The sequence below is a fragment of the Muntiacus reevesi genome, chromosome 2, assembly GCF_963930625.1.
Source record: "Muntiacus reevesi chromosome 2, mMunRee1.1, whole genome shotgun sequence".
Lineage (NCBI taxonomy): Eukaryota > Metazoa > Chordata > Mammalia > Artiodactyla > Cervidae > Muntiacus > Muntiacus reevesi.
This window is the reverse complement of record NC_089250.1, coordinates 143,869,719-143,920,911: the sequence shown is the minus strand read 5'-3', so window position 1 is coordinate 143,920,911 and position 51,193 is coordinate 143,869,719. Positions and strand designations below refer to the sequence as shown.

General features: G+C 43.0%; 2 protein-coding genes across 2 annotated transcripts; both read right to left on the bottom strand.

Moving 5' to 3' along the window:
* Positions 1-5,788: 5,788 nt before the first annotated feature.
* Positions 5,789-6,758, bottom strand: LOC136158280 (heterogeneous nuclear ribonucleoprotein A1-like). The gene has a single exon (XM_065920074.1). The coding sequence runs from the start codon at positions 6,712-6,714 to the stop codon at positions 5,815-5,817; it is 900 nt and encodes a 299-aa protein (XP_065776146.1). The 5' UTR covers positions 6,715-6,758; the 3' UTR covers positions 5,789-5,814.
* Positions 6,759-30,381: 23,623 nt separating this feature from the next.
* On the bottom strand, positions 30,382-45,929 carry SCD (stearoyl-CoA desaturase). Its single transcript, XM_065923104.1, has 6 exons — positions 45,465-45,929; positions 44,655-44,937; positions 40,671-40,801; positions 38,981-39,186; positions 37,175-37,407; positions 30,382-34,450 (listed from the first exon to the last, which is right to left on the bottom strand). Exons 1-6 carry the CDS (start codon positions 45,489-45,491, stop codon positions 34,251-34,253), a joined length of 1,080 nt encoding a protein of 359 aa, XP_065779176.1. The 5' UTR covers positions 45,492-45,929; the 3' UTR covers positions 30,382-34,250.
* Between the last annotated feature and the right edge of the window lie 5,264 nt (positions 45,930-51,193).

The following is a 51,193-nucleotide window of genomic DNA, read 5'->3' as shown; positions in this document are numbered from 1 at the left end:
GAATCAGCTCTTCCCATCAGGTGGTCAAAGTATTGGAGCTTCAGCTTTAGCATCAGTTCATCCAATGAATATTCAGGGTACAGCATACTGATTTGACTTACATCATGTATGTAAGTCAAATCAGTATGCTGTACACCTTAAGTGTACACAGTGCTATATGTCAACTATATCTCAGTGTAACTAGAAGGAAAAAAATAAGGCAATACTGCTCTGTAAAAAAAAGTATTAAAAGTTAGTACACTTGGACCAAGTAGTATACTTGAGCTTCCCTTGTGGCTCAGTTGGTAAAATATCCACCTGCAATATGGGAGACCTGGGTTCAATCCCTGAGTTTGGACGATACCGTGGAGAAAGGAAAGGCTACCTATTGAGGTCCTTTAATGGACCGGAACCTGGTGGTACGGAGTCGACGATAAGAAAGAGAAAGAGAGAGAGAAAGAGAGACAAAAAAGACCCGGGGGCCTAAGCTCTGATGGAGCAAAGGTGCTTTAATGATTTTTCTATGAGTATATATAGGCTACAGTACAAGAAACTTCTTTCGGGAATGATAGGGATCAGAAAACCAAATGTACAGCAACCGTTACCAAGGGAACAAGGGGTAATGTTAGTCACAAGGTCAGGAGACAATCCATATCTCAAGAAAGGGGAAGGAGATTAAGCTGTTTTGTCCTAAGGAGAATGTTTACTAAAGGAGACCCAAGCCTGCCTCACACAATGACCTCAGTCCCTGGGAGCAGCGTGCTGCTCCGCTTGAAGAGGGAGAAGGGACTCATGAGAGACAGCACGTAGGAATCCTCCCGTCAAGCATTCCCTGACAGCTACCCACTCCAGTATTCTGGCCTGGAGAATTCCATGGACTGTATAGTTCATGGGATTGCAAAGAGTCGGACACAACTAAGCGACTTTTACTTTCATACTTGGACCAAGGTGAGAGGAATCTGTGTCCCAAGTCCCAGGTTTTAGGGCCTCTTTGATCCTTCTTTCAATAGGTGGAAGCATCCGTGGGACCAAGTGGCTGTGTCCACCCTGAGTCTGTATTCACCTCCTTTTCAACTAGGTTTTAGGGACTTGGAACCCTAGCACTTCTTGCCCAAGTGGCCTAAAACCCAATTCCAGAGCCTGTGTGGGCCTCTTCCCTGGCCTACCCTCTAAGGGTGGACTGCACCACCTGTGCACGCATCACCGCATCCCTGGTGTGGCTGTTTGAAGGGCACAAAGCTGGAACTGAAATGTGGGGGTTGCAGAGTTAGCCTGGACGAGCACAAGGACCTCTGAGAGTGGGGAGGCCTGGGGAAGGTCTAGAGGCTGCAACTTGGGAGCCAGCTCTCGCCACACTTTCTGCTGTGGAGCTCTGTGCCATTTGGAAATTCTAAATCCAAATCTAGGCTTTAAAATATGGAGGCATTTATGTGTTGCAGCAGAAGGAAAGATGACACCTCTGTCCTCTTTTAACAGTTTGTCAGGTTTTTGTAGATTCTAAATATTTGAACATAACATGTAAGCCTTTGTTTGTTTTCCTGCTGTAGCTCTGCAAATATTAGGGCCAAAGCTGTTGAAAATCCTTCTGATAGCTTAGGAAAAGGAGGCTTTAAAGCCCTCTGGATATATCTGTTCCTTTAATCATAATATTTAAAACTGCTTGTTAAACATTTCACAAGCCAAGTTGGCATGGGTGTAACTCAGCTATTGGAAAACCCAGCCTGGGTCAAGCAGTCACTTCAGAGATCCCAAAGATCAGGGACTGAAGGTGACATGATCTGGTCAGGCCAGTCCCAGCTCCCCCCAGCATCTCAGGATGAATGTGTGGCTGTCTTAACTCCATTCAGGTTGAGCCTAGAGCCACACATCCTGGAAAGTGAAGTCAAGTGGGCCTTAGAAAGCATCACTATAAACAAACCTGGTGGAGGTGATGGAATTCCAGTTGAACTATTTCAAATCCTGAAAGACGATGCTGTGAAAGTGCTGCACCCAGTATACCAGCAAATTTGGAAAACTCAGCAGTGGTCACGGGACTGGTAAAGGTCAGTTTTCATTCTAATCCCTAAGAAAGGCAATGCCAAAGAATGCTCAAACTACTGCACAATTGCCGTCATCTCACACACTAGTAAAGTAATGCTGAAAATTCTCCAAGCCAGGCTTTAGCAATACGTGAACCATGAATTTCTGGATGTTCAAGCTGGTTTTAGAAAAGGCAGAGGAACCAGAGATCAAACTGACAACATCCTCTGGATCATAGAAAAGCAAGAGAATTACAGAAAAACATCTATTTCTGCTTTATTGACTATGCCAAAGCCTTTGACTGTGTGGATCACAATAAACTGTGGAAAATTCTGAAAGAGAAGGGAATACCAGACCGTCTGACCTGTCTCTTGAGAAATGTGTATGCAGATCAGGAAGCAACAGTTAGAACTGGACATGGAACAACAGACTGATTCCAAATAGGAAAAGGAGTACATCAAGGATGTGTATTGTCACCCTGCTTCTTTAACTTATATGCAGAGTACATTATGAGAAATGCTGGTCTGGAAGAAGCACAAGCTGGAATCAAGATTGCCAGGAGAAATATCAATAACCTCAGATATGCGGATGACACCACCCTTATGGTAGAAAGTGAAGAGGAGAGTGAAAAAGTTGGCTTAAAGCTCAACATTCAGAAAACTAAGATCATGGCATCTGGTCCCATCACTTCATGGGAAATAGATGAGGAAACAGTGGAAACAGTGTCAGACTTTATTTTAGGGGGCTCTAAAATCACTGCAGATGGAGATTGCAGCCATGAAATTAAAAGACGCTTACTGCTTAGACCAACCTGGATAGCATATTTAAAAGCAGAGACATTACTTTGCCAACAGAGGTCCATCTAGTCAAGGCTATAGTTTTTCCAGTAGTCATGTATGGATGTGAGAGTTGGATGGTGAAGAAAGCTGAGCACCGAAGAGTTGATGCTTTTGAACTGTGGTGTTGGAGAAGACTCTTGAGAGTCCCTTGGACTGCAAGGAGATCCAACCAGTCCATCCTAAAGGAGATCAGTCCTAGGTGTTCATTGAAAGGACTGATGTTGAAGCTGAAATTCCAATACTCTAGCCACCTCATGCGAAGAGTTGACTGATTGGAAAAGACCCTGATGCTGGGAAGGATTAGGGGGAGGAGGAGAAGAGGACGACAGAGGATGAGATGGCTGGATGGCATCACCGACTCGCTGGACACGGGTTTGGGTAAACTCTGGGAGTTGGTGATGGACAGGGAGGCCTGGCGTGCTGCGATTCATGGGGTCGCAAAGAGTCAGACACGACTGAGCGACTGAACTGAACTGAACTGAACTGAACTGCACTGGTTGTGTGTGATTTTCCATATGATTTACCAAATGTTATTGTTACCAAATCAAAGAATTCATGTTCACTTTATGGAATGTTCATATTTTCAAACTGGCCCAAGTTTGTAGTTTTGTAAAAAATTGAAACTACTCTGATTCTCTTTCTCTCCTTTCCTTTCTTTCTTCTTGATGACAGGACAAAGTCCCCAAAGAAAGTCCCTCCCCAAAAGAAAGTCATTGTGAATTTCTTTAGTAAACAAGCTTTTCATTGGGAAGAAAACAGACCAACTTACAGACCTAGGGTCTAGGACTGTGACTTTTCATCCTGTTTCTAAGAGGGTCCCATCATGTGCTCTTCAGCAAATGCTCTAGCTTCTTCATGCCTCTTTTTCTTCATCTCTAGCTACCCAGAACTGAGGTTTCTGTCCTACTGCCCAAAGGAAGTGGCTATCTGCATAAACTGAATAAGGAAAGAAAAGTACAAAATGTCCTGTGAATATGTTTTATTCATGAGCAACAGTATGAAAGCAGAGTACAGTGATGAAAGAACTATTGGTCACAGAGGGTATTTTTCCCCAGCCACACCCACATACTGACAACGATCTCAGCCACTTGCATTTTCTCTGATTACAAAGAAGTAACAGAAAAAAATCTGGCTGTACCAGAGTCCCACTTCACATAAAGTGGACATTTGTGGAGGCAAGACTCATGAGTAGCAAGACTAAGGGGTAGTCACAAGCACAAAGGTCTCTACCAGTTCCAAATTCTAGAATTTTAAATTGTTTGAGAGTAGGCATGCTCAGCTGAACAGGAGAACTTCTTCCCTTTTCAATGTTAGTGTCTAAATTTTGACATTGCCTGGTCTGTCTGAGGTTGAATTTGATACTTTATCTTAATCTAGGATTAAGTCAGTTGAACTCACAGACTAAGAAATATAGGATTAGAAAATTTTATTAGCTTTGTTGGATGAATCCAAAAGGTAGGAAGGTATCCCTTTTACTGGCATCTGAAAAAGGTTGACCCACACCTTTTCTTTTTATTGAATCACTTGCTAAGTTGCCAGACTGAGGGGAAAGGAGTATGGATGTCCAAGCTAAGGATAATTGAAGGTAAGCCCTTCAGTAGTGGACCAGGAACAGGGCTATGAAGGGTCTGGTGTCTTTTTCTTCCCAAACAGAGGGTAGAGTGGAATGAATATATGGGACAGTGACAGAGAAGTGCATGTCTCAGAAAATGGAAAGAAGAAATATTGACAGAAGAAGCAGAGGCAACTCCTGTTGATTCCTTCCTGAAGCCATCATTCTGCCCTCTGGCTTCTGCATTCTGGCACCACTGAATGTTAGACCCTATGCCTGACTGCGGAGACTCACCATCCTCTTTATACCACGCACCATTCTTATAAAGTCCCTGATTGAATATAATGTGAAGAGGTCCACTTTCTTCATACAAGTCTAGTAACTGCAGGAAGTATTACATACACTCACCTTCAAGTTTGGAAACATTACTGTAGGTCTTGTGGGCTGGTCCTCCATCACCTGAGTGAGATGAGTGAATTCCTGTGTGTTTCCTCCTGATTTTTGTGGCAGCTAAATCACTGTATCAATAGCTTTTTCTGTGAAATGTTCAAAGAAGAGAAAAACATTACACTTGATTTTGCAAGTATCTTCATGAAAAGAATTTTTTTTCTTTTTTTTTTTTTCAAGAGGGTATTAAATCTTTTATTGATTACACATGATAATGGATGATACACAAGCTTCATTCCCATCTATAACTTTTATCTGGTACCATAATTCAATTTAGATATATTGCATAGGATGTGCCAACAATCATTAATAACCAAAAAAAAAAAAAACCTCCATGACTTTGCATGGGTGACCCTTTTAATGGTGAACTCCAGGTCACAACACAGTAACTGTCAGTTCAACTACACCAAGGTTCTGAAGACAACAGCTTCACCAAGCAAGTTGTAAATAAATTTCAAATGGAACCTGGCATCACCCTGAAGGAATTCTAACTTCACACTGTTGGGGTAGTTTACCAAAATGGCTTCAGAGTAGACTAACTTTACACAGCACATTAAAAAAAAAAAAAAAAAAAAGACATTTATTCAGCGTCATGATCAGACTATTACATTTAGCAATCAACAGCATGGGTGCAAAAAAAAATTAAAAAATCTACATTAAAACCCTTTGTTGGAATGCTTTACACTTTCCACAGAACAGAAACTAAAATAACCTGTTATACAATTAGTCACAAGTACAGTCCTCGAGTTTTTTGCCCATACACATGAGTATTGTCTAAAACATATCTTCTTTGTAGCAGCTAGGCCCTGCCACCACTGTGCTTGGCTGAGTTCACAAATCTGTTGTAACCTGTAGCTTCCCTGTCACTTCTCTGGCTCTCCTCTCCTGCTGAGCTTTGTTTCCTGGCAGTAATTAAAACCTTCTGCCACTGCCATAGCTACTACTGCTGCTGCTGGAACCACCATAGCCACCTTGGTTTCATGGTTTGGCAAAGTATTGGCCTCCACCACCATAGGGGCCAGAACTTCTGCCTCCAAAGTTTCCTCCTTTCATGGGTCCAAAATTTGAAGATTGATTGTTGTAATTGCCAAAATCATTGTAGCTTCCGCCACCTCCAAAATTGCTTCCGTCATTACCAAATCCATTATATCCATCCCCACTGCCACCACATCCGCCACCACCACGGCTGCCACCAAAGCCACCTCGACCACTGCAGTTTCCTCCACGACCAAAGTTGTCATTCCCACCAAAACCACCTCCACGACCGCCACCAAAGTTTCCAGAACCACTTCGACCTCTCTGGCTGGATGAAGCACTAGCCATCTCTTGCTTAGACAGGGCTTTTCTCACTTCACAGTTGTGGCCATTCACAGTGTGGTATTTCTGAATGACAATCTTGTCTACAGAGTCATGGTCATCAAAGGTTACAAAAGCAAAGCCTCTCTTTTTGCCACTGCCTCGATCAGTCATGATTTCAATTACTTCAATTTTTCCATACTGTTCAAAATAATCTCTCAGGTGATGTTCTTCAGTGTCTTCTTTAATGCCACCAACAAAAATCTTTTTCACAGTTAAGTGGGCACCAGGTCTTTGAGAATCTTCTCTTGACACGGCCCTCTTTGGTTCCACAACTCTTCCGTCCACCTTGTGTGGCCTTGCATTCATGGCCGCATCCACCTCCTCCGCCGTAGCATATGTGACAAACCCGAAGCCTCTGGAGCGCTTGGTGTTTGGATCCCTCATTACCACACAGTCTGTGAGCGTTCCCCATTGCTCAAAATGGCTCCTCAGACTCTCATCAGTTGTTTCAAAGCTCAATCCTCCGATGAAGAGCTTCCGCAGCTGTTCAGGCTCTTTGGGAGACTCTGATTTAGACATGACGGCAGTGGAGGCGGGGAAGTCCTCAACGATGCTTTCTCGGTGGCGTCCCGAATTTTTTTTTCTTAGAATCTCCTATCTAGGACAGAAAGCTAGATGCAAAGGGAATTTCCCTCATGAAGGAAAAGCTAAAGATTCTCACTATGATAGGCAAGTACTTACCTCTTATCTTCCTTCATGAAAGATTATAATTTCCCATTCCAATTCTTTGTAAAGTAAACCTGTTACTAGATTTTGGCTTCAAACTAAGCTTCCACTGATATGTCCAAGTCACCATTGTAGCTGAGCTGGCAACAAAGAGTCTATGGGTATTGACATCTTTGGTATCTGCTGTATCTCTTTCCCAACCTAAAATCTGGGAAGGTTGCAGATTAGTCTTTTTAACACAGAGGATTTACAAGCCAATATGGAATATTCTCACCTAAGTTTAAGACTAGAGACCTCTTTAAGAAAATTAGAGATACCAAGGGAATATTTCTTGCAAAGATGGGCTCAATAAATGACAGAAATGGTATGGACTTAACAGAAGCAGAAGATATTAAGAAGAGGTGGCAAGAATACACCGAAGAACTATACAAAAAAGATCTTCATGACCCAGAAAACCATGATGGTGTGATCACTCACCTAGAGCCAGATATCATGAAATGTGAAGTCAAGTGGGCCTTAGGAAGCATCACTACAAACAAAACTAGTGGAGGTGATAAATTCCAGTTGAGCTATTTCAAATCCTGAAAGATGAAGCTGTGAAAGTGCTGCACTCAATATGCCAGCAAATTTGGAAAACTCAGCAGTGGCCACAGTACTGGAAAAGGTCAGTTTTCATTCCAATCCCAAAGAAGGTAATGCCAAAGAATGTTCTAACTACTGCACAATTACAAGCATCTCACATGCTAGCAAAGTAATGCTCAAAATTCTCCAAGCCAGGCTTCAACAGTATGTAAACCGTGAACTTCCAGATGTTCAACCTAGATTTAGAAAAGGCAGAGGAACCAGAGATCAAATTGCCAACATCCGTTGGGTCATCAAAAAAGCAAGAGTTCCAGAAAAAACATCTACTTCTGTTTTATTGACTATGCGAAAGCCTTTGACTGTGTGGATCACAACAAACTGGAAAGTTCTTAAAGTGATGGGAATACCAGACCACCTGACCTTCCTCCTGAGAAATCTGTATGCAGGTTAAGAAGCAACAGTTAGAACAACAGACTGGTTGCAAATTGGGAAAGGAGTATGTCAGGCTGTATATTGTCACTCTGCTTATTTAACTTATATGCAGAGTAGTACATCATGTGAAGTGCCAGGCTGGATGAGGCAAGCTGGAATCAAGATTTCCGGGAGAAGTATCAATAATGTCAGATACACAGATGACACCACCCTAATGGCAGAAAGCAAATAAGAACTAAAGAGCCTCCTGATAAAAGTGAAAGAGGAGAGTGAAAAATTTGGCTTAAAACTCAATATTCAAAAAATTAAGAACATAGCATCTGGTCCCATCAGTTCAGTTCAGTTCAGTCACTCAGTCATGTCCAACTCTTTGTGACCCCATGAACTGCAGCACGCCAGGCTTCCCTGTCCATCACCAACTTCTAGAGCTTACTCAAACTCATGTCCATTGAGTCAGTGATGCCATCCAAACATCTCATCCTCTGTAGTCCCCTTCTCCTCCTGCCCTCAATCTTTCCCAGCATCAGGGTCTTTTCAAATGAGTCAGCTCTTCTCATCAGGTGGCCAAAGTATTGGAGTTTCAGCTTCAACATCAGTCCTTCCAATGAACACCCAGGACTGATCTCCTTTAGAATGGACTGGTTGGATCTTGCCGTCTAAGGGACTCTCAGGAGTCTTCTCCAACACCACAGTTCAAAACCATCAATTCTTCAGTGCTAAACTTTCTTTATAGTCCAACTCTCACATCCATACATGACTGCTGGAAAAACCATAGCCTTGACTAGACAGATCTTTGTTGACAAAGTAATGTCTCTGCTTTTTAATACGCTGTCTAGGTTGGTCATAACTTTCCTTCCAAGCAGTAAGCGTCTTTTAATTTCATGGCTGCAATCACCATCTGCAGTGATTTTGGAGGCCCCCAAAAATAAAGTCAGCCACTGTTTCCCCATCTATTTCCCATGAAATGATGGCACTGAATGCCATGATCTTAGTTTTCTGAATGTTGAGTTTTAAGCCAACATTTTCACTCTCTTCTTTCACTTTAATCAAGAGGCTCTTTAGTTCTTCTTCACTTTCTTCCTTAAGGGTGTTATCATCTGCATATCTGAGGTTATTGATATTTCTCCCAGCAATCTTGATTCCAGCTTGTGCTTCCTCCAACCCAGCGTTTCTCATGATGTACTCTGCATATAAGTTAAAGAAGCAGGGTGACAATATACAGCCTTGATGTACTCCTTTTCCTATTTGGAACCAGTCTGTTGTTCCATGTCCAGTTCTAACTGTTGCTTCCTGACCTGCATACAGGTTTCTCAAGAGGCAGGTCAGGTGGTCGGGTTTCCCATCTCTTTTAGAATTTTCCACAGTTTATTGTGATCCACACAGTCAAAGGCTTTGGCATAGTCAATAAAGCAGAAATAGATGTTTTCTTGGAACTCTTGCTTTTTCAGTAATTCAGTGGATGTTGGCAATTTGATTTCTTGTTTCTCTGCTTTTTCTAAAACCAACTTGAACATCTGGAAGTTCACAGTCTATGTATTGCTAAAGCCTGGCTTGGAGAATTTTGAGCATTACTTTACTAGCGTGTGAGATGAGTGCAATTGTGCGGTAGTTTGAGCATTCTGTGGCATTGCCTTCTTTGGAATTGGAATGAAAACTGACCTTTTCCAGTCCTGTTGCCAGTGATGAGTTTTCCAAATTTGCTGGCATATTGAGTGCAGCACTTTCACAGCATCGTCTTTCAGGATTTGAAATAGCTCAACTGGAATCCCGTCACCTCCACTAGCTTTGTTCATAGTGATGTTCCTAAGGCCCAATGCAAGTGTAGTTTTCAGTAGTATCCAACTTGTTGTGACCCCATGGACTGTAGCTGACTTGACTTCTCATTTCAGGCTATCTGGCTCTAGGTGAGTGATCACACCATCATGATTATCTGGGTCATGAAGATTTTTTTTGTATAGTTCTTCTATGTATTCTTGCCACCTCTTCTTAGTATCTTTTGCTTCTGTAGGTCCATACGATTTCTATCCTTTATTGAGCCCATCTTTGCATGAAATGTTCCCTTGGTATCTCTAATTTTCTTGAAGAGATCTCTAGTCTTTCCCATTCTATTGTTTTCATCTATTTCTTTGCACTGATCACTGAGGAAGGCTTTCTTATCTCTTCTTGCTATTCTTTGGAACTCTGCATTCAAATGGGTATATCTTTCCTTTTCTCCTTTGCTTTTTGCTTCTCTTCTTTTCACAGCTATTTGTAAGGCCTCCTCAGACAGCCATTGTGCGTTTTTGTATTTCTTTTTCTTGGGGATGGTCTTGATTCCTGTCTCCTGTAAATGTCACGAACCTCCATCTGTAGTTCATCAGGCACTATACCTATCAGATTTAGTCTCTTAAATCTATTTCTCACTTCCATTGTATAATCTTAAGGGATTTGATTAAGTCATACTTGAATGGTCTAGTGGTTTTCCCCACTTTCTTCAATTTAAGTCTGAATTTGGAAATAAGAAGTTCATGATCTAAAAAAAAAAAACAGAACAAGAAGAAGTTCATGATCTGAGCCACAGTCAGCTCCTGGTCTTATTTTTGCTGACTGTATAGAGTTTCTCCATCTTTGGCTGCAAAGAATATAATCAAACTGATTTTGGTGTTGGCCATCTGGTGATGTCCATGTGTAGAGTCTTCTCTTGTGTTGTTGAAAGAGGGTGTTTGCTATGACCAGTGCGTTCTCTTGGCAAAACTCTATTAGCCTTTGCCCTGCTTCATTCTGTACTCCAAGGCCAAATGTGCCTGTTACTCCAGATGTTTCTTGACTTCCTACTTTTACATTCCAGTCCCCTATAATGAAAAGGACATCTTTTTTAGGTGCTAGTTCTAAAAGGTCTTGTAGGTCTTCATAGAGCCATTCAACTTCAGCTTGGTCCCATCAGTTCATGGCAAATAGATGGGAAACAATGAAAACAGTGCCAGACTTTATTTGGGGGGGCTCCAAAATCACTGCAGATGTTGATTGCAGTCATGAAATTAAAAGATGCTTGCTCCTTGAAAAGAAAGCTATGACCAACCTAGACAGCATATTTAAAAGGCGAGACATTACTTTGCCAACAAAGGTCTGTCTAGTCAAACCTATGGTTTTTCCAGTAGTCATGTATGGATGTGAGAGTTAGATTATAAAGAAAGGTGAGCACTGAAGAATTGATGCTTTGGAGAAGACTGTTGAGAGTCTCTTGGACTGCAAGGAGATCAAACCAGTCAATCCTAAAGGAAATCAGTCCTAAATATTCATTGGAAGCTGAAGCTCCAATACCTTGGCTACTTGATGCGAAGAACTGACTCCTTAGAAAAGACGCTGATGTTGGGAAAGATTGAAGGCAGGAGGAGAAGGGGACGACAGAAGATGAGATGGTTGGATAGCATCACCGACTGAATGGACATGAGTTTGGGTAAACTCCGATTTGGTGATGGACAAGGAGGCCTGGAATGCTGCGGTTTATGGGGTCGCAAAGAGTTGGACACGACTGAGCGACTGAACTGAACTGAAGTTTATGAAACTTTCTGTTTTCATCTGTATAGATCATGTCCTTAAGTGGGTGCCTTCACATGGTAAAGAATCTGTCAGGAATGTGGGAGACCCAGATTCAATCCCTGAGTTGGGAAGATCCACTGGAGAAGGGAATGGCAATCCACTCCAGGACTCTTGCCTAGAGAATTCCACAGACAGAGGAACCTGGTCAGCTACAGTCCATGGGGTCGCAACAAGTTGGACACTACTGAACAACTACACTTGCATTTAAAGTGGGTATGTATAAAAAGTTATGAAAATTTTTTCATATAGGTTTGTTAGTTAATAGCTAGTATATGTTTCTCAAAATCCTGGAACAAAATCAAACTGTCAGTTTCAGTATGGGGTGGGAACTCAGGTTGGAAGAAAAAGAGGAAGACATTCTATAGAGAGTATAAAAGCCACTAGCTTCCAAGTCCTAAATTGCTCCGACCTAATTTCTCCATTGTTATACCAAAAAGTATGCCAACATTTTTCATTCTGCTGATGGGTACAGTGATAATGAATTAATGTTGGCAAGATCTTTTGAAATGAGAATGTAGAGTTTATTAAGGAAGCAGGAAACAAGACTAGAGAAAGTTCTTTTGATTAGCCAGATTTTATAAGGTTACATTTTTTTTTTTTTTTTTGCACCAAAGGAATTGGGCAACTGACTTTGAAAAAGATTTTTTAAATTAATTAATTAAATTTAAAAATAAATGTTTATAAAGGATTTTTTAAAAGTCTTCCTGTTACTTGGATAATAGCCCCAAATCAGTCTGATTTACTAATTAGTTAAAATGTTTCAAAAGTCAAGCATTTGAAAGAAAGGAAGCCAAATGATTTAACCCCTTCTCTTTTGTATTAATCTTTCATTCAGCACCATTGACTGAATTTACAGTGTATGGCAGTAATCTTCCAGGCTGGGTGGGAGACAGTAAGATGTCTAAGACAGAAACACCTCCCACAAATGAATTTATTATTTAGTAGAAGAGGTAAGGCAATGGCACCCCACTCCAGTACTCTTGCCTGGAAAATCCCATGGATGGAGGAGCCTGGTGGGCTGCAGTCCATGGGGTCGCTAATAGTCGGACACGACTGAGCGACTTCACTTTCGCTTTTCACTTTCACGCATTGGAGAAGGAAATGGCAGCCCACTCCAGTGTTCTTGCCTGGAGAATCCCAGGGACGGGGGAGCCTGGTGGGCTGCCGTCTATGGAATTACACAGAGTCGGACATGACGGAAGTGACTTAGCAGCCGCAGAAGAGGTAAAGCACACATATACAGATATCTACAACAATATAAGATGGTGTAATGCTGCCTGTAAGGAAAATGCAAAGTACTTCCCTTGGGTGATTGGGATGTTTTGTGTGAAGTTGGCCTTGGAGCTGGTCATGAAAAGGACAAGATCTTCCAGAGTGAAAACATGGTCAAACTATTTCCTCTGGGAAGGCTCTGCTGACCATCTCTCCTCACTTCCTTTCCTTTCCCTGCCCCAAATGAAGGAACATTTGTGTGCTGCTTTTGCCTTACTGCGTACTGTAATTTATACAGACTTTCATCATAACAATTATATTCTAAATCCTATTTGCAAGTCTTGTCCCTCCAGGGAAGTATAAAGTCTTTTAGGACAGGAGCTATATCTTTTCATATTTTTTCCCTAATATTTAGTTGGGCCTCTGGCATAGTGTACTTACTCAATAAATATTGAGGGAGAAAGGAAGTACATTACAGTATATATTCAGGTATCAGTGTATACTAGAATTTAGCTGAAATCAAAGATTAATGAAGGAGAGCAGTGGGAATTAAAGCTACAAGAGTATGTTGGAAAGTAGGTCTGAAGCTATCAAGTGTTGGTGAGTAAATGAAACAGTAGAAATTCTTCTGTGCTGCTAGTGATACTGTAAATTGATACAACCATTTGGGGGGAAATTTATTAATATCTAATAAAGTCAACAGACTGGTTCCAAATTGGGAAAATAGTACGTCAAGGCTGTATATTGTCACCCTGCTTATTTAACTTATATGCAGAGTACATCATGAGGAACACTGGGCTGGATGAAGCACAAGCTGGAATCAAGATTGCCGGGAGAAATACTAATAACCTCAGAAAAGCAGATGGCACCACCCTTATGGCAGAAAACCAAGAGGAACTAAAGGGCCTCCTGATGAAAGCGAAAGAGGAAAGTGAAAAAGTTGGCTTAAAACTCAACATTCGAAAAACTAAGATTATGGTATCTGGTCCCATCACTTCATGGGAAATAGATGGGGAAACAATGGAAACAGTGATAGACTTTATTTTGGGGGCCTCCAAAATCACTGCAGATAGTGACTGTAGTCATGAAATTAAAAGACGCCTTTTCCTTGGAAGAAAAGCTATGACCAACCTAGACAGCATATTAAAAAGCAAAGGCATTACTCTGCCAGCAAAGGTCTGTCTAGTCAAAACTATGGTTTTCCCAGTAGTCATGTATGGATGTGAGAGTTGGATTGTGAAGAAAGCTGAGTGCCAAAGAATTGATGCTTTGGAGCAGAACCTTGAGAGTCCCTTGAACTTCAAGGAGATCAAACCAGTCAATCCTAAGGGAAATCAGTCCTAAATATTCATTGGAAGCTGAAGCTCCAATATTTTGGCTACCTGATATGAAGAACTGACTCCTTGGAAAAGACCCTGATGCTGGGAGAGATTGAAGGCAGGAGGAGAAGGGGACGATAGAGGATGAGATGGTTTGACATCACTGACTTGATGGACATGAGTTTGAACAAGCTCTGGAAGTTGGTGATGGACAGGGAAGCCTGGCATGCTGTAGTCCAGGGATCACAAAGAGTTGGACACAACTGAGCAACTGAACTGAACTGAATAAAGTCAAAGATGCTAGTGACCCAAATCTTGTGACCCAAAACTTCCAATTCTAGAGTAAGTCGTGCTCATGTTTACAAGGAGACAGATGGAGAATATTCATAGCAAAAAGTTGGTAACAAGCTCAATGTCCATCAGCATGAGAATGGATGAATAACTATGGATTTATCAATGATGAGTAGCTATAATATTACATCTATGTTGCATGTATTATATTAATATTAGTCATTTGTTGTTGTATAGTCACTCAGTTGTGTCTGACTGTTTGCAACCCCATGGACTGTAGCCCACCAGGTTCCTCTGTCCATAGGATTTCCCAGGCAAGAATACTGGAGTGGGTTGCCATTTCCTTCTCCAGGGGGTCTTCCTGAACCATGAATAGAACCCGTGTCTCCTGAATTGGCAGGTAGATTCTTTACCACTGAGCTGTCAGGAAATATTAGTCATACATAATACATAACGACTACAAATATATCAACATGGGTGAATAGCATACTGGTGCTTCATCTGTTGACACTCACAACAGCCTGAGGAGACAGCCTCTTGGAGTTGCAGTTCAGAATGTTTTATGGAACAATGGCACTATACCACCCACTCTTCAGGTGTCTAGCTTGCATAGATAGTAACTTCTGCAGGTTTTGGCTTCTCAGCCTCCATCATCATGTGAAACAATTCCTTATGGTAAACCTATCCATTTGTTCACCAGTCAATAGATGGGGAGATGGGGAGGTAAAAGTCCCTTTGGTTCTTTCTCTGAAGAACCCATGCTAATATACCTACTAAATAAAATGAGGTTTTTATTTTCTTATTAATTTGCTCACATTTCAAAAACTCTACCACTCAGTTTCCTTATTTGAAATTAGGGCTAGAAACTTATGTCTCATCAGTTTGTTGTGAGTATCAACAGACAAAGCACCAGCATAGTACTGGGCTTGTAAGCACTCAAAGTTGGTTCCTTTGAGTGTGACCCTGGATGGAAGAATATTGCTTGGCCAATTGATCATGAAGTCAGCCTGCAAAACTGTGGGTGGGAGCTTGAGGGGTGGCTGAGTGGGATTGGTAGGGTCAAACCAGCTTACTTCAGTATACCCCAGAGTAAATCTAAGTGAAGTGAGAGTCGCTCTGTCGTGTCCAACTCTTTGTGACCCCATGGACTATACAGTCCATGGAATTCTCCAGGCCAGAATACTGGAGTGAATAGCCTCTCCCTTCTCCAGGGGATCTTCCCATCCCAGGAAATTGAACCCAGGTCTGCATTGTAGGTGGATTCTTTACCAGATGAACCACAAGGGGAGCCCAAGAATACTGGAGTGGGTAGGCTATCCATCCTCCAGCAGATCTTCCTGACCCAGGAATCGAACTGGAGTCTCCTGCATTGCAGGTGGATTATTTACCAACTGGCTATCAGGGAAGCCCCTAGTAAGTCTAAAGTCCAAGATAAGTTCAGTATTTTCTCCCTGCCAAAAAAAAAAAAAATGTTGGTTGTGTCTCTCTTATCATCAAAGACGTCATGCTCATCACATGATTTTTATTGTTTATTTTACTAACCTTAGAAGAAATGGGTACTAGCTTCCAGGTAGAGAATGAGGCCCAGTGACTCACCATCATTCCCACATACAAATGGAAAAACTGAGATTCAGGAATTGTGTTTTACCCAAAAGAATATGGCTGGTTAGCCCCTAAGTTCAAATATCTCTCCAGGCATGTAATGAGGTTGGGTTTCCTGAAGAGTTAAAAGCCAAGTGTAGTGAGGGTGCAAAATAAAGAGAAGACTTTGGTCTCCCTTTAAGCTAAGGATAAACAGAGGCTAAACTTGTGGAAAATATGAGGAAACCCATTCAACAAGGAATATACATATTTATGATTCTAATTCCTTCAAGTCTTTGCTCAAATTTTACTTTCTTGATAAGACCCACATTGATCATTTTATTATTAATAAATACTGCAACCTTCCCCCCTACCAATTACTACTGATTCCTGCTGCACTTTCTTTAAATCAAAGTTTAGTTGATCTACAGTATTGTGTTAGTTTGAGGTATACAGGAAAGTGGTTCATATTTATATGTGCTCTCCAAATTCTTTCCCATTATAGATTATTACAAGATATTGAATATAGTCCCCTGCATTATATAGTAGGTCCTTGTTGTTTATCTATTTTCTGTATAGTGGTGTGTATATTAATCCCATTCTCCTAATTTATCCCTCTCTTCCTTTCTCCTTTGGTTACCATCAGTTTGTTTTCTATGTCAGAGTATAATTTGCTTTAAAAATAAGTTCACTTGTATCATTTGTTTAGATTCTACATATAAGTTATATCATATATTTGAATTACTTTGTTTTTAGTATGATAATCTCTGGGTCTATTCATATTGCTGCAAATGGCAGGTTTTAATTCTTTTCTATGGCTGAGTAATATCCCATGGTATATGTATATCACATTTTCTTTATCCTATTCATCTGTCAATGAACACTTACATTGCTTCCATGTTTCAGCTATTGTAAATAGTGTTGCTATGAACATTGGGGTGCAGGTATTTGTTTGAATCAGTTTTTGTCTTTTCCAGATATATGCCCACAAGTAGAATTTCTGGGTCATATAGTAAACTATTTTTAGTTTTTTAAAGGACCCTCCATACTGTTCTCCATAGTGACTATACCAGTTTAGATTCCTACCAACAGTGTAGGAGGGTTCCATTTTCTCCATACTCTCCCCTCCTGTTGCACTTTCTACCTTACCTGTATAATACCTAATATATATTCTATGTATTTAGGTTTTATTTTTATTATCTCTCCTTACACACACACACACACACACATATACATACAAGCACACAAATGTAAATTCTATAAGTACAAGGATATTCTGTTTTGTTCACTGATGTGTCCTGAGTGCTTAAGCAGTATGAGGCACTCCATGAATCTATGTGGGATAAATAGGGTCTGAGAGACTACAGGAATGTTTCCAGATAAGGAAGACATTTTGAATACATGCATTTGCTCCCTCCCGAAACCCTAGTAAAATAATAGTAAAGGAGGCATAACCTCACAAGGACATAAAGAACGGGAGACGAGACCACAATAAGAGTTGAGAAGCTGGAAAACAAATGAAAAAATAATCACTGTCTTAGTAGAACCTGGAAAGCTAAAGCTTAAGCCAGCAGTGGGGGAGAACCAAGAAGCATTGTGATTTACACTGAAGAAACCACTAAGGTTGAAGATTTGGTGGTACCTCAACTCAACACATAACACTGGAGGTTTATTCATTGGACAGGGTAAAACCAAGGGTCTCTTAATGGGGAAAGGAAGAGTTATTATTATCAATCTGGGTCCATTCAGGAGACAGAAACCACACAATATTATACAAAATATTCCCATGCTCAGTAGAATATTTACATATGGAAGGTCAGCCTCTTTGCTCTTTCAGCTTCTGAATCCTGGCAGCCAAGCTGAACTATTCAGGCAGGAAATTGAAGGGGTCTTCTTTGCAGAGGCTGATAGCCTAAAAGGAAAAACCTACAATATTAAGGATTACTCAAAGAAAGAATCCAGTCAGAAACACAGAGATCTGCTTATGTCCAATGGAAATCAAATGTGTCTAACACATGCTCAGGGCCTCTGATTGGCTCTTTGATGCCCTACTCTTGTATGTAGACAGAGAACTAAGGATCATCAGTTATGTGTGGAAATATATCTGCCCAAACAAAAAACAGGAAAAAGAAAAAACTTGGAGGACAAGAGACTATGAAAAGAGAAAGAAAATATTCCCTCACATTATCATTAATATTTTTAAAGGAATAAATGAAAATATTGCATCCATAGAATAAGACAAGAGGCAATAAAAAGGAAAACTCCAAAAGAACATTTAGAAATTAAAGTATCATAAGATCTTTAAAAAATGCAATAGAAGTTTGTAGGGTGAAGCTGAAGAAACCTCCTAGAAAATCAAGCAAAAGAAAAAGACATGGAAAATAAAAGAGAATTTTTTTTTTCCTAATAAAGGATCAATTCTGGAGACTCTAGAGTGAGAGAATAAAGAGTGGATGAGGAGGAAATAATCAAAAATTTTATCAGAATTGAATGACAAGGATTTCTAGATTGAAGAGTCCACCAAAGTCCTTGATGTTGAATGAAAATGGATCCAGACCAAGGCACAGCATCATGAAATTTTGGGAAAAAAAGGACAAAGAAACTATCTTAAGAACACTCTTTTTCATGAGATTAACAGAGAATGGGTTTCTTCAGAAAAAGAAGAAACCAAGAAAAAGAGTCACACAGGCTGCAGGAGCAGGGAAACCCAACCTAGAAAAGAAGAAAAGGGAATCTCTACGCCGCCGCCAAAGAGAATTCCCAGAACAAGAACTCTGCAACAGCTTAAAGAGTAACCAGTCTAGGTTGGAGCAGATGAGACGGCTCCAGGGGAGACTTCTTCAAGAAGATGAAACTGAGAGAATACCTAACATGACCAAATTTATTGAGAAGAAATGTAGACAATTAATGGGGAGTTTGGGTTGAACTGATGATTAAGTACATAGAAAACTAAATGAAAAAAATGTCATCATGAGGGCCAGAGAAAACAAAAAGTTGCGCAAGAAAGAAATCATGGGAAAAAAAAAAAGAAATCATGGGTATATCACATGGCTTATATGGGAGCAATGTTTACATGGTCATAGCAATATAAACACTGAATATTGTTTTAACTAAATATCAGAACACAGCCATTTGGAGAGGACAGGGAAGGTGAAGCCTGCTCAGCCCGTGAATGTGGTGGTGGTGGTGATAATGATAATGAAGGTGGGAGTCTCATCTTTCATGGAGGGAAGTCAATAAATAACGTATATGAAATCTATATACCAACAGATAGCCACACAAGTGTGTCATTTAGAGATACAGAAGTAAATGCCAAAAGAATTAGCTAAAAAGAGTTGAAAATGGGGACTTTCCTGGCAGTCCACTGGTTAAAATTTGCCTTCCAATGCAGGGGATGAGGGTTCAATCCCTGGTTGTGGAGCTAAGATCCCACCTGCTTTGCAGCCAAAAAACCAAAACATAAAAAAAAAAAAAAACAGAAGCAATATTGATAAAATCAATAGAGAAGAGTTGAAAATAGTTACTTCTGTGGAGCAGAAAATGGTGAGGAGAGGTGGATGGCATACTGCTGTTTTCAAAACAAGACTTATAAAACTATTTGATTCTTTTATGTACATGTATAACTTAGGTCTAAAATAAAAACAAAATTCAAAGAAACTACAAAAGAGTTTTCAAGTGAACAGATCCCACTGCAACATTCCCCACCCTTCCAATATTGCGATTATCAAACCCTGTCTTATCTCATAAATCACCAGCCTCTCCCCAGTATCTCCACCACCTCAACAAACCAAAGTTCTGACAGAGGAAAGGGAAACACTGGTTGAGTCTGGGATCTGCCCTTCTGGGATCTTGTTAAGAGCCCTGGGTCACCTTTAGTCCATTATCAGTAGATAACTTCTCCGGGGACAATTTAAAACCTTTCCACTGACGTTACAAATCTCAGAGACTCAGATGGTCTCTCCTAATGTATTTCCTCTTCCTTAAATTTCACTGAATATCTTGATTCCAAAACCCTTGATAGTAAATGGACCTTCTACTCCTTCTTCCTTTAGATTCTCCTTCTTTAGAGACAGGGATGGCCTCAGGGTACTTCTCCTTTTGGCAGATATGGACACTTGTCAAGTTGTAAACACTTGGGTAACAGACTATTTCTGTTACCCTTTCATCTTACTGCGTTGCCCTCACCAGGGATAAAAGGCAGAAGCCCTATTAGCTTTGCTTATTTTTGCAGAGAACATTATCCTTAAGCTACCAAATTCTAGAATATTTTTTCTTTCCCTTTCACTGGCTATTTACTGGCTCTGGTTCTAAGGCTGGCCCAGGATATAAATAAGAGAACTTTTTGGAGGACACAGTTAAGTGACCCTGGTAGGTCAGGTGAGCTTATCTGTTCATTGCATGGTACTCAGGGGAGAAGAATCTCTCATTTTAGATTAGTTCAAAACATTTCACACTGTCCTTGGGTCTGACCTAGACAACCCTCTTATCTGTGACAGAGAAGGCATACTTATCCTATTGTCAATTAAGCAAAGCTGGGAGAGATATTTAATATCATAGAAGAATGAATTGGGGAATTAAAAAAACTCAATAGGTTGCAAAGTTAAGATTAACAAAAAAATGAAATTTACCATGCTTATATTCAAAATATTAATTTTATAAACAGCATGTGGAAGATTTTGCTTAACACTTCAGGTGGAAAAAAAAAGGCTATGAGTCTAATGGCAAGTTTAGCAAGTTGTCAGCAAAAAGTGGCTGGGGATGGGGCAGTGACTTCCAAAAAAGTAACTTTTCTTTCTGCCTCCCTGAGAACATAAGCAAAATTGTTTATGCTATATTAATCAGTTTGCTAATAAATGTTTAGTGAGGATCTGCTAAAATTGATTGTCGTGATGGTTACACAATCCTGTGAATATACTAAACACCATTGAACTGTACACTTTAAATAGGTGAATTTTATGGTATGTGAATTATATCTCAATAGAGCTGTTATTAAAGAGAATAGAGGACTCTGAAGAGGGTTTGTTTATATGGGCTTTATATAATAACCCCACATAACCTATCATTAGGGCTTCCCTGGTGGCTCAGGGATAAGAATCTGCCTGCCAATTCAGGAGACACAGGTTAGATCCCTGGGTTGAGAAGATCCTCTGGAGAAGGGCACAGTAACCCACTCCAGTATTTTTGCCTGGAGAATCCCATGAATTCTCTACTAGAGGAACCTAATGGGCTACAGTCCATTGGGTTGCAAACAGCTAGACACAACTGAGTGACTAAACAACAAACTATCAATAACCTCTAAGTAGTAACCTATTCAGTTCAGTTCAGTTGCTCAGTCGTGTCTGACTCTTTGTGACAGGAGAATGAAAAAGTTGGCTTAAAACTCAACATTCAGAAAACTAAGATCATGGCATCCAGTCCCATCACTTCATGGCAAATAGATGGGGAAACAATGGAAACACTGACAGACTTTATTTTGGGGGGCTCCAAAATCACTGCAGATGGTGACTGCATCCATTAAATTAAAAGACACTTGCTCCTTGGAAGAAAAGTTATGACCAACCTAGACAGCATATTAAAAAGCAGAGACATTACTTTGCCAACAAAGGTTCATCTAGTCAAAAGTAACCTATTACATGTTAACATAAACAGATAACATAACAAATTTTTATGGAAAAATAACAACCAACTTAAAGGTTAGTTGCAGTGCAGAATATGAAACCACATCAATGAACTTTTTGTTTTTATTAGAATTCATTGATCTCTCTTGCATTTCGAATGCAGCTTTTATCCATGCATGATTTTGTAATGCTCTTTGTTCATTTTGAAAACACTGGATCACAAAGTTATGCAAATCTTCCAAAATGTTGACACATTTTATTCTACAATGTTAAAAAATCACCATCATTAATAATACCACTGATTTCATCAGAGAAGTCTGTAATTTGGGGGAAGTTGTCCAACACAATGCCACACGCAAGTTTTCCTAACTTCTAACTTTTCCTTTAAAGCTCAAATTTTATCATGAGAACATATACTGGCAGTTGTTTTCTATATTTCACTAATGAAAACAATCTGATGTTTTCATTGATGAAAACAATCACTAATGTTCAAAATAACATCTGTCTGAATGTCTATAGTTTGCCTGTCAGTCATTCCTTTAAGTAAAAATGATCCCATGACTGATTCATGTCAATGTATGACAAAACCCACTACAATATTGTAAAGAAATTAGCTTCCAACTAATAAAAATAAATGAAAAAAAAAGATCTTATATGAAAAAAGTGATTAGAAAAAAGAAAAAAGTGCTTAATTTAACTGACAACTCAAATGTTTACAGTATTGCTTTTTCTTAAGATTATATCATCATTTTGTGATAGTTACCAGAAGTGCTCTATGTATACATCCTGTTTTTGACACAGAACTTTTAAAAGATATGTTCTCAACTGTCAAGATTTAATATAATTAATAAGTTTTATTTCCTAATCAAGAACACTTTTAAGTGAACACTTTTAAACTCCCTCCAAGTGGGTGACAGTGAGAAATACAATGACTACTAGTATAATTTGGTTCTGCTGCCTTTATTCCTATCAAGGTGCAAAAAGTTTACATTACTTGGTACAAATATCAACATGATGGTGAAAAAAGACAAACAAAGGTTTAATATTATGAAGTTCATTGTGGTCTCAAAGATCCCTGAAAACTTCTTGGGGGATCTCCAGGTGTTTATGGATCACATGTTGAAAGCTCCTGCATTTAATGCCTCTCTTGAAGTCATGCATTTAGTTTCACTTGAAACTAGGGCCTATTAACTCCTCATCTAATAGTTTCTCCATTATACTGCAGAATGCCAAAATGAGTGATACAGATAATAAAATATAATGTGCACCCATATTAAAGCCAAATAATCAAATACATGCACCTGAATGTTCATAGCAGCTCTATTTACAACAGCCAAGATATGGAAGCAACCCAAATGCCCCTCAACAGACAGGTGGATGAAGAAGATGGGGCATACAGTTACACACACACACACACACACACACACACACATATATATATATACACACACACACAATGGAATTTTGTGTGTGTGTATGCTCAGTCATGTCCAGCTCTTTGTGACCCTGTGAGGCTCCTCTGTCCATGGGATTTTCCAGTCAAGAATACCGGAATGAGTTGCCATTTCTTTCTCCAGGGGGTCTTCCCAACCCAGGGACTGAACCCAGGTCTCCTGTGTCTCCTGCATTGGCAGACAGATTCTTTACCACTGAGCCATCTGGGAAATCCCACAATGGAACTTTATTCAGACATTAAGAAAAAATGAAATTTTGCCATTTGCAGCACCCTAGATGGACCTAGAGAATATTATGCTTAGTAAAATAAGGCAGACAGAGAAAGACAAATACTGTATGATATCACTTATGTGCAATCTAAATAACACAAATAAATAAAAAATAACACAAATGAATGTATATGCAAAACAGAAACAGACTCACAGAAAACAAACTAGTGGTTTCCAAAGGGGATAGGGAAAGGGAGAGTGGAAAATTAGGGGTATGGAGTTAAGAGATATCAACTACTGTATATAAAATAGAGAAACAGGGATATATTGTATAGCACAGGGAATTACAGCCATTATCTTATGATAACTTTTAATGGAGTATAATCTGTAAAAAAAACAAAAACAAAAACATACTGAATCACTGTGCTGTATCAGTTCAGTTCAGTCTACCTGAAACTAAAGTAATATTGTAAATCAACTATACTTCAATAAAACACAATAATAATAAAATTTCTACCACAGGCCTACTTTGAAATGCAGTTAGTTGTTATTAGCCAGACATGACCATTTTAAGCTCCTCTATTCCAGGTCATAAAGGTAATTTAAATAGATGTGCTTAAAACCATAAAGAGATGGGATACTGCTTAGACAATCAAAAGAGGCAAGGTGGACATCCATTCTACAGACTGAAAACAACAAAATTTAACTTCTATCACCTTGAGAAAGGGCTTTCATGTACTTAAAATCATAGAGTCTTAAAATTAGGTGGAACCTGGGACTTCCCTGCAGGTCTAGTAGTTAAGACTTCACCTTTCAATTCAGGGAATGAGGGTTCAATCTCTGGTTGGGGAGCTAAGATCCCACATGCCTCACAGCCAAAAAACCAAAGCATAAAAACAGAAACAATACTATAATAAATTCAATAAAGACTTTTTTAAAAAGTTAAATATTTTTTAAGAATTAGGTGGAATCAAAGAGGTAAGTCCATCCATTATCACACCCCATACAAGAGGTTGGACAAATCTGGTGAGGAGTGGCTTACTTCTCCCAAGACCTGTAACAGCTGTCCTTGGATCTCATTTTTCTTATAGGGGCCCTATATGTATGCAATTGAATTTTATTATCTCTTGTTAATCTGTCTCATGTCAACTTAATTCTTAGAACAACAGACAAACTAGAAAGGGAAATGGAAAAAGTTTTTCCTTCTTCACCATTACCCTTTCTTTCACCACTGCCCAAGCCCTTCTTATGTTCCAGGCACCATGCCATTTAATTCCCAGAATAACTCTGTGAAATAGACACCATTGACAGCCACGTCTCCTTTTCTAAGGCATTATGGTTTGAGGATGTTTGGCAATTGTATACAGCTGTGTTACTACTGCCTCAGTCAGCATATAGAATAGTTCCCTGCCCCTAAAATTTCCCTCATGCCCATTTGCAGTCATATTTGTAATTTTTAAAAATAATTTTGTACATATTATTTTTTTAATGGATGCTTCTCTTAACTAGATTTATTAAACATCTTCTGATGGCAATAATTTTATGAGATAATCTTAATTTCTGCATAGTAGCCCATTAAATGAATGTTTCATAATTTATTTAACCAATGTCCTTTTGTCAGATATCTGTTTTTTGCCATGTCCTGCTCCCTCTTCCTGGAATTAATATTTTACTTCTCACATGCAGTTCTTTTGCTTGCTTGTTTTTCCTCATATCTCATACTTGTTAGCCTAGGTTTTGCTAACTCTGTGTCCTCTTTCTTCCTGTTAAGTGTCAGTATTTCCCAAGATTCTTTGCTGAATCTGCTTACTGTGTAGTCCCTTCCCAGGTGATCAGTTTTCTTCCTAGTTTCAGTATAAATCCCTTGGAGCTCATTTTTATTTCTCTTTTCAGCACTAAGATCCCTATTCCCTACAGTCGACTAGGTATTTTTTCCACATAGGTATTCTTGTAATTTCAACTCCACATATTAAAAACTGAACTATTCTCTTTTCAAAATCTGCTTCTCTCTCTTTCTTTTTTAAACTACCTATTTCAGTTAGTGCAGGTGCTTCCCTTCCAGTCACATAGGAGTGAAACCTCAAAATCATTTCTGACTACTCTCCCGTGTCATCTCTCATGCGTGCTAAACTGCTTCAGTCATGTCCAATTCTTTATGACCCCAGGGACTGTAGCCCACCAGGTTCCTCTGTCCATGGGATTCTAAAGGCAAGAATACTGGAGTGAGTTGCATACCCTCCTCCAGGGGATCTTCCCAACCCAAGGATCAAAGCCGTGTCTCTTCTGTCTCCTGCCTTGGCAGGACCATTATTTACCACTAGTGCTACCTGGGAAGCATCCAATCAATTAAGTGCTATCGATTTGACTCCAAAAGACCTCTCAACCCGGGGCCGTCCTTTCCATTTGGCCATTACTATCCTAGTATTTAGGTCTCATGATTTCCTAACTGATCTTCCAGCCCTAATCTGATCCTTCCTTGATCTGCTCTTTATGTTAACTTTCTGAATCATCAGAGATAACTTTTGGAAGAAAGGAAATTATTTTCTTCTCCTGCTTGAAAATAACTGGTGGCTCCCCGGGGCTCTGTATCACTCACGGAATCATGTTTAAATGCTCCAGGCAGGCTTTCAAGGCCTTTCTCCACGTTGCACTCCAAGTCCTGCATGTTCCGGTTACATCAGCCCTGACCGCTCCCAAACACGTTCTTGCTTCTGCTATACCCTGTGACTATCCAGTCTTTAGCCTGTTTTGCAGATCCTTTGCTCTTTGCCTTTTACTGACAGGTGTTTGCACTATTGCTGGTGAGAAAAAAAAATTAGTTCTGCCTACTGGCCTGTTGTGGTCAGCAACGTCGCACCGCCTGCAAGGCAATCATGGATTAAGAGCCCATATTGATAATCCTGAGTCAGGGAGGGGCTGGCAGTGAGGGAGGAGAAACTCTCTCTATACAATTTTTCGCAGCAGAGAAGCACAGAATCTATGCTAGGAAGGAAGACAGTGTTCTCCATTCGTTTATAACACTCTCCTAGAATTCTATGTGCAGCTGTCTCCACAGCTGAGTGTTGTTTCAGTATTTTCCCCATTCCAGTGAATGGCAAACTGAAGTCTAGGAAGAGCCTGAACTCTGAATCAGGCTCCCCTCCCCAAAACAGGCGACAACCGACCTGTGTGATTCAAAGAAAGAGAGGCTATAAGGATAGCACCTCCTGATTGGCGCAGACGGAGTCAGACAAGCTTGGGGGCTGCTGATTGGCTCCCGCCTGATCAGGCGCTGTTGGGCTGTTGTAAATGTAAATAGCTCTGTGACCGGCAGTAACCCGGTGAGAGGGGGTGGAGAGGGAAGCTCTTCCTCTCCATTCATGTCTGCTCCCAGCCAGGTCCAGACAAGCTCAGACAGGCAGGCCCTTTAGCAGGGGGGCTGGGCAGCAGAAGCCTCGGGGTTGTGTCTTCGGAGATCTTAAGCTTGAGCTGAGAGTTAAAACACTCGCCTGCAGAGCTGAGCCAAGGTTGTCAGCTTCCACTCGGAGCTGCTTCCTTTCTGTTCTCAGTTTTGGCTGTTTAAGACCGTTTAATGGAATATTCTGTGTGAGCAGGGAAGTGTTGGAGGGCGCTGGGAAGATCGTTTTATGGGATAACATAAATGGCTGTGGTGGGTGTGTCACAGGGAGATGGAAGCCTGCCCTCCTCTGTTCCTGGTCACAGAATCCTGTTTGTTGAAGAGGCAAGAGCAGAAGCAAAGCATAAGGCCAGAGGGGCTCCTGCTGCCCCGGTTTATGGGGGGATCATCTTTCTACTAGAGGTGCAGCTTCTCCCATCCTCTACCCCTGCTTTCTTGCAAGTAGGGAGCAGGAAAGGAACAAATGGGTACATTGTTAAGTATAAAGGGTGAAAAAAAAGAATATGTGTGATATGAGCCTTGCTTGTAGAAACATAAATGGTGCAGCTGCTGTGGAAAACAGTTTGGTGGTTCTGGAAAGAGTTAAATGTAGGATTGCCATATAGTATAGCCATTCCTCTCCTAGGTATAAACCCAAATAAATTGAAGACCAGACTCAATTATTTGGGTCTTCTCAGGTGATTCAGTGATAAAGAATCCTCCTGCCAAGCAGGAGACGTGGGTTTGATCCCTGGGTTGGGAAGAGCCCCTGGGGGAGGAAATGGCAACCCTCTCTAGTATTCTTGCCTGGAAAATCCCATGGGCAGAGGAGCCTGGCAGACTACAGTCCATGGGGTCGCAGCAGAGTCAGACGTGAGTGAACACGCACACACTCAAATTTCTTACACATAAGTGTTCATAGCAACAGGATTCATAATAGTCAAAAGGTGGAAACAGGAATAGAGAAAGCAATTGTGGTATATTTATACAATGGTATATTATTTGGTGTTAAAAAGGAATGAAGTACTGATACATACTACAGTGTGGGTGACCCTCAAAAGCTCTATGCTGAGAGGAGGAAGCCAGACACAGAAGGTCTGTGTGGACAGAAGGTCACATCTTGTAGGATTCTACTTGCATGAAATATCCTGAATAGGTAGACCCATAGAGACAGAAAGCAAACTGGAGGTTGCCAGGGGCAGGCATGAGGAACAAGTGTGGACTAAGTACCAAGTCTTCTTTTGGGGTGAAGGAAAGGTTTCAGTACTGTATAGAAGTAGGGGTTGCACAGTGTTCCGTATGGACTAAGATGTCACCCTATTGTTCACTTTAATTTTTCTTTTTTATTGTTCACTTTAAAATGGCTAACTTTATGGTATGTGAGTTTTACTTAAAACATATGGATATGAAACAAGCAAAGAAAAAGACTGAAAGGTGAATCCTCACTGTTGTTAAGAATTCTCTGACTGTGCAGTCTGCCCTTTCATTTTCGTTTTCCTCTGGTCGGTCACAAAGTTCTAAAGCCTGTCCCGGCCCTGGCTGTTCACTGCTCCTATGGGAGATGGCCAAAAGGAGAGGGCCCCCCTCGGGCCCTGGACGGTCCTGACCTGGCCGTAGAAGAGCCGCATGAGTCAGCATAGCAGACACTTGGGCTTTGTGAGCTCTCTGTGGCTTGAGAGCAGCAGGCTGGGCAGGCCAGGGTGGGGGAGGGGGAAACCTGGGTCTGGAAAAGGGCAAGGCCCTGCCTCCAACCATCCTAGAATAGAATCTCAACTGCTTGGAACCTGCAATTAAGGCCTGTGGCATTTGCTCCAAAGTCAGCATACAAGAAGCAGCACTTCGCCTGCAGCTTAGTAAGTTAACTATCGGTCACAGAATACAACTCCCACACCCTGTGACATTTCACAGTTTGTCGCAGAGACAGAATTTAAAATGAAATGTGAGGTCTTTCAATAACTTTAGCAAACACAGATTGTTCAGGTGCAGGAGACATTTCTAAAAGAAGAGATACCCTTAAAGTGAAGTGAACTCTCTCAGTCGTGTCCAACTCTTTGCAATCCCATAGACTGTAGCCTGCCAGACCCCTTCATCCATGGAATTTTCCAGGCAAGGATACTGGAGTGGGTTACCATTTCCTTCTCCAAGAGATACTGCTAAGGATCTCAAAATGTGACAGCAGGGTGGAGTACGGTTTGTGAAAGTTTAGTGGAAATGTCAGATAGGTTTCTATTGTTAGAGAGATTAAAACTCAGGTATGGTTGAATGTTAAAACAGGTCACGAGGTGGCATGAGTTGGGTTCTTCTGGACCAGAGAATGCATCTGCAATTTAACTTTGCATAAATTTAGCTCCCTGCCACTGCAGCCAGACTTTGCCTCTGTGTAAAAGTGCATCTCACCAGGCATCTACTTGCATATGAGATTTGTGCACTCCAGATTTACCTAGATGGTTATGCAGAGTAGTTAATGAGTGAACTTCTGGAACTGGATCACAGAATTGTTGCTCACTGCCACACCGTGTTTTTTCTTCCAGTGAATTCGGTTCCCTCATCAGTAAAACTGGGGTAATCAGAGCACTTCACATACCATGAGAAAACGCACTCACTGTCAAGTGCTTGCTGTAGTGCCTGGCTATTGTAAATGTTATCATGGTGTCTGTGGGTCTGGTGGACTTAGAACTCAGATTTCCAGCATCAAAAGGCTGTGGGATTTCTGTTGATGTTTGGTCTCAATCCCTCTATCTAATATAGAATATGGTACATCTGTGAACTTTTCCAAGGAGTTTGGTATCACAAATATATCATTCTAGGTAGACTTTAGTTTATAGCAACTGTCATTTTTACATGTGGCTGGTGTCTCTGTCTCCAAGACAAAGGTAAGACTTGGAAGGTACAGGGCAATTATAGAGCAACAGGAAAAAAGTGTCCAACCTGAACCTTTCAAACAAAATAGAGGGAAAGGGGTAGAAAGCCAGATATTGATTAAGAAAAGTGTACCATCAACTTATTAAAGTCTGGCAAGACATTAGGAAGTGAGGGAGGTTGGTTCTGGTGAATGTTTAGAAGCCCAGGCATTGACCGGGTAGCTCCTGTTGGAAAATGAAGCTCTCTCAAACCATAAAATGTCCTTCTCTTTTCCACTCAGATTCTCAGATAAGGTGGTGGTGGTGGTGGTTTAGTCGCTAAGTCATGTCCAACTCTTGCGACCCCATGGACTGTAGCCTGCTAGGCTCCTCTGTCCATAGGATTTTCCAGGCAAGAATACTGGAGCGGGTTGCCATTTCCTTCTCCAGTCTCAGATAAGGTAAAAGTAAGAGGTAAGTCTCAGATAAAAGCTAAAAGCCTTTTCCCCCTAATGATCATGAAGCCCTCTCTATTCCAGGAATTTACAAGTTTTTCCTTGAATTTTTTTCCTGTCTTCCTGCGGCTGTTAATCAGAATTTTCAGGAAGCTTTATTCCCCTCAGGGACCACGTTTCTGTTTCCATTTCAAATGAATGAACTGGAAGGCCCAGCCTGGCTTGCCAGGTACAGAACTTCTTTCCAAAGAGTGTCTCCTGCTGCTCCCTTCCTCTCTGTTTCTCTATTTTGGGCTCATGTGACCATGGGACACACAGGAGACCTGGTATTTCCCCAGACCCAAAGTGCTTGCTGGGTGTTAACATGTTTTATCTAATGGCAGCAGACTCCTGGATTCCTGCTGCCAAGGCTGAGTTTAACCTAAAGTTACCCCTAGAAGGGCAGGAGGGCAGGGCAGGTTACTGGGGTATGAGTCAACCATTGTGGTTTCTACTTCTTTTTTACTCTTAAAGGTACAGGAACAGGACATAAACGGTGGTGAAGAGACTGAATCAGCCAAAAAAGCTCAGACACAGGGCAATCAGATTCACTTTTATTATGAACAAACACAATCTCAGATCAGTACAACTAGCTTCAGAGTTGATATTAATAGAAATTATTCCAAAATTATTCTTAGGTCACAAATAACTACTATCCCACATAAAAAGGGAAAAATCCCACCCAATCAAGGAAAAGGTATCCTGTGTATGTTTCCATGGCAACAAGTTTATGCATTCTCAGAGTTTGTCTGGCTAGTTATCCACCCCTTGTCTAATGCATTTATTCAATCCCTCAGAGAGAACCATATAGATTCCTGATTGCATCCAGGACACGTGGTTCTTGGTGGACACAGTTCATGGTGGATACTGCTACTATAAAAATACTCAGGACTTAAGAGAATTCCAAGATGCTTTATAAAAAGCATTAGTCATGCCTCAAAACTGCCCTTTGAGGTAGGTCAGTATTATTATCCCATTTTAACAGAAGGAAAACTGAGGCACATTATAGTTAAATGACTTGCCCAGGGTCACACAGCAAGTCAGTGGCACAGTGGTAGGACAGGCCCTGGCCTTAACCACCCATATAACTTTGACATCGAGCTTTCTTGAACTTTTCATGATGACCCATTTGAGCTACACTTTACAGAGAATACACTCAGGATACTAGCTAACCAGGAGGAAAAATTTCCATTTTAAATGCTACAACCATCTTTTAATCTAAAATAATAATAATAATAATAATAGATCAAATACATTCAAAATTCCTTCCACCCTCCATCAAATGTGGGCAATTAAGAAAAATAGCCCTAAGCAAAGTTTCCAAAATGAAGCCCAGAAGGGAATCCTGCAAACAGCTATACTCATCATTCTCCAGCCAGGCCACTTTTGCAGGCTCTGGGGTGCAAAGGGCTCCACAGAAGGAGCAGGGAGGGAGCAGAGCAGGCTCAGAGGCAACACTGATTAGAAAAGATGTAAGGCATCCAGATAAGTTGTCAGCATACCCACAAAGCAAGGACTATTAGAAATTCAGACACCATCAGATCTGAGTTTCTGGGTCATTAACACGCCATTTGAATTTAGCTTTAGAACCTTAAAAACAGTATTCCTTACTCAGTAGACAACCCCCACCTACACAAGTACAAGTACCCTGGGCCCAAGGACACCATCCAGCCTTGTATAGGGTCATGGTATAGGTCAGATCCATGGAACACAATTAGAATAGAAAGATAAGTTATTTTTGATCATCAGTTGTAAAGCACGCATCAGACGACCTGTGGAATTAAAACTACCCCACAGGCATTTCCAAGGGGTAGGTGCTTCAGTCAGAGGATCTAATCTACAGTGATCTTCTATTAGATTTTTTTTTTTTTCCTACTGAGAGGAACAGCTCAAAAGACAAGGATGCCTTTAGTTTAGCCCAAGCCCTGTAGCTGCCATTTTTCCAATTAATACAGGAAGAAATGCTCTACTCCTTTCCATCCTTGGAGCTCAACAGTGACAGAGCATTTGGTATTGTATATTTTCAACCTTTAACTAGAATAAAGCCAGGCTTCTGCCTTGACAACTGAGGTTACAGGGACAGAGAGACCCAAGGTTCTTCCAACACTCTTCTATACTATTGTCTGCCCTAGACTGTGTTTGTGGGGAATGCTGGTTAGTTTGCTGAACAGAGACACTGTTCAGCAAAGTTCATGGCATCTCACATCCAAAGCCTCAGTCAAGGTCTTGCGGTACACCCTTGCTCCCTCCAGGGGCTGGGGCCACCTTCTGAGTGAGGCACTTTGGAACCTGCCTTTGCTTCTTGTGCTTCCCAGTGAAGGCTAGGCTCCCCCTGCTTCTGCAAGCATTGCACTGTCCACTGGGAGCACTGACTCAGGCTAGGCAGCTTACCTAGTAAGCCCGGGGCATCCAGCATGCTCTCTGGTTGTGACCCAGACAGAGGAGACTAAAAACAAATCCTCTTTTGCTCCATGGCTGGCTCTGGCACAATATGAGCCATTCGGCTTGGCCGTGCCTCATGAGTGTGAATGCCTGTGCCCAGGATGTTTCTAGCAGGGTTTGCCAGCCTTGTCTCGAGTCATCAGTGTGGTAAGGAGCACAAGGATATAGATGGAGGCTCTGGAGGCCAAGTGAAAGTGGCAGCTTGCTCAACTTTGTAAAGAGAAACAGTGGTTCAGTGACCCTGACCATTCTGTTGGTGGGAGAGAGGGAACAACTTGGAACCGCAGTAGCCATCACTGCCTCTGGAATACACACAGAAGAGGTTTGCCTGTCCAGAGAAAGAAGGAAACATTGAGGAGATAGAACCACCAGGAGAAAGTGGACAGAGAAGGCAGAGCCAAGAATCGATAGGGTAGTTAAGAGATTCCTACCCCATCCCCCAGCCAGTCCTATACTTTCAGCTAGAAGTTAATAGAAGGAATGAGTGAAAGGGTTCAACACTGTGGGGAGAAGCCTTCTAATGCTTTCTCATTCCAAGGAGAAAGTGGAATTAATGAAATGAACCCAACATCTAACTTGTTTGTATAACCAGCTTCCATATCAGGACACCCAACAACTTACTCAGTAACCTTTTGAATCCCCCAGCAATGCGATCTCAGAGCCTTTCTTTTGTAACCTTATCTCTTGGGAACTGCCTACAGACCCTGCCCCTCAACCTCTCCATCTCCTGTCCAGCAGCGAGAGGAAAGGAGACAACCTGGCTAATTTTTTGTCTTCTTCAAGCCCCCCTCTCTTTCAGAGGGAAATACTCTGAGAGAATTACTTTAATATTCCAACCAAAGTACCCATGTATATATAGCTTTATGTTTGACCCAACTCCGCCTCCTAAAATTCTTTTTTGGGAGGCAGCTATGCTCACCACCATACCACCAACACATCTCTTTTTTGGAAGTCTCAAAATGCTGTAGCCGCCTTCTTACCATGAGGGGAGCTGACCAATATCCCAACGATGGCAGAGTAGAAAGATGAAAGAATTTTGACAATTTCCTGAGCTGCTAGAGTCAGCAATTCTGGAAACAACCAACCTCAAGATTTCTTGCTATCTAGAATAAGAAATCTTCCTGTTATGAAAGAAAGAAAACAATTTGTCTGCAGCAGAGACCACTTTTACCACAAACTAAATGCTTCTTCTTTATCCTCAGCCTAAAGTATATCAGGACACTGAGATTTGCTTTTGAGTTCTAGGACTGCCCTGCTCCATGGCTATTTCCCAGTCAGAGTCAGGAGAGAAAGGGAGCATGCTGGGTGATGGGCAGACAGGGGTGTCTGATCACAGCAGGAGCTTCCTGCCTTGTTTCCCACTTCAACTCATCCTATTTATCAATCATACCACGCATGCTGACTCTCTCCCCTGACAATTTACCTGTTTTCGCAGTTTGGTGCCAAAATAAAGTTATTTTTCCATTTCATCCAGCAAAACCCTGGGCTGGAGATCATCAGGGCCCTTCCCAGAAGATTCTCTCCTATCTCTAGCTCGAGCCATCCACCTTAAAGCTCAGATAGCTCAAGGAAAGGGTCAGCTGGGGCAAAGACCACTAGTTTTAGACTACAGAAAGGTTGTCTAGGCTTTGGAAGCTGGAAATCCGCCAATGACTGACCAACTGCTTGCCTGGGAGGCAATGAGGGGAAAGAGAAAGAAAGGTGATAGGGACTAAACAAAGGGAAGGATAAAGGGAACAGAAGAGAAAGAAGATAAGAGAAGAAATAAGAACATGAGCTTAACATCATAAAGGCAGAGTTGTTGGCTTTCAACTTAAAAAGAAAATTTAAAAGAATACTGTACTGTAATGGGTTAACATCATCTTTAGCATCCTGGTAGCATTATTCAGTAGTTAATAAACAGAACATTAAACCTCTGCCCAGCTGACTTTTGGAAAAGGAACCCAAGGGACCAAAAACTCAGCCACTCTTGTAGCTTTCCTCTCCAGTTCTTTTAATCCTGGCCAAGATGGCAGCCTTGGATACTTTCTTCCGGTCATAAGCCAGACCGATGGCAGCCATGCAATCAATGAAGAATGTGGTAAAGTTGATGTGCCAGCGGTACTCACTGGCAGAGTAGTCATAAGGAAATGTGTGGTGGTAGTTGTGGAAGCCCTCACCTGGAACAAAAGCAGAGAAAAGTTATGTAGCTATACTGTGGATTGCTGGCTTCTTGGCATTCTGGTTCCATAGCAGAATGCCTCACACCTAGTAGAAACCTGTTGCTGTTGAATGAATGAATGAAGCTAGTCTTTTAAACTCTGAACCAAATAGATCCCCTGAGAGGCATCTTAAGAAATGATTGGGGAGAACCTGGTCATCATGGCTCTCTGGGAACCTTTGTGGGAGGAGGGCTGGCAGTTTCTCTGAGAAGATAAGATGATTTCAGAGAAACTGCTATCAGTAGAAATGGGTTTTAGATAAGAAAATTCCAGAGCTTCACTACATATTGGGATAAGACCCTAAAGGCTCTTATACCACATATAACCACATATAACCACATACCACATATAACACATGTATATGTGCACATGTTAGAGTGGAGACAGAGTCCAGAATGAAGAACTTTTACTGGGTTTCTTACAAAGATGAGCAAAGGAGCATACTTTCCCTCACCGCACGGGCACTCTCTCCAAGGGTGAAGGTACCAGGAAACTGGGCGGCACAGTCAAAGGTCAGAAGAAAGGAGGCCTAGCCCAGGGGCCTAAGTTTCCTCAGCCTCTACTGGTTCAGAGTGGACTGTTTTGGCTCCTAATTCTTTGTGCTTTCATCCTGGGGGTGATGCTGATAAAACAGAAGCTCTCTGAGGGAATAAGAATCAAAAAACTTAGGTATTCCTTCTAACCTCTAAAGTTCTGAAACGAGCAGTTCACTTTGCTGGACAGAGGAAAATCAAAGGAATTCTAGATTCAGAATAATTTCTGTAATGAGTCAAGCTGTGGAAACTCCATAGAGTTCTCCAGTCCTAGGCAGGATCTTCTTTGGAACCACATTCAATAACAATACCCTTATGAGGCTGGGGTAAAGCTGGGTAAAGAATAACTAATAAAAGAGTGTGCTGAGCCCTTTGAAGATGAAAGAGCCCCAGTACAGTAATAATGACATTAATAACCAACAAGGAAGGAAGTCCTATGATGGGAATAACACCATCCAGGGCACCATTTCAAGGTTTGTTCACAGTGTGGATCATCAGTTTATTCAGTGTGAACTGAGTAGGAGGGTAGGATAACCCCAAGGCTAAAGGTACTGACGGAAGATCGCTAATTTCCATAAATGACTTTGCAACTAGGCTCTGTCTAAGCACTAGCTAGGCCCACACTTATCAGATTTAAAGCAATCAGACACACACACGGTGCCAAGAGAGGAAAGAAAGAGGAGGAAGGTTAGTGGGCAAAAGAAGGATGAGACTGTAATGGAACAGCAAGATACAGCCAAGAGATGCTCAAGCGGGGAGGTTGGAGAGAAGATGAGCATGTGACTGGGGGTGGGGTGGGGGGGTAATTCAAGAATAAGATTAGAATGGCAGGGAAACAGGCGACCAGAGAACAAAGAGTGAGGTGATAAGTGGGGAGCAACAGGGATGAAGGAACAAATGATAAGTGAGATACTGACAGCCACTCTGAATAGGCTTGGGGAAGCTCACAACAGATCTGTTTGCAGTACGGGACTGATCTCATTCCAGAAACCTTCCATTACATTCACTGGTTTTCTATGAAAATAGCCTATAATGTGATTGATTTCAAACATGGTTCAGAGTAAGAACATGTAAACAGTACACGGTGTCTGGAAGGAGGGGAAGATGCATGAAAATTAAAAAGGAATGAAAAAATGCCTTTAGTACAGAGAGTAATAAAAAAGAAAAAGACGGTCAGGGTTGAGAATATAAAGGAAGGTTTTAAAGAGAACCAAGTGATGGCTAGGCCATGGCACATGTACATGTGTGGAACAGGGAGGTTATCTATCTATGCCGGATGACCAGAAGCCCTGATCACTGGAAGAGGCCGGGGGGTCTGCCTAAGGAAACCTAATTCCAGGCCTTAGCCAAGTTCTATATTTAGCTGAAAAGAGTGACAGACCAAAAAAAAAAAAAAGAAAAAGAAAATGGAGACAGATGGCAGAACCCTGTTGTCTGGCTATTGGAACAGGACTGGTAGAAATAAATTCTTGAATAGTCAGCATTGGGTCAGTAAGTAATTGCTTTACTGGGAGTTTCCTAAGTCACACTGTGGGGAGGGAGTGTTCCCAGCACAGCAGAGAAACAGAAGAGAGAAAAATAAAGGATAAGAGAAGAGAGTGGTAGGTGGTGATAAAGGACCACCAACAGTTGCTTCGATATCCTTCATACTGGCATCACCAGGCAGTAAGGCATGTAACACACTTCAAATATTGCCCCTCTGAATACAGGAAGGTGATAAAAGAGAAGCTTATTGAGTTAAACAACAAGTATTTGTTTTGTATATCACGTCTAAATATAAAACACTAGGCTTTCTGGCCACCCAGATGACCCTACTCTTCTATTTATGCATTCCCTGCCCCAAGCAAGACTACCACCCAGATCAGAGATGACTGGGAAGAGGACAGCCCAAAGGGGCTCATCATACATAGCATTTGTGGATTGCTCTTAAACCTGGAATTAAAGGCACTGTTATTTTTCACCCTTTTCTCTTTACATAGGACTTGTGGCTTAACTTTCAAGGGTTTTCTAATACTGTCCCTTAGTTTTATAGTGGAATGACATATGGAGAGGGGATATAAAACAGGTAAATCTAGTTTTCCTGGCTCATAACCTAATACCCTAGGCAGCAGACCACTAGACGTGGTCTTGCTGTGGACTGCTGACTTACCCACAGCTCCCAGTGAAACCAGGATATTCTCTCGGGGGTTGATGGTCTTGTCGTAAGGGCGATATCCATACATATGGGCAGCACTGTTCACCAGCCAGGTGGCGTTGAGCCCAGCGGCGTAACGGAAAAAGGTGGCAAAAAACAGGCTGTTTTGAAACGTTTCACCCCATAGATACCACGGCACGAGTGTGGGCAGGATGAAGCACAACGTCAGGACAGCAGGTTTATAGTACCTGCATTGAGAGATCACACACTGAGTGAGTGGAGAGAGGATGCTGAGGCCTACCTGGTTTTCCTCTCTCAGGACTGGGCTGTCCCTTCTACACTGAGAGCACAATGTGGCAGGCAACAGAGCAAGAGGGAATGGGCAAGGAAATTTTCTGAGAATATAGTGTTATTATCATACTTCTGAGATGAGGTAATGAGGGGTTAAATGACTTTTCTAAGGTCACCCTACCAGGAAGTGGTGGAGCAAGGACTGGAATGCTTCATCTCCTGACTCTAAATCCATTGCTCTCTTTTACTACTTCAGGGGAACAGACAGGGTCCAAATTACAGACTGAGTTCTCCTTCCCGGGTTTTTCCGATCTGCCTTTGGGCTTCCTTTCCCTTTCAGCAGTGCTCTTTGCAGAATCTATGTTTAAGTCAATCTTTATTTTTTTTGTTTTTGGCCACACCAGATGGCATGAGGGGATCTTAGTTCCCGGACCAGAGATCGAACCCGTGCCCAGTGCACATGTGGAGTCTTAACCACTGGACCACCAGGGAAGTCCCCAGAATTTTTGTTTAGTACGTTGCCTTCATCTCCTGTGAGCCAGGAATCTTTATCATCCTTCCTCTTCTTCTCCCTCAGAGAGGCACCCCAAATGTCCTAGATGCCAGCAGATCTGTCCCTCTGGAGGCCCTGTTCCATTCTTCTTCCTCCCAAAGGTACAGCAGGCATCGACATTACCAGGGAATTGATTTCCTAGATGCCTTCAGCAGTTAAGTCTGCTATTCTTGTATCATTGGTAACCCCTGCTGCCTTCAACTCCTCTCCATTCCTACCACCACTTTCCCGCACGGAAACCTAGGACTTTCCCACCTTTTTCATTCAATGCCTTCTCTCATCCACCCCAGAACTACCTTTCTAAAGCACACCTCCAACCATGCCACCTTCTGACTCAAAAACCTTTCCATGGTTTTCTATTGCCTGGGTCGAATTAAACCTTGTCTGCTTGTAAGACTCCATAAGAATGGCATCAGTCTCTGTTGCTAGTCTTTTTTCCTACCACATCCCATATTTCAAGCAAAAGGACTCTGTTCCAGGAACACACTTCAGCTCTTTCTGTTTGCACTGTCCCCCCACCCACCTGCCCTGTGCCATCCATCAGTGGATTCCAAAGCTACTTTCTTCATAAGCCCTTCCCTGATGTTCCCCACTCTACAGTCTCCCTCCCCTTTGTGCCTCTCCTCGCTATGGAAAATATTTTGCCATGTATCATAGGTATTTGGACACTTGGCTTATCCTTCCACTCCCCAATAAGCTATGAACTCCTTGAAGGTAAGGACTGACACATTTGGCTTTGTATCCATGACTGTCCTAGGTCAACAAACATTTGTTGAATTTAATTGGCTTAGGTAGCTCAGAGAAAAAGAAACAACAGTCTATGGCTCTGGGCCCATGGGCTATTAAAAATTAGGGTTTTAAATTATAATCTGAGATATGGAAACCAAGTAAATTTCTCAGCTCATGTTGACAAGTCCTAGGAGAAAAAAAGGGGTCCCCAAATGCCAGGTCCCCAGCTCCATCATCATGTCACTCACTTCCTCTGGAACATCACCAGCTTCTCGGCTCTTAGGTCAGATAAATTTAGCGTAGCACCCTTTTCTCTGACAGCTGGGTGTTTGCGCACAAGCAGCCAACCCACGTGAGAGAAGAAAAAGCCACGTCGGGAATTGTGGGGATCAGCATCCGTTTCTGAAAACTTGTGGTGGGCACGGTGATCTCGGGACCATTCAAAAACGTCATTCTAGAGGAACAGAGAAGAGGAATGAAGGCTTGTGGAGAGACACCCTCTCAGGGGAATTCCAATTGCCCGGCATCTTCCAGAGCCCACAGCTCTCAGCCCAACCTCACAAAATACCTAGGAGTCAGTGCTCCAAAGGAGAAGTCATACAGTTGCCTCCTCTCCTCCCTAAACTTGCTGCTGAAGCATAAGTGGAAAAGCAACTTCAAGTCTCAGGACCACATGAACAGGGCTGGCTGCTTCTTGAGGGTTATGTGGTGGGCGGAATGCAGGAAGATTGTACAGGGCTCAGAGTTACATTAGGAGGGAACACTGCAATTCTTCAAGCAAGAAATAGGGTGTGGGGGGCTAATCCCTGAGTGTGGATGACAGGAAGCAGGCAGTCTTATGTCTTAGCACCCTGGTCAGTGGATGAAGCTGTGGGCAGCTCCATTCTGATGCCTTGGCAAGAGATACCTCATACAACTCGAAAAGGCCATGCAGATAAATCATGATATGACTACATTCCCAAATGGCCTCTGGGACTCTTTCTATTCCATAGAGTGCGCCAATCTCTCTTCCTTTTTTTTTTTTTTTTTTTTTGCCCTACAGGGACAATATCAGGAGCCTTTGAGGCATTAAGGCATATGGCAGAGAAGATTACACAGCCATGGATATTGCCATGGATAAGGGGATTAATTGGGCTTCCTTGTGTTTTCCTCTTGTTCCAAGCTAGGCCCCTCACTACATGCTATCTTTTGCCCTTTGCTACTGCTTAATAACAATGAGTTCTCTTTTTCCAGTCCCCTTCATTCTATCTCTGCTAAAAACTTTCTGCTTCAACAAACCTCAACACTTGACTTAGGCAGCCTGGTAACCCATTAAAAGGAGCTTAATGCTGGTCTACCTAAACCCTCAGTGACAAAATTTCCCCATCTGTGAAGTGGGGATAACAAGATAATTAGATAACAATCCTAAGATTGTTGTGAGGGTTTAATGAGGCAGTCTATGTCAAGTGCTTAGAGTAGTGCCAGACATATAGTTAGCACTATAAAAGTGTTTGATCGTCTTACCTGAAAACAATGGAGTTTAAAAGAAGAAATCTGTGAAACATTAACTTCAACCCCACTGTGATAGAGTCCTAAGACATCCACCCAGAGTTGTGAATGTTCTGTCCAATGTCTGCCCGTGAAAGCAGGCTCAGTTCTTGCCTTATGCACTTATGAAAGACCACAACAGCCAGACTGAGTGATAACAGAGGTTCAAAAATGACCCTACCCACCGACATTTTTTCCTCTTTATCTCCTACTTGCCTCTGCCAGTCACTCAGAAGTATCCTTATGTTTTATGGACTTCGGGACCGAACCTGAACTTAACCACAAGGAGAGAGGAAAGTGAAGTGGTTGCCCAGGTGCTGTTCCTCTCCAGGCACTGATTGCCTCCATTCCGCCACCGGCTTATCGATAACGAGTGAGGAGAGAAAGAGCTGAGCACAGCTGGCTTCTCACCTGGAACGCCATGGTGTTGGCGATGATCAGGAAGACCCGCAGGGGCAGCCGGGCTTTGTAGGTTCGGTGACTCCACAGGCGATGGGCCCCTGCTGTGATGCCCAGGGCACCCATCAAATAGTAGAAGAACACTGCCAGGATAAGACAGGGCAGGCAGTCAGTAACCTAGGAGAGTATTTGCATGATGTTTTCCTCAGGCCACAGTGTGTGCTCTTCAGGCTCCCGGTGAGGATCTGCTTTTCCCTGAACTCCAGGGATACCTTGATCTCTTAGGTGCCTTTGATTTTAATCACTTGAAAAATACCATCCCCTCTCATCATCTAACCTAGGAGCTGGAATAAGCTTAGGAGTCCCAGGGAACTTCAGAAAGGCAGGAGAGAGAAGAGGGCTCTTACCCACCCCCACCTTCCCTGGCGACTTGGCCTTCTCAGTCATGGATATTCTCCCAGGTCCCAACCCCTCTGACCTTCTGCTAACCTTCTTCAATGTTTTAAGGACCACAGACCACTATGGCAGTGCTTAAGACCCATAGGCAAGGGTGGTATTAAAATATTTAACAGACAGTATAGTCTGGGCACTGACCCATTTGGGGGTGCTTGGGTTCTAGGGGACATTAAGGGGGCTCAGAACTAGGACTATTTACCAAGTAGTCCAAAAAACTTTTAGCAGGCAATGTGGCCACAGGAGGGGAAAATCCACCCCGCACATCAGTCATAGCTGCAGTGTGTTAAGCTTCACCAAGGATTTTATGTTTTCTGATTCACTAGATACCTTGAAAGGGGTTTAATATCCCTTGCTTTGCAGCTGCAAAAACAGATGCTTGGCGAAGTGAAGCGTTTATCTGTGGTCCCATGGCTAGGAAATGGAGCCATGGCTTGAAACTAGATTTTTGTCTCAACAAAGTGGTTCGTGTTCCAGAAGTCTGGCACGAGGATGTATACCATCCACCTCCCCAAGATATGCCCACGGTTCCGTGGCATATGTCTCGCCAGATATGTCTCGCCTTTGCCACGTCTCTCTGCCAGTCCATACTCCAGCTGGCAAGGCTAATTCTAGATAACGGCAGGACAGGCTCAAAGTTGCCCAACACTGTCATGCCTCACCTTCCTGGAGGCCTGCTGGCTCCAGGCACCAGACAGTCTCTAACTGGGAGGTGGGTTGCTGGGCCACCCACCTTCCTCTGCTCAATAGCTCCAGGGAGGCAGGGGTTGAGGCCTTGGTAGAGCAGTGACTATTGACAATGTTTCATTCCTGGGAAGGGCTAGAAACAATAGATTCTCAGTGGCCACTGAAGTTAATTGCAGTTGGAGACACTGCACATTGTAACAAATCCTTCTGTGTTCTTCTCCTGCCACAGATACCAGTTTCCTAAACAAGCCCCCACCCCACCCATCTTCCTCTACCCTATCCAATTTCTCCTACAGGAGGAGAGCCATGGAGCCAGAGTCTGTCCCAGTGAGATTTCCTCTACTCATAGCCCTCTGGACTGGGTTGGGGCCCTAGGTGATTTGCTGGTCCCTGGGCATGTGGTAATAGCCTTTCAGATGCTGCATCTACACCTGGAGAGATGATGGTTGAACCACAGCCCACCAATCACCAAGGGTAAAGGAAAGTTCTTTGGGCACAAAAGAAGAAGCACTCAGCTCAGAAGCACAGAAGCTCCTAGGGTTGTTTCATGCCACAGAAGACCCTGGCAAGTTGACTCAGAAAACTACCTAAGATCCCTGCATTAACAGAGGAATTGGAAAAAGCACTCAAACCCACTGGTGGCTTTTTTCTATCAGCACCTCTAAGCCTATCTACTAGAAGGCTCTGCGTCAGTTAGAAATTCATTCTCTTAAAGTCCAAATTGGTGGTTAAGCAAAACCTCAGTTTTAGTCCTAAGAAAGAGACTGGAGAAGTTTTATCCCATGGTCCCTCAGTGTAGCCAGAGATATCTCTTCGGCCATTCCCTCAAGGCAGTTCTGAGACACCAAAACTGCTCAGTCATGAGAAAAGCTGGAATCACAACCACTTGCTAATTTAACACCATCCTTAGGGATAAAACAAGAAAAGGTAAAGTCAAGCTCCTGAACTCTAAGGCCCCTCTGACCCTCCCTCCTCCCACCGCCCTTTTGTTCCTTAAGACAAGAGTTCTGAAATCCCCACACCAAACCAGTCATTCCATCAGCTAAGCCATCCACCACAGGGCCTAGGGACAGGAGTATAAAAGTCACCATCCAGGCTCCATGTGACACGTTTCTCTGTCCAAAGGCACAGCACACACCCATGGGCAGGGCACTAAAAAGGTAGCGGGCACAGCCCTGGTTTGGGGATAGCATTCTGCCCCCTGCACCAGCAGCCAAGGGAAGGGAGTGAGCAGCAGCATCTGGTCAAGCTCAGGACTTCACGAGGCTTTCAAGGATTCTTGGGGCTGGAAGGGGCTTGCAGGTGACCAAACACCTTCACCAAACACCTGGTGAAGACTTCTCTACTGGGGAGAAGGGGTGGAGAGAGGAGTCTGAAGCCTCCCTGGGGAATCCCTGTCCCGCTCCTGATTCCTCAGTTGGAACTGAAATTCCAGAACTCAAGTTCTGCTGGGTTCTCAGAAGGACTAGAGAACAGATGTCCCCCTCCCCTCAAAAATAAGAGCACTTCCTGGTCTGCCGATGAAACGATTTCATCGGTGCCTGGCTGGCCCCACCAATTAAACACATGTAAAAAAGCACTACCTTTCTAATCTTAAAAAAAAGTACTATTGTCCCCAGTGTGTTCCTTGAAAAACTGAGAGAGGGGATCTACCCAGCTACATTTCTGTCCATGGATTACCAAGAGGATTCCTCCCAAAAGCTCCACATACCAGATCCATCACCTTTAGACCAAAGAGGTTCTGGAGGACTTGTCTGAAACTTGGCCCGCCAGCCCTTCTATGTAACTCCCCTCCAAGATTGCAGCTGTCTGCAAGCACCCCACACCCAAGACTGCTCTGGAAGACCTACAGTTGCTTTCTGGAGGGGGAGTTCTGGTCTGCCCCTCTCAGAGAGTGCTGATGTGCCCCACCCTCCCATCCCTGGTCTTTAGGGTTCTTTCTCTGTTTTCCCCTTCCCAAGCCAGACTCATAGTGGCAGAGGTGGGAATGCCCGTAGAGCGCATGTATCTGTGCAGGCGGCAAGGCCCTGCTATCAGCCCAAGCCCATGGATTCCTGAAAGAGCTGAGCCAAGGACAGGCAGGTGAGGGATACATTAGGGACTATCCCCCTCACTGCAGCAGCCTGAAGGCCAGGGCTGCCCAGGCCTAGGAGAGAGGGGCTGGAGCAGGATGGGTGTGGAATGGACATGGAACACTTCTTGAACCTTATTTCAATCTAAGAACAATTTGTTGAGTGGCATGTACGGTCAAGACCTACACAGAATCACAGATCAATCATCTGTATAAACTAAGTTACACAGGAGCCTTCTTCATCTGTTTATGTAATCAAGGAGCCTGAAAGGGCCAAGGGTCAGGGCAAAATAAGTTTGTGGATGACCACCACTCTGTTCCTCTACTACTAACTCTCTTCCTGAGAAGCTGTTCTTGTTACCCCATGACTAGACTCAGCTTAAGCCCTCTAAAGTCACTCATCTAGTCCCATGCTCCCATGCCTCCCAGGTAGGGACCTTGATTCTTTCCTGGCTGGCAGGGCTGGGACAAGCAGTCAAGCAAAAGACTTAAAAACAGAAAACCTCTTTCAGAGAAAGCTGACTCTCTGGTATAGTTCTGCTCATTTCAAAACCTGAGGCCCATGGTCTCAGGGCTCCACCCCCAACACTGAAATTAAAAGATCCCCCAGAGTGGACACTCCTGCATCCCAAAGGCTCTGTTCCCAGGCCACCCAGCCTCTCAGGACACCAAAGAGAAATGGCTGGGAAAACCTCAGCCTGGAGGGGCTGGTGTTTCTACTCTATGTAAGTTCCTACTTAAGAGAACCTGGGGTACTGGGTCGGGAGGACATGGGAACTTCTTACCCCAGATAAAGGTGTATATCTTGCAGGTGGGGATCAATGTGATCCCATACAGGGCTCCCAAGTGTAACAGACCCATGAGGATGATGTTTCTCCAAACATACTCAAGCTTGGGCTTTGGGCCCTCCTTATCCTGGTAAGTTGGGTCATAGATGTCATCTCTCATTTCAGGGCGGATGTCTTCTTCCAAGTATAGGGGAGTCTTCTCCAATTTGCCCCCTCCATTCTGCAGGACCCTGGAAGGAGGTGCTGTGATGGTGGTGGTGGTTGTGTAGGAGCTAGAGATCTGGAAGGGAGACGGAGCGGAGGATCAAGAGAGAGGAGAGGACACGTGGAGGCAGTGGGGACCACTTCACCCCCTAGTCAAGCTGCGGGAGGGGCGGGGGGTAGGCACAGACCTGGTCCCGATACCCAGGTTACCTGAGGGCAAGGTCTATGGCAGACGGAAGACAGGGAGGTCCCCAGGAAGTATGCAGAGATTGGGGAGAGGGGATGAAACCTCAAGGTGAAGGGGAAATAAGAAAGAGGAGTGAAACACTCGCATCCCAACGAGCACACAAAGAAAGCCCGCATACCTGCATACATAAGGCTACCGGCAGGACCAGGTTTCTCTTTAAAGCGTAAGAAACGAAAGTTGGAGACCTAAGTTCGCAAATTACAATCCCCATTCCCAACAAACTGAAGGCAGTACAACTCGCAAAAGATGGCTATGTTCTCCTGCGGTGATCTCAACTCTTCTCCAGTGAGTCACCTAGAAGCCCCACCAGCACCGGCGAACCCGGGGCCTGGGGGCCATTCCTCAGAAGCTCTCACCTCCTCTTGCAGCAAGTGGGCTGGCATCTGGGCCCTCGGACACTGGGATCACTTTCCCAGGGCTGAGACTGCGGAGCGGAGTTCGGGGCAGTCCCAACTGACCGTAGACCAATTCCTGAGCCTGCTTTTGCGTGGCGATCCGCGGCGCTGCGCTCGGGACCTTCCGCTGCACGGTGCGCGCTGGATTGGTGTCCGAACCGGACCTGCTGTTCTGGGGATTTAAAGGCTAGCGCTGGCAGCGGGTGACCGTGTCCCGTATTTCCTCAGACCCCTTTTATTCGCTGCCAGCTAGGGGCAAAGTGCGCAGAGTTGGCTCACCGTGGGAGATCCGCATGGGCGGGAGAGGGGAGGAGACAGACAGCCGAGGAGTGCTGCGGGCCGGAGAAGCAAGAACTGGATGCTGCAGACACACCGCGGCTTGGCCGCCGCAACCCCTGCCTCTGCCTCTGCCCCTGGGGAAATGCTAATGGGCTTCTGTAGACTCTGGCGCGTCATTGGCCGAAGGGAATTTGGTGCCACCTCGTCCTGCCGTTGCCATTGGCTCGGCGCAATCTGCTGTTCCCTCTGCCGCGAGCTCCTCACTCCCCCTCCCCTCCCTTTCTCCTCGGCTTCTCTTCCACCGGCCGCTGGGCCTCTACCGGGCATCCTGCCGCCTCGGAGGCGCTCGGGAAGAGGGAGAGGACCCGGTCGGGGAACGGTGCGGGGATGCGTGCCAGCCCAGGACTGGCCCCGGGCGATTCGCAAATGGATGGGCGCTGGGGAAGTTTCCCGGGAAAGAGTGGGGAAACCACGCGGGCGACCACTCCACACAACTCCACCCCGGCCTTCCCGCTCGCCTAGACGCGTGGGAGGGGAGACGTGCCCTCAAACCCCGGGTCCCGGGCCGCGCGCCCAGCGAAGCCCCGCCTCCCTCTGTGGCTAGCGCTCAGGGGATGCGGGGTAGGGGGCTGGGGGCAGTTCGGTTGGCCACGGAACAATGGCCGCGCCCCGCCCAACAGCGGCGCAGCGCTAACCCGGGACTGCTGAACAGGCATGCGGGTCTCCCCGCGGGCAGGCCGGCGGGAGGCGGCGCACATACAAGTAGATGCACTGATGTGTACATCTGCACGCGCGCAAGAGGTTCAACCACTGGGCACGTCGAAAGGGAATGTTCACTGCCAGGCACCAGTGAACGATGCTATCCCTGTACCCACGCCAACAGAACGCGTGCGGGATGTTCTGGAGATTCTTTAGATTGTCGGGTTGTTGTTTTGGAATTGCCTTCATTGGGAAAGGCCATTTCGTGGGGAAAGTACAGACGTGCTTTCACTCAAAAGCAGGAGAAAGTACTTATAAGTGCAGCAAGAATAGCCAAAAGGTATTGATTGCAAGCCAATCCACAAGAATCCTTTCATTTGATACTTACTTGTGGCCCTGTGAACTTCCCTGGGGGCTCAAGACGGTAAAGCGTCTGTCTACAATGTGGGAGACCTGGGTCCGATCCCTGGGTCAGGAAGATTCCCTGGAGAAGGAAATGGCAACCCACTCCAGTACTCTTACCTAGAAAATCCCATGGACAGTGGAGCCTGGTGCAGGCTCCACTGTCCATGGGGTTGCAAAGAGTCAGACATGACTGAGGGACTTCACTTTCACTTTGTGGCCCTGTGAGGTGGGTAGTCATTTATTCCCTTTTAAAAGATGAGAGAAGTGAGCTATGGAGAAATTAAATAACTTTCTTATGGTCACAGCAGCCAGTCAATGATGGAGCTAGTAGCTGAGCCCAGAAATATAATGATGGAGCCCAGGTCTTAATCGCTACTCAGAATCCCTGGTCCCTGACATGTTCTGACCTCACTGTTGTGGTTCACAGTCTTGCCTTTTCCGAGGGCTGTGGGAGCATTACCATGGGGGTAAGCTAGGAACCAGGCAGGCTGTGCATTCTCCCAGCCTCCAACCACACCCCTGTCTCCCCAAATACCATCCGTTTGGGAAGAGAAGAAAGTGAGGAGTTTTGTGCCAACAACTAGCTTCTGGAAGAGAGGCACCTGGGATGGCCTGGGAGGATGATTAAGGAGCTCGCTAGTAGGCTGCAGGTCTTGGGGTCTGGCCAGCCTCCTGGCTGGTCACCATCCACCTCCATTCCAGTCCTGACTCCCTGTCCAGTCCAAAAGTTTTGAATGAGACTAGATGTTTTTAGATACAGACAGCTGTCTCATCATGGCTCAGTAGCCCTCAGCATGTATGTGGGAGAGAAGTCTGGGTACATGTTGCTCCTCTCCAGGCTCTTCTGCAATGTCTAATTGGCTTAATTCCTCTGCCATGTATAGGGCTATCCTTCAAGGTAGAAGAGTCAGGGTTGCTTTGGGGGTATACCCTCAATTGTGGCCAAAAGTGGCTCTACCACTGAGACCAAATTTCTTTCCCTTTAACTGACTAGGTATGTCTGAGCCTATTTCCTCCAGACCCTGGACTTTGTCAGGGAAGGAGCTGAAACATCAGAGTTCTCTAGAAACTGCCCTCCTCCTCACTTAGACTCAGGTAGGTATGACTGCTGATATCACTTAATGCTGCCATTACTATGTAAGCTAGGTGCTAGGTCATTCATTTTCTTCAAGAGAAAGGAAAGGGGGCCTGCCAAGACATAAATGGAGAATCAGGAATATTTTATTCCTCTCTAAAGACAAGATGCTACCCTGTGGGGGAATCTCTGGGAGTTTATAGAAGGTCTGGATAAGGAGAGAGTTTTGGGGAGGAGGGGAATGGCCAGAGCCATCTCACTGTTGATAACTATAGTAGAAAGGTGAGTGGTTCCCTAGCTTGGGCTTCCTCCCTGAAGTTCATCTGGGGCATATCACATGGCTATGAGTGTATCACCCACTACTTTAAAACTCTCAGTAGCTTGCCACAACCCATGAAATGTAGCTATGTGGTAGGAGTAATATTATGGGGAAAGCATGAGCTTTAATTTTTTTTTTTTTTTGGGGGGGTCATGAGGGACCTTAGTGCCCTGACCAGGGATCAAACGTGTGCCCCCTACCTTGGAAGTGCAATCTTAACCACTGTACTGTCAGGGAAATCCCAGCATGAACTTTGATATCAAGAAGTATTAGGTCAGTGGCAAATTAGAAGTTATAAATAAGTATATTATCAATATTTGTATTCAATTGCATGTATACGTTGATTAAGATGATAGGTGTTTCAGTGCATAATAGGAAAGCACAAAATATGCTTGGGAGATGAAGATTGGACCTATAAATCTTGCTTTGTGAAAACAGGTGCAGGGTACTATAGCAGTTTCTGGACTGATGTTGATCTATGGATTAATTTAATTCCTATAAAAATCCAACAGATTTCTTTGAGGAAATAGACAAGCTGACTCTAAAATTTAAGTGAAAATGCACAGAGTCTAGAGTAGCCAGAAATGATCTTGGAGAAAAAGAACAAAGCTGAAGGAGTCAAATATTTTAATTAGGACTTAACCATAAGCCTAGAGTATTCAAGAGAATGTGGTATTAGGGAAATAGAGACAAGCAGGTCAATGAAACAAATTAGAAATTTTAGAAACCCACCGACACACGTTAACTGACTTTTTACAATGGTCCCAGGTCAGTACAATGTAAGAGGGAAAGTCTCTTTTAACAAGTATTGCTGGGACAACTGGATAACCATATAGGTTAAATGAACCTCAACCTCTAGCTCATTCCACAAAAAAAAAAAAAAAAAAAAAATTGAGAGCTAAATGTAAAACCTAGAACTATAAAGTTTCTATATAGAATAGAGGAAAAGATCTTTGTGACCTTGAGGTAAACAAAGGTTGTTTGGACAGGATACAAAAAGCAAGAACCATGGGGGTGGGGAAATGGATAAATTACACTCAAGAAAGTTAACATTTTTCTGATACCAAAAGGAGCTATTAAGAAAACAAATAGATAAGACAGTGAATGAGAACATATATCACAGCACATAAAAAGATAACTCAGAAAAATGACATAAGATTTAAACATACATTTCACAAAAGGAGGTATAAAAATAGTCAATAAGCACATGAAAAATTGCTGAACAGCACTAGTCTTAGATATGACAGCTAAAGCATAGGCAACAAAGGAAAAAAATAGATAAATGGAACTTCATCACAATTAAACCTTTTACGCTTCAGAGGTTATTATCCAGAAAGTGAAATGACAACCCATAGAATGGGAGAAAATGTTTGCATATCATATATCAGAAAAGAAATTCATATCTAGAACATACTAGTAACTCTTAACAACTCGGTAATAAAAAGATAACTAACCCAATTAAAAATAGGTACTGCTCCAAAGAAGACTCAGAAATGACCTATAAGCCTAGGAAAAGATGCTCAGCATTGTTAGCCACTAGCAAAATGCATGTCAAAACCGAGGTCAGATACTTGATGCCAGTTAGGATGGCTATATTCAATAAAACATAAAAAATGGTGAGGATATGGACACTTTGAAGCCTTGCTATTGGTAATGGAAAATGGTGCAGCCACCTTTGAAAAACAGTTTGACAGCTCGTCAAAAGATTAAACATGGAGTTACCATATGGTCCAGAATTTCACTCCCAGGTATATCCCCAAGAGAAATAAAAAAAAAAATTATGTGAACAGATAAATGTCTATACAGATATTCATAATAGCCAAAAAAAAAAAAAAGGGAACAACCTAAATGTCCATCAACTGACTAATGGATAAATAAGAGGTAGAATTTTTTACAGAGGAATATTATTCAGCGTTTAAAAAAAATGAATGAAGTACTGGTACATACCATGGCCTAAATGAACCTTGAAAATATGCTAAGGGAAAGAAACCACTCCACAAAGAACCACATATGTATGATACCACTTTTATGAACTGTCCAGAATAGCGAGATCTATAGAAACATAAAGTAATTTATGTTGTTGTAAATAAACATAATAAAGAAATTTATTGTAATTAAACAATAAAGTAAATTTGTTGTTGTTGTCACTCCTTGCGATCCCATGGAGGACGGCCCACCAGGCTCCTCTGTCCATGGGATTTCCCAAGCAAGAATACTGGAGTGGGTTGTCATTTCCTTCTCCAGGGGATCTTCCAGACCCAGGGATCAAACCCTTGTTCCTGCTTTGGCAGGCGGATTCTTTACCACTGAGCAACCAGGGAATCCCTATAAGGGCTGAGAACACTCTAAATGTTGGTGACCATGTGAAATCTCTGAAACCCTCAAACATTGTTGACGGAAGCATGAAATAGTACAACTGCTTTGAAAATAGCTTGGCAGTTTCTTAAAATGCTGAATACTCCCATCTGAAGATCCAGTAATTCCACTCCTAGAACTGTCCTCGAGTGAAATGAAAACATATGTCCACAAAAAGACCTGTACAAGAAAATTCATTATAGCTTCATACATTATAGCCTCAAATGGGAAACATCCCCAAAGTTGCTCCAAGAGGAGAATGGATAAACAATGTATGGAAAGAATAAACTACAAACACGTGCAACAACATGGATGATTCTTTTAAAAAAAACATGCTCACCGAAAGCTAGACACCAAAAGTAACATAGTGACTGATTTCCTTTTTATGAAATCTAGTGAGAGGAATAACTAATGTGTAGTGTGAGAAGTAGTGTGAGAAGGCAGTAAAATATCCATTGAACCCCTACTCTACAACAGGCACTGTTCTAGGAGTTGGGAACACTGGTGATAAAGCTCCCCAATCTTGCCTTCATGGAGTTTACATTCTGATGGGAGAGA

What these genes read in the sequence shown, in the direction of transcription:
- LOC136158280 (XM_065920074.1), bottom strand. Translation starts at nt 6,714, where the DNA reads ATGTCTAAATCAGAGTCTCCCAAAGAGCCTGAACAGCTGCGGAAGCTC.
- SCD (XM_065923104.1), bottom strand. Translation starts at nt 45,491, where the DNA reads ATGCCAGCCCACTTGCTGCAAGAGGAG. An exon ending in CCAACACCATGGCGTTCCAG is followed by an intron (nt 39,187 to 40,670) that starts GTGAGAAGCCAG and finishes CTGTTCCTCTAG; the next exon opens with AATGACGTTTTTGAATGGTC. An exon ending in CTGGTGATGTTCCAGAGGAA is followed by an intron (nt 37,408 to 38,980) that starts GTGAGTGACATG and finishes CTCTCAATGCAG; the next exon opens with GTACTATAAACCTGCTGTCC.